The 72,089-nt window shown below is 40.5% G+C and overlaps 1 protein-coding gene across 1 annotated transcript in view; it reads left to right on the top strand.

The window, feature by feature from the left end:
* The first annotated feature begins 70,873 nt into the window (after positions 1-70,873).
* Positions 70,874-72,089, top strand: part of RPL34 (ribosomal protein L34) — a 3,650-nt gene continuing 2,434 nt past the window's right edge. The window contains exons 1-3 of the mRNA XM_036763902.1: positions 70,874-70,963; positions 71,049-71,148; positions 71,588-71,691. Of these exons, the coding sequence (XP_036619797.1) occupies positions 70,899-70,963; positions 71,049-71,148; positions 71,588-71,691 (269 nt within the window). The 5' untranslated portion in view covers positions 70,874-70,898. The remainder of the gene's footprint in view (positions 70,964-71,048; positions 71,149-71,587; positions 71,692-72,089) is intronic.

The raw sequence follows: 72,089 nt of genomic DNA, 5'->3' as shown, positions 1-72,089 counted from the left end.
GTGATGGAGAAAAAAAGGAAAAGTGAGAGGGAAAGAAAATAATTTTTGTTGGAAAAAAATTAAAAATAATATTCCATTACATTCCAATATTACAGTTTGTTTGACCATTCCTCAATTAATAAACACCTGCCCTATTCCAGTTCTTTGCTACTACAAAAATTGTTCTATGGTTAACTTATATGGTACCTTTCTTTCTGTCTTTTGCATCCTTGGAACACTATGTCCAGAAGTGGGATCCCTTAGTCACAAGGTATAACTAGTAGTCACTCTTCTTAAATAATTTTGATTTATGTATCAGAACAATTGGAGCAATTCAAAACTCCATCAACAATGTAATAGTGTGTCAGTTTCCCTCCAGTCTTTCCAACACTGGCTATTTTCATCTTTTCTCATGTTTGCCAGTTTGCTGGGTGTGTGGTAAAACCTCAAAGTTGTTTTAATTTGCATTTCTCTTTAGTGAATTGGAGCAGTCTTTCATATGTTTGTTAATAGTTAGTGATTCATTTTGAGAAGTATTTTTTTCATATCACTCCCTCACCATCTTCTTGCCAGTTGCTTTGTTGCCCAGAGAGGAAACCATGCCCTACAGGAATTAACCCTTTCACCTCCAGAAACTCCCACTTCTGGGGCTTTGATGCCCTAATTGGTGGTTGCCTCAATCACTCACTCTATCCAGACCCACTCTGTCTTGTCACCCTACAAGTGACCTCCATACTGACCCCCTCCTTCAAGTTCTTCAGCTATAATCAAATCAGCTCTGCCACTACTCATGGAAAATATGTGTCAATCTACTCCCTTATGACACCATGTACAATCCTTGTAACTTTCCAGGATCAAATACACCTCTCTGATCACCAATCCCCTCACACAAGGAAGAGCTTTTACAGTGGTGGAGGGGAGGGGGAATGGAGAGATGGTGGACAATACTTGAACCTCATACTCATTAAAATTGGTTCAAAGAGGGAAGAATATGTATAAATACTCAGTTGGGTATAAAAATTTCTCTTACCCAATAAGGAAATAGGAGAGGAAGGGGATAAGAGATATGAGAAAGAGAAGGAGATGATAAAAGGGAGGAGTGATTAAGGGAGGCAGTGATCATTAGCAAAACAGACTTTTGAGGAGAGACAGGAAAAAAAAGAGAAGAAACAAAAGAAAAAAGGATGGAGGGAAATACAGTTAGTAATCATAACTGTAAATGTGAATAGATTCAACTCACCCATAAAATGGAAGCAGATAGCAGAATGGATTAGAAGCCAAAATACAGCAATATGCTGTTTATAAGAGACACACTTGAAACAGAAAGATATAGATAAGGTTAAAATAAAGGGCTGGAGCAGAATCTAATGGGCTTCAGCTGAAATCAAAAAGGCAGGGGTGATAACCATGATCTCAGACAAATCAAAACCAAAATTCTATCAGGGAAACAACAACTTGCTAAAAGGTACCATAGACAATTTAGTAACATAAAAAAATTTTATAGCAAATTTCTCTGTTAAAGTCCTCATTTCTCAAATATGTAGGGAACTGAGTCAAATTTTTAAAATAAGAGACATTCCCCAATTGATAAATGGTCAAAGGATTTGAACAGGCAGGTTTCAGAAGAAGAAATCAAAGCTATCTATAGTCATGTGAAAAAATCCTCTAAATCACTATTCATTGGAGAAATGCAAATTAAAACAATGCTGAGATACTACCTCACACCTATCAGAAATGACCAATGTTGAAGAATCACCTACCCAGCAAAACTGAATATAATCTTTCAGGGGAAAAATGAATATTCAATGAAGTAGAAGATTTTCAAGCATTCCTAATGAAAAGACCAGAGCTGGACAGAAAATCTGACTTTCAAATACAAGACTCAAGAGAAGTATAAGAAGGAAGAAAAATTGTAAGGGATTCAATAAGGTTAAACTGTTTACATTCCTACATGGGAAAACACTCGGAACTCCTAAAAATTTTCTCATTATTAGGAGGAGTTTGAAGGAGTATACATAGACAGGGGACATGGATATAAGTTGAATATGATGGGATGATTATCTTAAAAAAACAAAATAAAATTAAAGGGTAAAAAGAGGAATGCATTGGGATAAGGGGAAAGGGGGAGGTAGAGTAGGGTACATTAGCTGACATAAAAGAAGTACAAACAAGCTTTGACAGTGAAAGAGGAAATGGTGGGGTGGGGGGGAGGGCATGTGAACCTTACTCTCATCAGAATTGGCTCAAAGAGGGAAATAACGTATACCCTCAGTTGGGCATAGAAATCTATCTTACCATAAAAGAAAGTAGAAGGGGGTGGTGACAGAAGGGAAGGTTGACTGGTGAATGGGGCAATCAGAACATATGCCATCTTGGAGTGGAGGGAGGGTAGAAATGGGGAGAACATTTGTAACTCAAAAGCTTGTGGGCATCAATGTTGAAAACTAAAATATTAAATAAATAACAAAATAAATTGAAACAAAAAGTAGCTTGAAGGGGAAAGGGATGGGGTGGGGGTGGGGAGAGGGCAGTGCATTGACAAAAGGGAGAGTGGATTGGGGGAGGTAAAAGTCAGAAGCAAAACACTTTTGAGAATGGACAGGGTGAAAGGAGAGAGAGAGAGTAGGATAAACAGGGGGAAATAGGATAGAGGGAAATACATATTAAATATAACTATGAAAAAAATTTTGAAGCAAGTTTCTCTGATAAAAACCTCAATTCTCAAATATATAGAGAACTGGGTCAAATTTATAGAAATAAGAGCCATTCTTCAACTGATAAATAGTCAAAGGATATGAACAGACAGTTTTCAGATAAGGCAATCAATCAAAGCAAGTCATATGAAAAAAAATGCTCCATATCACTATTGATTAGAGAAATGTAAATATAAGCAGTTCAAAGGGACCACCTCACACCTATCAGATTGGCTAATATGACAGAAAAGGAAAATGACAAATGTTGGGTGGAATGTGGGAAAATCAAGACTCTAATGCACCGTTAGTGAAGTTATATTCAAACATTCTCTAGAGAAATTTGGAACTACGCCCAAAGAGCTCTAAAACCATGCATACCCAGCAATATCACAACTAGGTCTGTGTCCCAAAGACATAAAAAACAAAAAAAGAAAAGGACCTATATGTACAAAAATATTTATAGCAGCTCTTTTAATGGTGGCAAAAAAAATTGGAAATTGAGGGAATGCCCATCAATCGGGGAATGGCTGAACAAGTTGTTGTACATGATTGTGCTGGAATACTATTGTGCTATAAGAAATGACAAGCAAGATGCTCTCAGAAAAACTTGGAAAGACTTAACATGAACTGATGCAAAGTGAAATGAACAAAACTAGGAGAACATTATATACAGCAACAGCAATATCATATGATGAACACTGTGAATGACTTAGCTATTCTCTGAAATACAATGATCCCAGACAATTCTGAAGGATCTATGACAAAAGATGTTATCCATATCCAGTGAAAGAACTGATGGAGTCTAAATGCAGATTGAAGCATACTTTTCTTTACTTTCTTTATGTTTCTTGAGGGTTTTTTGTCTGTGTTTTCTTTTACAACATGACATAGAAATATGTTTTGCATGACTGGACATATATAACATATCAAATTGCTTACCTTCTCAATAAGGGAGGGGTGTGGAGAGAGAAAGAAAAAGAATTTGGAAATCATACATTTTAAAAAACAAATGTTAATTTTTTATGTGCAATTGGGGTAAAAATAAAATATTAAATTTTTTAAAAGAGCAACGATGATGCATTTTTCAAAAAATTCTTCATAGAGAATCTACTCAATGATCTGGAAGTCTTCCTCTGGCTTTCTTAGTGTTCCATGAATATCAGTGCACTACTTGGGCTTTCTACTTTTTATCCCTCATTCCTGATACATGACTAGCCCACCTCCTCATCCACTCATATTATATATCCTTTATTATGGCTTTGTGCCACTTCTCAAATGATCAAGTTAGGCTGAATTGTGACTAGACCTACCAGGTGCTTTTCCATTGTCCTCTGCGTTACCAGCCATTTTGAGTGTGTTATGACAATAGTGTTTCTCATGTTTCACATAATATCCGTAGGATAATACTGGCATCTAAAAGATGGACTTTTGAAGCCACTAGCAGCTTGGAGTCCCTGAAAGCTTTTGCAATTTCTTAAATGCCATATAGCTCAATCTCTTCCTTACCAATTTTGGACCCAACTCATTATCCTTCTGTATCTCCTGCCCAAGGTATGTGGATAACAATTATTCTTTATCAGCTTTGTTTTTCTGGTATGGATGACTAGAACAATCTCTTCTAAGTAATCAAGGGTTTGATTAAAGAGGCCCATTCTGGGACAATGCAATTTGTACAATGTCATTCACAAACGGTTACATATGGAGAACCTCACTTGGAAATGGTATCCCTCTTCTATTTAGAATTTGTGGAGAAACCCTCCATGATACTGGTGAATGCCCTTGGGGAGTTTATCAGTTTCATCTCTGGTTTGATGTTGCTATCCAGTTGATCAATGAGCAAGATTTTATGTGCTAAAAATAATACTTTGCATTGTTTATGGTGACATTAAATTAGCCAGAAATATTCATGGAAACTGGCTGTCAAACTCACCAAGGTCCCTTCACTAGGAATTGAAAATACTTTTCACACTTTAACTCATAAATCTTCAAAAGCCCTGTTAAGTAAGCGGTAAGGAACTTTGAACAGCAAGTGGTATTCAACAGCCTGAGAAATCTAAGCTCAGTGTTTCAGGGGCTTGGCCAAAATTTCACCTGTCTCTGCCTTTGTTGTTGTTTGTCCTTTGTTCTCAAAGAGGATCATGACATCAGGGAGGTGATGCCATGACATTAAAGTGAATTGGATTTAAGTGAGGGAGGGCTGTGCAAAGTCACCAGCCTCACTCTCTTCTCTGGAGTCATCCGGGTCCAGTGGCAAGATATAGATCAGGACAACTGGAGATGGTCCTGAATGCTATGACAGACCTTGATCTTTTTAAATTAAGGTCTTTAATAGGTCTCTGTTTGATCGAGGCAACACCCATTCAGTGATTAAGGCTAGGTAAGAAATGAGGCATAGGATGGCCTCTATTACCTAGTCAAAAAAAAAATCAATCTGGGAGGGGAAGACCCTTTCTGGCCAAAACAAAAACAATTGCTATTTACACTCTCTTGGAGCCATCAAAACTCAAACAATTACCAAGTAGGACTTGGCCTGGGACCTATTATTGGCCAATCCATGAAAGCCAGAATGATTTCTGTTTAAGGCGAGCTCATTAAGAAAAAATCTTCAGAGACCAAAATTCGTATTCCTTTGTGTAGAGGATCTGCAGATAAGGGTATGATACCCTATGTGGAGAGAGGGAAAGGAAAGAAAAAAGGGGGGGGGGAGGAAGGATGGAAGAAAGAAAGGAAGGAAGGAAGGAAGGGAGGAAGGAAGGAGGGAAGGAAGGAAGGAAGGAAGGAAGGAAGGAAGGAAGGAAGGAAGGAAGGAAGGAAGGAAGGAAAGAAGGAAGGAAGGGAGGGAGGGAGGGAGGGAGGAAGGAAGGAGGGAAGGAAGGTAGATCTGTGTTGCCCAACTGGGACAGCTACTACTACTACTCACAGAGGTTGTTGTTTATCCCATTGTTCTTGAAGAGGACTGTGATACCAAACTCTCACGGTTTCTGGCCAAAACAGCAAGATTGCTAGAGACCAGAATGTGGTAAAAGAGATATCTCCAAGAACAGAGATGGGAACCAAGGTGTGACTCTGCCCTTTCTTGTAGCTAGAGGCACAGCGGGGATGGAACTCTTCTTTAGTGCTGTGTAGTCAGAAGAATGCCTAGGACATCAGACTTTGTGGGTGTACTCTGTGTGTGTGTGTGTGTGTGTGTGTGTCTGTGTGTGTGTTTGATAATTCAGTGGAAATTGTTGAATGCAAATATTGGGGATGGGAGAGAAAGATTTCTTTTCCCTCTGAAGCTCAGGAGGTCCTACCCTTATAAACAGCTGTGCACCTCTCCAGAGGACAATTAGGTATTTGCCCAGTTTTTTTCCGAGATCATTTGCAATCTTTGTACATTCATTATTCTAGATGATGAAGGGACCAAAAGTCTGTTGCTTCTAGAAATTCCTCCTAAAGGGCTGGTGTGGTAATAAAAAACAACATTAAGATGACCACAACTACACTCTGGGTTTTGTTTTGATTTGTTTTGGGGGTGTGTGAGAGGAAGCTAGTCTTTCTTTTTTTAAATTAATTTATTTATTTTTAGTTTTCAACCTTCACTTCCATGAGATCTTGAGTTTTTAATTTTCTCCCTTTCTCTCCCCTCCCCTTTCCCTAAGACAGCATGCAATATGATATAAGCTCTACATATACTTCCATATTAAACATATTTTCAAATTAGTCATGTTGTAAAGAAGAATTAGAACCAGTGGGAGGAACCACAAGAAAGAAGAAACAAAATAAAACAACCAAAAAAGAGATCAAATAGTATGTTTCCATCTGCATTCAGACTCCATATTTCTTTGTCTGCATATGGATGGCATTTTCCATCATGAGTCTTGGAGTTGTCTTAGATCCTTACATTGATGAGAAGAGCTAAATCTATCAAAGTTGGTCATCCCGCAATGCGGCTATTAATATGTATAATATTTTCCTGGTTCTGCTCACTTCACTCAGCATCAGTTCATATAAGTCTTTCCAGGTTTTTCTAAAATCTGCCTGCTCATCATTTCTTATAGCACAATAGTATTCCACTTCTGTTTTATGGGGGTGTTTGTCCCGTTCACATTGGCAGTTATGATTACTGTCTGTGTCTTTCTCTCCACCCTATCCCCCCCAACCTGTTTATGTTTTTCTCTCTTCATACTCCCTTTCCCTGCTCACTAGAGTTTTGTTTTTGACCATTGCCTCCCTCAATCTGCCCTCCCTTCTATCAGCCCCCTCCCTTTTCTTTCCCCTTTCCCCTCCTACTTCCTACAGGGTAAGTTAGATTTCTATGCCTGCATATGGCATCAAAGCTACTCTTTCTTGACACATGATGTTTCTGTGCCAGCCCCCCATCTTCTCCTGGGTTGTACCTCTTTCTTCCACTTCCTGGGACCTTCCATGCTTGAAATGCTGGAAATCTCCTCACCCCAATTCAACTTCACTAACTGGTATCTCCTCATCTATGATATAGGTGGTGTGAAACCAATCACTGAACCTATTGGAGAACTCCTCCTACTCTTCCCTGCAATACCCTTGACCTGGACTGGATTCTGGGGTACTAATCCCTAGGCTGCTCCAGGAAATGAGTTGTCCCGGTATTTGGAGCAACTCCTACAGGGAGCTGACTTCTAACTCAAGCTTAGGGATCAGTTTGTGGTCCTGATTTTGGAGATATTAGCTTCTGGCCTAGTGATGGAGGTTAACCCTTGGAGGAAGACCCAGGGCTTAGGTATACTCCCACACCAGCTGGAAGGAACGATCCTCAGAGAATCGAAGATGGTGGTGTGAAATCCAAGGAATCACTTTTCTATAGGATTGTTGTTGAATCCCCTTTACAGGCTGCCACAGTCCAAAGCCCATGATGTCTGAGATTCAGGAACACTCTGGTGGGGTCCTTCCATGGTTCCTTTGTCACTGCTCTGGATTCTTGGGCATTCCTTTAAGTCTCTCCCCTTCTTTGGGGCCACAACAGCCCAACTCCTTTACAAACACTTCTAAATCTGCAGAATGGAAAGAGATATCTGGTACCTTGGAAATTTGTCTCAACAGCTGAATGAAAGGGAACTAACCTACATCCTGTTGAGCTAGAATGGACTCCTCTAAATCATGGGAGAGCTGAGAAAGAAGAGGGTCTGAAGAGAAAGGTTGTTGTAGTTCTTTCAACATTTTGCTTATTCACTATATTTCTCTGATTTCTTTTCCTAGGGCACCTTTATCTTAATGCCAGTTCTGAATGCCCATCAACGGCTCCAATATAAACAGTTCTGTATTCTTCTTGCACCTGGAACATTTATCTGCCCAAGGGGTGTTTTCCTACTTAGAGGTAAGTTTCCACCTAAAGTATTTCAGGAGTAGATGAAATCAAATAGAAGTGGTTCCAGTCACTTGTAGTGCTTAAAATATTCATAATCCTTTCTATAGCCAAAGGCAGCTGGGCTAATTATTTACCAAGCAAGTGGAAATGACATCCCCTGGGATCTGGCAGAACTGATACATCTGTGGAGGTGGGGAGGGAAGGAGAGAGAAGAAAAAAAGAAAGAAAGAGAGGAGTAGAGGGAGGGAAGGGGAGAGAGAGACACAGAGAGACAAGGGAGAGAGAGACACACAGAGAGAGAGAGAGAGAGAGAGAGAGAGAGGAGAGAGGAGAGACAGAGAGAGAGGAGACAGAGAAAGAGGACACAGAGAGAGACAGAGACAGAGATAGAAACACAGAGAGTCAGAGATTCATGTTGGAGGAGAATGTTTACTTCAGTTTTGAACTAATGAGTTAGATTGCAAGTGGCATCTTAGGAATGGTTTCAGTAAACCTGGAAAGACTTGTATGAGTTGATGCAGGGTGAGGGGCAGAAGAACAGTTTTATCCTAGAAAGACAATGAATTCAAGGTGCAGAACAAGATATACATGGCCAAGGAAGGAATACATTTGCTTATGTGTATTTGTTACCAGGGTTCCTCTCCCCCCTTTTACTCTTTTTAATGGTGAGAGTGGGCTGGGAAGGAAATAAATTATATTGTTAATTTTTTTTATTTAAAACAAAAAAAATGTCCCTTTAGATCCTAGAAGACCAAGTGATCCTAGGAGGCCCTAAGACAAAAAATAAAATCCCTTTGTAACCAGCCCCACTGATGCTTTTTAGCAGCATTTCTGATGAGGTACATTAAAAAGACCTCCTCTTTCCTAGTGTTCTCCTAGATTTGGTCACAAGACATGATGGTGTGTCAAAGGGGCCAAGAGAACAGGAGACAGTCATAGTGAACCACCAAGGTAACCAAAGGAACTTGTAATTTCCTTGAAAAACCCAGGATCTCAAAGGATCTCAAAGTCCTTCTTGAACTCACAAGACGTGGATGTGAAGAGCTCTGACATACACCATGTGGCCCTGGACAAATCTCTCTCAGTCCTCTGGAAAGCTCTCAAAGACTATAATTTGCAGAAAAGGTGTCTACCTGCACTGGTAAAGGGAATTTCCTCACCTGGGAAGAGATCACAGGTCCAGTCTCTACCTCTAACCTTTTGAAATGCCATACAGTTCTGGATTTGCAGAAAGATAACTGTAATGATTTGGGTACAGAGGTGCAGACTAGCCAAAGGTCACACAGCAATTGGGCTTGTGCCCAAGTTCCTGACTCACACACCACTGCCCAACATGAGTATGAATGGTTTTTGCACGTGACACTTTGGTCTAGAGATCTAGGATTTTTTTTTTGACCCAGACTGAGTAAACTTAGTTCTGGTACCCATTGCAACCAGATGGGAGCTGCCAAGAAAGTATGTGAACGATGAATGGCCTTGCCAGTCAGGGCTAGGAAACATTTGGCCCCAGTCTTTCTGCAAATGAATGTGATTCCCACCTGAGGTGCTTTCTTCTCCTCTTCCTACTTGAGCTGCCCTCTCCCCTTCCCCCCACCCCAGCCTCCATGCCCCTTCCTTAGCACAGAAAATAGACAGCTCTGGGCTCCCCAAACTGAGGTCCCTAGATAGGGATAGCTTTGAGTCTTCCACAGGGTGTCACCCCACATGGGCAGTTTCTTCCTTTTACAAGATGAAAGGATAATGTTCAAAGCATATTAAGCACCACCACCACCAACAACAACAACAAAAAAATCAGTGAATCCAGGCTGGGAAAAACAAACTGAATCTGTCAATAATTACTTTGTCATCCTCTGCTGCCCTCTATTGATGGTTATTTAAACTGCATTGCAGAGACAATTCCATCCAAAAGCAAAGAAAGATAGTTTATTAGGCTTCTCTCGAAATTCTTATATGGGGTTCTTGACCTTTTTTTTTTTTTTTTGCTATTTTATCACCATTTAATCCTTTAGATTCCTGGTTTGTATGTAGTTGTTTGCATGTTGCCTTTATTGGAGTGTAAGCTTTTTGATGGCAGAGACTGTTTCTTTTTTTAAAATCTTCAGCTCTTAGAATAGTACCTGGCACAGAGTAGGCGCTTAATGTTAGTTGACCATAAATCCCTTTTGGCATTCTGGTGAGGCCTTCTCAGAATAATATTTTTAAATGCATTAAACAAAATATATAGGATTACAAAGTCAACCAAATATATTGAAATACAGTTATGAACATTAAAAAAAAAAGTCTTCACCAAACCTCTGAAATTTACCACTCAATCCCTTGGAGTTAAAACTCCTTACTTTATAATAACATATTGGATTTTTCTGACAAAACTACTGTGTACTGTATGTACATTCGGTCTATTTCCTCAGAGTAACCAATCAATCCTCAAGTATTAGCGTGCCTACTATGTGGTGGGCACTGTGGTGGACACTGGGCATACAAGGACAGTGATGAAACAGTCCCTGTATAGGTTACCAACATATCTTCAGAGCCAGTATTTGAATAGAGACAATGTCCAAAATCTCAAAGCAAAACTTTAGGATAAATACAAATTTTCAAATATCACTTAAAGATAATGCAAGAATGCTCACATGGAAAATATGCTCGGCATTAAAAGGTACTGTTTCTCCTGGGCAAGAAAATATTCCTATATCAGAAGTGAAAACACAACAGATGTTGAAATGGGATCCTCATTTGTAAAGGAGAATGAGAATAATTTTACCTCTTTTTCAAAACTGATGACCCCTTACTTTGTAAAAGGAAAATCTTTCCAGTGGCTGAGGTGGAATAACTCAAGAACAAGGCGATCTTGAGGCGAGGAGGGAAAGCACTGAGGAGAAAAAATAAAGTAGAAATGGTTAGTCTTAAGGACACCCATACTTAGGACATAGGAAAGTGTTGACTAGCAGGAAGGCTCACAAGTTAGTTTGGAGAGTTTTGAGAAAGACTTGCCAAAAAGAGGTCAAACAATGCTTTCTTGGAGGTCACAACTTAAGGTTTATAACATAAGGTTGTGAATTTTGGGAGGAGGAAAGGAAGGAAGGAAGGAAGGATGGAAGGAAGGAAAAGAGTAGAAGGAAGGCGTGAAAAGGAAGGGAGGGAAGGAGAGAGGGAGGAAAAAAAAAGGTAAAAAATTAGAAAGTGAGGTTACAAGTTCATTGATTGTTGTTGTTCATCCTCAAAGAGGACCAATGACATCAGGAGGATGACGTCTTCACTTGCAAGTAAATCGGATTTAAGTGAGGGAGGGCTGTGCAAAGTTACCAGCCTTACTCTTTCTTCCAGAGTCATCTGGGTCCAGTGGCAAGACATAGGTCAGGATGACTGGAGAGAGCCCAGATGCAATGGGAGATGTTGGCCTTTTTAAGCTAAGGTCTTTTCCAGGTCTCGGTTTGTCTGAAGCAACACCTATTCAGTGATTTAAGGATAGGTAAAAAATGAGGCAAAAGATGGCCTAATTTGCCTACTCAAAATAAAAAATAAATCAATCTGGGAGGGAAAGACTCTGGGCAGATTTCTGGGCAGAACAGAAACATTTGCTCTTTACATTCACTCTGAGCCATCAAAACCCAAACAATGACCAAATGAGGCCTGGGCCTTGACCTATTATTGGCCAGTCAGTGAGAGCCAGAGGGATTTAGGTTTAAAGGCATAGTCAAGTAGCTCTGTTTGAATCCCAGTGGGCTTTATCAAAGCCTGATTTATCAGAGCTCTACTTCAAAAAATCATAAATGTAACTACATGGGAAACAAGAGTTAATTGTTCCAGTTTTTAAGGTAGAATAAATAAGTAGGGAAGAGAAAAAAATCTAGCCCCCAGACCCCAAGATATCTTACAAGGTTTAAGCAATCAAAATGTATATTCCTTTGGGCAGAGCACCCACATATAAGAGTGTGATTCCCCATGTGAACAGAGAAAGGGAAGAAGAAAGGAAGGAGGGAAGGAAGGAAGGAAGGAAGGAGGGAGGGAAGGAAGGAAGGAAAGAAGGAAGTGAGGAAGGGAGGAAGGAAGGGAGGGAGGAAGGAAGGGAGGAAGGGAGGAAGGAAGGAAGGAAGGAAGGAAGGAAGGAAGGAAGGAAGGAAGGAAGGAAGGAAGGAAGGAAGGAAGGAAGGAAGGAGCAGCATTGCCCAAATGGAACTGACCAATTGGGCCACTACTATTCACAGATTATTGTTGAATAAAGTAACTAAAGTCACTTTCGGTTTAAGTGGATCACTTGAAATTTCTCTGTCCCACATATCAAAGCTTTTGATGAAAACAGAAAAGGGATCTGACTGAAGAGAACAGAAATCGGAAAATAAGGAAGAAATGCTATATTTTCATGTATGTCTTGGGCCAGGACGCTGGTGGAACCTGGGGGGCGGGGGGCACTAAAGTTAATCCCCCACACTCTTACAATACCAATAATGATGTTGTGAGCACAGAAGCTATGGAGAAGAACTAAGACAGTTTGAGTTAACTTTTTGCCCCCAGGAAGATTATATGACCCAGAGGTGAGTCTTTTGGGCAAAGAGTATCTAAAGTCAGTTCTAGGACTGTGACAAGGTACTCTGAGACCCAGGAAAATTCTTTTCCTATTCTTTTTCACCCTTTTTCTGCTGTCTCTTACCTGCCTGTGGTGGCTTTATCTTCCTATAAACTGCTTTTAAGTCACATTGGAGACTATTTTTGCCTGGGGTTATTTAAATATGTTTTTATTTTTAAATATTTTTGAGCCCTCAAACTTTTAAGTAATCCATTGGACCAGAGCGGAACCATGACAGAGACAATCTACACAACCGAAAAAGTAACCCATCAATTATTAAATTCAGTGAAAAATTATTTGAGCCCATTGTTTTTATCACACAGATGAAAGAATCAGTTGTCTGAGGGTTTTTTTTTAACTTTTCAACTGGGTATTCTGATTTCATATAGACATAGCCTGACTGAGATGATGTACAGGGCAGATAGAGCTTAAAATGCTTATGCTACCTTCTATTTGCAATATATTTGCAAATAGAGTTTGTGAGCTGTGTCCCTTTCTGCTTTTACAAAAAGAACAGATAGTAGAAGCAATATTTGCCATTCCAGTCAGCAGACAGGTTTAAATACAAGCTCTGGCCACTGCTACTTTACAAGCCATACAACCTTGGACTACTTGCTAAATCTCTCAGCTTCAATTTTCTCATCTGTAAAATGAAGAAGTTGGATTAGATGTGACCTCTTGTGGCCTTCCAAGTTCCAAATCTACAAATTAATTAATCTAAATCTTCTGAGAGCATTATGACCTACGACCAATTAAGATAATATTTGTAAAGTGCTTAGCAGGGTGTCTGGCACATAGTATGTGTTATGTGAATGCTTGTTCCTTTCTTCTTTCCCTTTCTGACCACACTAATGGAACTGTTAGCCTATAATTATAAGACTTGCAGAGAAATATTGGCAATGAAAAAAGTCCTGTTATATTTATTATAATATATAAATAATAATAATAAATTCCTACTATTATATAAAAGCCAACAAATATGATCAGGTTACCTGGTCTATATGCTGCTTGCAGACCCATGAAGAAACATGTTTATAAACAAGTATTCTGGTAAATGTTTAACAATGGGCTCTCCAAAGGCAGGAGTGGGGAGAGATATACCTAGGCATACTTTTAAGTTTAATTTGCATTATTAACATTTTCTCCACAACTCTCTTAACTCTAGACGATCAACAAAACAATAAATAAAGTCCTGATCTGTAGCCTTGTTGATTTCCAAGGCATAAATGCTTACTGAAAATTTAACAATAGGCTCTCCCGAACTAAACCAGTTCCAGTTCGCTTCAATATGCCCCTATTTTAAATCTCCACTGTCCTGAGCCAACCCATTTTAACCTGATGAGTTTTAACTGTTTGAACATTGGCCCTGCATGCTAGGGGCAGCTACATGGCCCAGTGCATAGAATACTGGGCTTCATGAATTTCAATCTTGCCTCGGACACTTACTAGCTGTGTGACCCTGGACAAGTCACTTAACCCTGTTTGCCTTAGTTCCTCATCTGTAAAAAATGAGCTGGAGAAGGAAATGGAAAACCACTCCAGTGTCTTTGCCAAGAAAATTCCCCCAAATGGGGTCATGATGAGTCAGACACAACTGAACAACAACCTGCATGCTGATATCCTAAGCAGAAAAGTTTCCTTATTGAAAGAGGAAGAGGTACTATGTAATCAGCTATAAATTAAGCCAGGCAATAATTTATAAAGCTACAATGTTAACAAATTCCTTGGTACCTAGAAACAATTACTTCCGCCCAACATAGAAGCTATTCTTGGAATGAAAAAAAGATTCAAATGAAAGCAGTTGATGATCTAGCTAGTGAAACATAGAAATGATTAAAACATAGAGGAAAATGATCCACGTAATGCTATTAACTTAATGATTAAAACATGAAGCTCATTAATTTAATCTGATGATAGGCTCCTTTGTGGGCAGACAACTCATATGTAATGTCTTTTCCTGGCAAAAGGGAGTTGTTGTCTCATGCCAAGCCTTTCTCTCTCCATCTCTTTCATAACTGGGAACCCATTGGTACAATCCAAAATGATTAAAGCAACAGATTATATTGTAGACAAAGAACTTTAGATTTGATCAAGGATGGGACAAGAAAACTCTCACTAAGCACTCAAGAGAATAGCAATCAAAAAATTAAATTTTTCATTTAAAAAAAAAACTTAAGCAATAAAGCTTTCTCTAGTTTATTGACTTTGAAGGGAAATCTAACTGCTGTGGTGATCTTTAAGACCCCTCCCAGAGCAAAACTCTATGCAACTCTTATGAAATGATGCCCTAAGACAAGAGGGGAGAGAAAGGAATAAGCATTTACATAGGACCTACTATGTGCCAGGCGCTATGCTAAGAGCTTTACAAATATCTAGATTTTCTAGTCTTCAATGTCTGATCAAGCTCTAAGTGCTCCATAACACCTGCTTCAGCTGCCTCCAAGGTCATTGGAACAAACTGTTCTCATCTGCCCATTCTGCAGGGGGAGGAGAGCAGAGAACAAGATGCATCACAGATGGAAAACAATACGATTGTATAAAAAGTCTGAAGTGTCATAGATGATGGAGAACAGTATGGTTGGATGAAAGTCTGGAATGTAGTGCTAGCAACAACCCTTCCTTCCATCCTATCACTATGGAAAGCTCATTGGTGGTGTCCACCTGCATGGCTAGTTAGTGCCTCAGTGATAACAGAACAGACTTTCTCCAAGGATGGTCAGCCTCATAGAGATAAGGGACCAGACTCCCTGGTACCCACCTGCGCCTTTCAATGATAACAGCTTTCTTCTAATTGCACAACGACAGCTAGTGATATGGAGGTAACCATTTTCTTTCAATTAAAGTGATTTATAGCAAAACTTAACTCAAAGAAGAAAACTGAACTTCTGGACTCATGAACTTCTGAACTTTACTCAGAGACAAAGAAATATGGCTCAAGAAGTTACAGAATGGAGTAAAAAATAAAACACTAAATCAATATTTGATTTTTTCAACATAATAGTTTGGAGAAAGCAATTCCTTTACACTGTAGTCCTGTGAGGTAATACCCCCACTTTATAGAAGATAAACATTAAGATACCAGAGGTTACATGACTTGTCTGTGATCACACAGCTAATAAGCAGCAGAGTTAGGACTCAGACTCAGATCTATTAACTATTAGTTCAATTTTCTTTCTATTTTTTCATTCAAAACCCTATCTCTGCACATCCACAATCAACTTCATAAAAACTAAACATAAAGTGTTTTCTTTTTAAATTGCTGTTTACATCTGTTTAATCCAATAAGGGAAAAAACTCAAAGTCTGAAAACATAATGGACATTTACTTGGTACTTAGGGTTTGCAGAGTGCTTTACGTAAATAAATTACATCATTTGCACCTTTCAACATTCCTATAATGAAAGGACTGCAAGTGTTATGCCCATTTTACAGATAAGGTAAAGGACACTTAAAAGGTTAGGTTGTTTGCATAGGGTCACATAGCTAGTTAGCCAAGGCAGGATTTGAATCCTGGACTTCCTATCCACTACATACCCCATTGTCTCACTAGACAGAACACGAGGTAGCTATGTGATCTTATCCCACTCACTTTTCTCTGCCCTTGTTTCCTCATTTATTAAATAAGAGGATTGAATTAGATAAGTGTAGTTGTTGTTGTTGTATTTCAGTATACATATATTTGAAAATAATAACGCATACATTGTATTGTGAGATGTACTATTAATGCAATTGACAAAAAGTATGCTTGATTATTGCACTGCCAAGCTGGGGCTAAATAAATATCAAAATAGCAATGTTTGATTGGCAATATAGATTCATGGACCCCTTGCAATAACTCCTCAGAGGCCCTTCCCCTCTCTGCCTGATCTGTGTTCTATGGATTTGGAACCATTGGACTAAATCAGCTCTAAAATCCCTTCTATTTCTAAGATTCTATTATTTTATGAGTGTAGTATAAGAAGCTTTGAATTGGGAACTGAAGGATTAGGATTCTAGTTCCAGTTCTGTCATTAATTGGCTGAAAGAACCTAGGCAAGTCACTTTACCTTTGCAAACCTCAGTTTCTTCATCTTTCAAATGAAACTTGGACTCCCTGAATGCTAAGAACCCTTCCAGCTCAAACATTCTAGGGACCTAGTCATTGGTAGACACCATGGAGACCAATCATAGCTCCTCTCATCCAGGTGGCAAATAAACCAGATACTTACTTGGCAACCTTCTGTCCATTTGTGTGTGTGTGTATGGAATCTAGCTCTTTAAGACTGTCCCTTAAAGAAGTATCAGAAGTGGGTTTTTATTTTTTCCTTCGTAAGTTGGGGCTAACATACTAAAAAAAATCCCTTGGTCACTAAGTTGCATGACCCACTCACATCCATTATGCTTTTTGGCAGCTTTTGTTCCTACTAGAAACACTCACATAAGTGACAGGTCAGGGCTGAGGGAAGGGCAGGAAGGAGTCTTCAGATGCATCCTTGGTCATCTTGAAATCAGTGTGGCTTGTATTAATATCAAAACAACTGTGTGTGTGTGTGTGCGTGTGTGTGTGTGTGTGTGTGTGTGTGTGTGTGATGGTGGCAGCAATGTGAACAGAAAGAACATTGACAATAATAACAAACAAAGAACCCTGAAATTCAATGTTGTATATTTATAATGACCCAGCCTGTCCCTGAAGAAGATAGGAGAAAAAGCACCTCCCTCCTTTTATTTGCTTTTTGTTTGATTGTTTGTTCATTTATTTAGTGGTGGTGGGTGGTTCTTACAGAATACTGCATATGCTGTCAGACTTGGTTAATGCACTACTAATGCCTACTTTTACTGGGCTGGTTTTTTTTTCTTTTCTTATTCTTGGTTATAAAGAATACTATCTAGGGAAAGGACTGGAGAAGAGGAGGAAGGATATATCCTCTCAGATAGAAGGATATATTTGGAAATAAAGGCCACATGAAAACAAAGGACAGCAAAAAAAATTTTAAATTAGAATGGTTTATTCCATGGCAATGGTCCCCATCTTATCCAGATGGAAATATAGTCACTCTCTTAATCTGCTAGTTAAGGATTCTACCTTTTCACTTGAGAAAGAGAGTATGGAAATTTTTTTTAAAAACTGGTATAATAATAACTGGCATTCACATGGTCCTTTAAGGTTGACAAATATTATCTCATTTTACCATCACAACAATCATGGGAGGGAAATGCTATTGTTTTCTTCATCTTACAGATGAGACAGACTGAGGTTGAGTGATTTGCCCAGGTGTCAAATAGCTAGTTAAGTGTCTGAGCAGGATTTGAATACAGGTACTCCTAACCGAAGGTCCGGAGTTCCATTTGGTTTCCTTTTAATTTAAAATAACTTTATTCTCAGTAACAATAATTCAAGTTTAGAGAGATGCTATCAAAAGCAAATGAAAGAAAACAAACAAAAAAGAATTGCCGATGGTCATAACCACAAGAACCTCAGCTGTTCTCCTGCTCATTACTGATCAACTTGGCTAACACAATAGCAAAGCCATCTTCACTGAATGCAGGGAGAGTCAAAATAAACTAGCTGGGGATGTCAGAATCCATTCTTTTAACTTGATTGTTGTTTAGTCATTGCAGTCACAGCTGACTCTTCATGACCCCACTCGGGATTTTCTTGGTGAAGAGCTTGGAGTGGTTTGCCATTGTCTTCTCCAGCTTGTTTTACGGAAGAGAAGACAGAGCAGAGTGACAAGCCCAAAATCACACAGCTAGTCAGTGTCTGAGGCCAAATTTGAACTCAGAAAGATGAATCGTCCTTCTCCAGGCCCAATGCTCTATCCACTTCACCACCTAGCTGCCACCTTGTTGCTGTTGTTTGTCTTTCGTTCTTGAAGATGACAATGACGCCAGGAAAATGGTGCCAAGACTTGTAAGTGAATTGGATTTAAGTGAGGCCCGAATGTGCAAAGTTACCAGCCTCGCTTTCTTCTCCAGAGCCTGGGTCCAGTGGCAAAATATCGACGAGGAACACTGCAGATGGGCCCACAGCTGCCCCCTTAACTTGTATAGACATAATTTATTTCAGACTCAAAATTGGTTCCCCAGCTTCATCTGCTCTATACCTCCTTACTCTACCCTACATCTGTACTACTCTAATTGTAATATTCATAATTCCACTAAACTTTCCTTACGCCTTCCTCCCTCTGCCCCTTGGCTTTCATCTTTACCAACACCAAGTATTCCCCCCCCCTTACATCTTTGTCTTTTGAAATTCTATTCAGCCATCAAATCCCAGCTTAAGAGCCACATCTTGCATGTTGCCTTTTGTCATCCTCAGATAGAAGTGACCTCCCTTCCTCCTTCCTCAGAACTCTCACTATACAGTATCTTGTTCTTCTTGTTCTTACTTTGGTTAATTGGTTGTTGTCCTTCCTGCTCAAAGAGGACCAAAATATCAGTACCTTGGGGTCAAGGTACAGTGTGCCTGACAGTGGCTGATCAGACCAGTATAAGCATGGAAGGCTCTACCAAAGGTTGGGCACCAATCGTCCGTGTGAACATTTGGAGTGGAGATGTCTCTAAACTGGCATGTCTCATGTTTCTTTTGAGCTACTACAATTCTGCTTTGCTTATAGAGCACAGCACCATCTTTGAGGTGGGCACACCATGCTGGGTGGTTCTGTGCCAGTGTCTCCCAGGTCCCACAACAATTATGCTCTTTGTACATTCTAAAGGAGGGTGATATAATAGGATGAAGATGGACTCTGGAGTCAGAAGACATGGTTTCAAATTATATCTCTGATGCTTACTTTACTAGCTGTGTGATCCTGCACAAATGACTTAATATGTTTGGACCTCAGTTTCCCCATTTGTAAAATGAAAGAAATTAGACTAGATGGCCTCTAAGGTCTCTTCCAGGTCCAGATCAAAGTGCCCATGATTTGAGTTTGTTGTGCCTTTCTTAACTGCATCGAAGGAGGCTGTTTCCCTATTAGAGATCCCCACACCAACTAAAACACAGGTTTGGCCCAAAAAATAAAATTGTATTTATTTGTGGGCATGTCCAATATACCCTGCTAGGTCGTGAGCCCCCAGAAGGCAGAGACCAACCATGTCACTTATTTTTGTATCTATCCCAATGCCTATCATGGAATCTCCTACAATTATTATTCAGTTGAGTCCAACTCTTCATGGCAAAGATACTGGAGTGGTTTGCCATGTCCTTCTCCAGATCATTTTACAGATAAGGTAACTGAAGCAAACAGGGTTAAGTGACTTGCTCAGGGTCACACAGCCAGATAAGTGCCTGAGGCCAGATTTGAATTCATGAAGATGAGTCTTCCTGACTCCCAGTCCAGTGCTCTATCCACTGTGCCACCTAACTGGTCACCTTTTACAAGAGAAGTGCTTAAGAATCCTTGAATGAATGAATGATGAAAGAATGAGTGAATGGGTGTTGAATGAATGAATGAATGAATGAACTTTCCTTCTCTCCTGCTATCTTTAGATCAAGATGAAACAATTCTCTTTTTAAAGTTCATCTGAAAGCAGAGGGCTTGATTTAAAAAAAAAGCTGGTTTCTTTAATTTCGGTTCCTTTTTTGTGTGTTTGGTATGATTTAATACATTTGACAATGCATTTATTCTATCATGTCTTGATGATATTAGAACTCTTAGGTGGTAGCTAATGTAAGTAGTCCAACTAATGAAAAGAATGATTCTTTCATGCTGTACTACATGGCGATTTAAAGCATTTCAATTAAACAAACTATCTTATTAGAGTGCCTTGATAATGCAGTTCATTTTGCTTTGATATGGTCAGAAATCCCCAGCATGCTTTTGAGATGCAATCAAGTCATCCTATAAACTTGTTAAAGAAGGGCGCTGTGCACCACATATTTTCAGAGCACTCAAACGACCTACTTTAAAAACCTTTGAAGCCATTCTGAACTGTGAACTTAGAACAAATTAAACTTGTTTAACAAGCAGCTCCCAATTTGTTGTCCAAAAGGCATCTAAACTCTGACATTGAGAGAGAGTGGGAGAAAAGGAGGCCATTTTGTTCCTCTGATCCTATGTTTAATGGAATTAGAGAGGAAACAGTCCTAAGACTCTTGATCTGTGGGCTTAGGATTCATTGTGTTTAATCATACTAGCTTGGTATTATAGAAGAAAGAATCGGCTCTCGAATCAGAGATCCTGGATTCAAATCCTGTACCTGGTGTGTTCTACCTGGGTGAAGTGCCTTCACCTACATGGATCTCAGTTTCCTCAGCTATAAAATAAAAGACTTAAACTAGATGGTTTCTCTACCCCTCCAACTCTACATCTAGGAATCTATAATCTTCTGTCAGTCCCCTGACTAAAACAATGTTCACTTGTTCCCCATGATCTAAGGCAGGGCTGTCCAACCTTAGGTTTTTATTGAAACAATAGACAATATATTTTGATTTGCCATTTTAGTGAGAGCTCTGCAGTAGCTCGGCTCCATTTACTAAAGCATTTATGTAAATTTCTATGCTCATGGGCAGGTCACATAAATCGCACTGCAAGTTGCATTTTGGATGGCCCTGATCTAAGGGATGAGAAGTTCAGTTCCAAATTACCCTTTTCAGCCATATAATCCTAATACAACTCATTGTCAACCCTGTGCTCTAGGAAAATCAGATTATACCGTTCCCCAGACATGCCCCATGATGCTCTGTCCCCATGTCTTTGCATACACACTTTCCTCTGTCTAGAACATTTTTACCTTCACCTCTGCCTGACATAAGGCTGCCCCTTCAAGACAGGGCTCAACTCCACCTCTCTCCCATAAAGGTTTCCTGCATTCCCCAAGCCCTCAGGGGTTATCTTCCCTTCCTCTGTCCTTCTACATCATCTTATAAAAGTCTTACAAGATTTACCTCTTTTTTCTAGTAGTGCGTAAACTGCTTCACAAACCTTAAAATGCTCTATAAATATAATTACTACTACTACCAGCACCACTACTACCACCACTCCCCACATACAAGTTTTATCTTCCCATCTGTACTGCAAACTCTTTAGGGCAGTAATCTCATCTTACTCGCTTTTGTATTCTCCACAATACCTTTTAAAATTGTTTTCACAGTTTGTTTCACATCACCATCATAATTTCCAAATACATGAATAAATAAATTAATTCATTAACAAAGCATATGTGCAAAGCAATGTGCTAATTGCTAAGGATACAGATAGAAAAATAAGATAGTCTCTGATTCCATGGTGTTCTCATTCTAATGGAGGAGATAACAAACATATATGGAAGGTTTTGGCTGCAAGTCAGATGGAACGGTCCTATGGTCTATAGGGCACAGCAGCAAAGTAGATGGTAATGGATCTATAATGTCATTTCCACTGATGATATACATATATGTACACACATGTATATGTGCATGTGTGTATGTGTATACACATATGTATATGTGTGTATACATACATATATACACACATAACACACATGTAATATTATTGGGATGGAAGATCTTCCCTGCCCATTAATAGGTCTCACATGAAGACCATTAAGGGAAGCTTGCTTATGGGGAGGCTAGCTTGTAGGAAGGCTCTCACACCTTTTGCTAATTTCTAATTAGGCACTGAGTCACTAGGGTTGTGATGCCTTCTGGCTCTCAGAAGTGTATATGTATAATCTGAGTTGGTATTTTGCTTTGGGCGCTCGCTTATGAGAAGAATCTTGTAATCCCTGGTTGAGACTCAGAGTAGCCATGTGTTCAGACCCCCCAACTGCTCAAATGTAAAGGTTCTCTTGAGCCAGTGGTATATGTAAAGTGTATAGCAATATTGCTTTGATTCAGAGAGTCAGAGCCCTAACTGTTGGTCTTTAATTCTCTGTTTGTATTTTCCCTATTTGTACTTTCTCTAACATTCAGGAGGCTGACTTTTCCCCTGAACTAATGAATGTAATTAAAGAAGATTGTTGACTCCTTTAAAGTTGCCCTCCTAGAAAGGCAGATCTAAGAACCTGTGCTAGCAGCCATCCTGGGTATGCCAGTGTAGTTACCGCTACAACACATATTTCCGATGTTGAACCACTGGATAGTTCCAAAGACTTAGGTGGCGAGAACTTACCTTTCTGGGTCTACAGCATCTAAGGCTTTAGCACTTTCAGGAGCAGTTGTCAGGCTGTATCTCCAGAGGAATTACTTCACAGGATGATGGATATTTGGTCTGGGCTGGAGGTACTTCTATTCCCAAGGCTCTTGGGATTAGGATCCTATGCTGTCCCTCAAGGTCTGAGGGGAGATTGTGGTGGTTTAACTTGCCTGCATATGCCACCTCTAATCTCTCCCCTAAGGTGCCCTGTTGCTTCAACTATGCTGACTTCCCTGGTCTGTGTGTAGGTTGGTAGCTGGTATGGATGGTAGGCCACCTCTCCACAGGAATTGTCTTCCTAGATAATGACTATGAAGGCTAGCCTAGAAGCAAAACCTGTAGCCAGGGAGGTCCTGTGCCTCTATCATTCCTCTCCCCTCCTCTGTCCTCTCCAGAGAGCCATCACTTACAAAAGAAAGAAAAGGTAATTCAGTATAACTGACTAACACATCCAATGAGCCTGACAATATGGGACTATATGACTTCCAGATTTAGTCATTATAATTTCAAGGGATTGGCTTCTGTTTTAGTTTTATTCTTTCCATTTTCCATTGCTCCATCTACTGCTATATATTATTTTCCTGATTCTGCTTATTTCATTGTGCTGTCAGGTTTCTCTGAATTTTTCATATGCATTATTTCACACAGCACAGTAATATGCCATTTAGATCAATTGGCATCTGTTTTGTTTCCAGGTCTTAGCTACCACAAAAAGTGCTATTATTTATATTTGGTGTATGTAGGACCTTTCTTTCTGCCTTTAACAGTGGGATCTATAGTTGGTGTACATGGAACCTTTGTTTCTCCCTTTCTGTAACAACAATGCCGCTTGCAGCTGCTGTGGAGGCTGTAACACCAACAACCAGACCAACAACACCAGCACGCAGGAGGGCTTCTAGCACAGATTCTTTGATCTACTTTTCTAAGGAAAGTAACTTTAAGGGGTTTACAATCTCATTTTAATTAAACATACATATATCATTCACTTAGTTCAGGGGAAAAAGTCAGCACCCTGAACTCCAGAGAAAACACAAACAGCAATTACAAGCAGAAATTATGTAAACAGAGCAAATAACACAAATCAGCAGACAGGGCTTCTAACTGTCTGTCCGTAGCAATACATACATAGTTACCGGAGAGAGAAGCACCAACATCTGGGTTTTCAAAACCGGGGGGCAGGCCTCCTTAATGAGACCCAGAGTCTCATCTGGCCAAATCACATGAACACTCTTTCAATGAGTGAGCTCCCAAAGAAAAATTCTAACCTCAGAGTATATATATATATATTTCTTCAGGGTCAGAGGGCATCACAAGCATGTGACTCAAACTTATATGACTCAGGCTTTCTTGTGACTTAAGCAGGTCATCAGAGACTCTTGATTCAATCAAAGATTCTTGATTCAAACAAAGGCAAGACTCAATCAAAGGCACTTGATTGCCTTAGTACTGAGAAGCACTCCAAAAGAAAAAACAGCAAAAAGTCCCACTTTACTTGTCCTTATACTTTGTAACTGTTGGGTCTCTAAGTCGAAAAGCATGGACATTTTATTCACTTTTTAAACATAGTTTCAAATTGCTTTGCAAACTAGTTGGACCAATTCATAACTCCACTAATAGCATTTTAATGTGCCTTTCTATAACCCTTCCAATAGTCTTCACCCTGAAAGTTCATTTCACTGATGGACTTCTCACCCCGAATGTACTATTCTCCCCTCCATGGTTCTCTCCTCTGCTTGGCTGGTTCCTCCCAGAACCTTTAATTTAAAGAAAATGCCCAGGCCAGCCATGTCTTCATCTTCTCTGGGTTCCATTCCTGAATCTCTAGACTTTTTCTCTTCTCATCTCTTTGTATCTCTTCTCTGTCTCTCCCTGTCTGTCTCTCTGTCTCTGTCTCTGTCTCTCTACTTGTCTTCTGTCTGTCTCTGTGTATGTGTCTCTCTATTTCTCTCTGTCTCCATCTCTTTTTATGTCTCTGTCTGTCTCTTTCTGTCTCTGTCTGTCTCTGTTTTTCTGTGTGTCTCTCTCTTTGTCTGTTTCTCTCTGTGTGTCTCTGTGTGTGTGTGTTTCTGTGTCTCTGTCTCTCTGTCTCTGTCTTTGTCTCTGTTTCTCTGTCTCTGTCTCTCTCTGTCTCACTCTGTGTCTCTGTGTCTCTCTGTCTTTCTCTCTCTCTCTCCCTCCCTCTCTCTCTCTCTCTCTCTCTCTCTCTCTCTCTCTGTGTCTCTCTCTGTCTCTCTCCCCTCTCTTGTCCTCTCCTTCCCTACCCTCTTCCCAACCTTTTCATCTCCCTCTTAATTATTATCTTCCACATCTGCTTCCATTTATAAGCACTTAGTACAGTTCCTAACCCAGAGTGTTTAATAAACACCTCATGACTTGATTCTTCCCAGCTTCTGTCATCTTTGCCAGTTTTCTGGGTGCGAGGTGAAATTTCAGAGTTGTTTCAGTTGGCAGATGACTTGGATCTCTCTATCCAGTCCCAGTCTCTGTTGAGTTTCATCAATTGCCTATTGAACAATTTCAAACTGGATGTCTTGGAGTCATGTCAACTTCAACCTGCTCAAAACAGAACCCATAACATCCCCCCACCCAAAAAAAGCTCCCCCTCTTTTGAAGTTCCCTGTTTCTCTTGAAGGCACCACTATTCTTCTAATCCCCCCCAGTTCATAACCTGGCATTACCCTCAACTCCTCCCCTTCCATAACCAATCAGTTGCCTGATCCCATGGTCTCCACTGCCACAACATGTCTCAAGAGTACATGTCTCATACCTGACTGCTTCTCCCAACTCAGATAGCCACCAACTTAGCTCAGACCCTCAACACCTCTTGTCTAGTCTATATGATTGCAACAGCCTCCTAATGGTCTCTCTGCCTCAAATCACATTCTTTCTCTGGGTCTGTTTTTTCCTCAGTATAATGAAAGGGGTCTACATTGGATGATTTCCAAGGCTTCTTCCAGGTCAAACATGCTATGATTTTAGATTTATGCGAACAACTCAGAATGACTGTATCTTTAGGCTGCTTATCCTGCCAGCCCAGAAGTTAAGTCCACTCAGAATAAGTCAGAGTGCATATGTAAATATATTGATACATATTTATGAATATACAAATATATGATATATTATTTATCATAAATAATATATGAAATATTTGTATAATTCAGGCAAAGACCAAAGTTTGCCTTGGGTCTAGTTTTCAAATCTCAACACAAGATATCAAGACAGCAAGTAATTGCTAAGGAATTCAAAGAGCAACTGACAGATTTGAAGGCCTGAAGGGATTAACCTAGATAGAGAGATGAAAAGAAATGAAAAGAGATTGCTGGTTTCCTACTCTTAGCACAGGACAGGAAGGTGGATAATTCTGAGGATCTACCCTCTTTCTCTAATCCCTCTGTGACCTCAAATTCCTAAATGTTATCATTTCCTTACTGCTTTAAAATGGGGTGAAATTGAATCTCTAAAATGAATGCAATTTCCATAGGTCATCATGTCTGTTTTGCTTCCTAGTGCCTCTCCAGCCCCAGCACCCCAATCCTTTCCCTCCCCCTTTCCAAACCCAAGACAACTCTTCAAAAACTATCCTGGCTGAATTCCTGAAATTCTCTAGGAAACACATTTCACAACCTCTCTCAATAGCTTGTTTAAGTTTTTAACAACCCTTTAAGCTCAAAAAAGTTTCCTTATTATTCACAAATCCCCCATGCTCATTTTAAATGCTTCCTTTCCCTCTCTGTATTAAGTGGAGAGGGAGAACTGTTTAATATTTCCCATATAACTCCACATACTGCAAAACTGTGAGAATCGAGAAAGCAGTTTGAAAAGATACTGTATCAGGAGGGCAGAGTTTATAATCTCAAAGAGGATCATAAACATGTCTGAAAGGTTCGGAATCGCCGGATAGAAGAAACTCTCAAAGTAGAAGGCAGAAGAATCAAAACATTTATTTAGGCTCCACAGTAACCAACCCATGAACCAGAAGCCCCATTTTGATATGTTGATCATAATCTTCCAGGCCCAATAAGTACGCCTTGAAAGAGTAACCAGGAGGCTACAGAGAAACATGATTGCGTAAAGCAAAATCATGTTTCCCCCTTTTATGGTAATAAGATTACCCACTGGACTGAAGTCTTTGTTCAGCTTCCTCCCGTAGATCAGCTCTGCTACTGGCAGCTCCTGCCTCAGCTGTGTCTGTGAGTCTGTAACTGAAGCTGCAACTGAAACTGACGATGTAACGGTCGCTGTAACTGACGTAACTGTCGTAACTGTCGCTGGCTCCAACCGGAAAAGGAAAAGAAGATCTTCAAGCTGTCCTCTCCCCTCTTATAGGGTTTTTGACATCATCAAGCTCCACCCGAATGACCAGGGCCGATTGGTTCCTGAGTTGGCCCCTCCCCCTAGGGTAGAGGTTAACACCTCCCCTCAGCCAGCCCCATGACTCATCACACAGGAAGTTGTCTGCTTCCCGGCATGCTCCCCGGGCCTCCTGCCCCGGAAGAGCAAGCCACAGTGTCCAGAGGCTCAATGAGGTAAGCTGAGTCATTCAAAGAAAACAAAGGCCATTCTGGTTACACTCCACCCCTTGTTATAGGATACATAATCTAATCAGCCATGTATCCTAGAACATACATTGTGATCCAATTACAAAGGAAACTAAAACATATCATTCATTATAAAGCAAAACATATCATTCAGTAACATTCCCAAACATTGGTTAACGATTCAAATGCGATCCACCCCTAGATCCCAGCAAAATAATCTCTTCAATCAATCATCCCCAAAATAATTATTAATAATTCAAATGTCCACCCCTAAATCCTTGTATCCATTACATAGGATCAATAATATCATAACAATAAAACAACACAGCAAGGATAACACAAAATAAGTAAACAGAACACTATCATCATTTCCACCCCCCTTGAACGATTGGGACTCAAAATCTTGGGGTGAGGGGTGAAGGTCTCATTTTCCATAGCTTCTTCATGCTGAAATTGGATGTAGAGATGGCCCTGCCCCCAAAAAGTCCCATTCCAGAGGTCATTTCTTTAACAAGCTGGCAGGAATTCCAAGAATGCTACATGCTTAGGCAGTCACCGGAAAGTGCAGGGTGCTTAAGCCTGAAGGAAACAAAACTAGCAACAAGGTTAGCCAAAACAAAGGACAAAAAGAATAGTCTGTGAATCTATTATTATAACCTATTCACGGTAAAATATATGGTTCAGGGGTACGATTTGGTAATTATTTTCCCCTGAATAGACAACTGTTACAGTGTTGTCCTTCCCATGGGCTATAACTTCTGCAGCCTTTGGAATATCATCTGGCTTCCGTTTTACCCATACCTTAGCTCCTGACTTTATTCTATCAATGGAGCAAGACCCTTTTGCCCCTCTAGTAGTTATTTTGGGAGGAGGGTCAGTTTTCACAAAGGGTATTTTTTCACAGGGGATAATAATGACTTGAACCATCCTATCATTTCTACAAAATTGTACAGGTTTTTTACCCATATTCTGGAGTGTCACAACAATTTCTTTTTGATAATTAGAATCTATCACTCCAGCCAATACATGTATTCCTTGAGCCGCTAATCCTGGTTTAGGTAATATCCGTCCAAGATGATTCTTGGGGATTCTCATACATACTCCAGTAGGGGTTTTTCTTATCTCTTTCCTATTTAACCTAAAATTCTCTATACAATGTAAATCATATCCTGCTGAACCAGGTGTTCCTGGACTTGGTAGTGGGACATCTTCCCTCACAGTCCAAAATTCAATGTTTTGGATCTCACATGTTTGCTGTTCTCTGATCTGCAGATTTGGGGTCATCATTCTGGCTAGAGGTGTACTCCCCCCTAAGGGTCTATTATTCAAATTACGTAAGGCAATAGACAAATTATCCTTCCAATGTCGATATGAATTATTTGAGCTTAATTTTCTCAGCTGTTCTTTCAACAATCCATTCATTCTTTCAATTAGCCCAGATGCTTGTGGGTAATATGGAATATGATATATCCATTCTATATTATTCAACACACAATATCTTTTCACTTCTTTGCCCTTGAAATGTGACCCATTGTCACTTTGAATCTGCATTGGGGTTCCATAATATAAACTTACAATATCTAGAGTTTTACAGGTGTTTTTCTGAGTTGCGTCTTTATAAGGACAAGCCACTAGTACACCTGAATAGGTGTCAACACACGTACATACATATTTACATCCTTTATCCTGGGGTAGTGGGCCAATATAATCTATCTGCCAAATTTGGGCTGGAACTTTTCCCCTTGCTATTTCTCCAGTAACTATCCTAGGAAGAGTTCGTTCTTTTTCTAATTGGCATATACAACACTCCTCTGTTATTTGTTTTAACAACGCATGAGAAATACTGATACCTCGATCCTGTGCCCATCGATGGGTGGCCTGGACCCCTAAATGGCCAGCAGTCTGGTGGACCCATCTTGCTAAGGCTGGGTCATCAGTTGGAGTCGGAGTAGGGACAATACATTCAGTAGCAATCTTTGCTAGTCGATCCGCATGTGCATTGTATTCACGTTCTGGTGTGGTCAGGGTTGCATGAGCATCAACATGAAAAACTGACAGATCTGTAACCAAAGACATGTCCCATATATTTTCCCATAACTCTTTACCCCAAACTTGTTTGCCATGAATCTCCCAATTCTGATTCCTCCATATAGGCATCCACGTAGCTAATCCATTAGCTACCTCCCACGAGTCAGTAAATATATGACACTGTCCTCCTTTCTCTGCTCTGATGGCCTGATGCACTGCCATCAGTTCAGCATATTGGCTACTTCCACCTATCCCAGAACTTTCCAGAGTTCTCCTTGTACAGGGGTTATAGGCTACTGCTTTCCAATGTCTCTTCTGTCCTAAATATTTTGCTGTCCCATCAGTAAACCAAGCATGTTTCTTCTGTTCTTCATTTAGTCCGTCATATCCATTATTCCATTTCACTAAGGATGGTACCATCTGTTGCTTAGATTCAAGGGGCTTTTCATTGCTCTCAGTATCAATGTTCGCCACAGATTCATGTAGAGCAGAAACTCCATTTTTGCCTGCTCTGGACCTATTCTGAATATACCACTTCCATTTGATTATGCTTGCCTCTTGTGCATGTCCAATTCTGTGAGAAGCTGGGGTACTCATTACCCAAGTCATAATTGGAATTCCAGGCCTTAATACCACTTCATGACCCAGAGTTAGTTGCTCAGTTTCTACTAAAGCCCAATATGCAGCTAACAGCTGCTTCTCAAAAGGTGTATATTGCACTCCAGATGAGGGCAGTTTCCTTGACCAAAAGCCTAAAGGTATACTTCGGCTTTGTTGTTTTTGCCACAGACTCCAATTTGCATAGTCATCTTGTACAGTCACTTGTAACTCCACTGGCCCATTTTGCATAGGCCATAAGTCTAGAGCTAATTGAATAGCAGCCTTTGCTTCCTCAAAAGCTCTACTTTGTTCAAGTCCCCAGTCAAATTCATATTTCTTTCTGGTGACTTTATACAAGGGTTTTAAAATCTGTCCCAAATGTGGGATGTGGTGTCTCCAATAACCAAACAGCCCTATGAACTTTTGGGCCTCTTTCTTATTGGTAGGGGTGGGAAAATCCTGGATTTTTTGTCGAGCTTGTGGGAGAATTTCTCGCAGTCCTCTATTCCACTGTATCCCCAAGAATTTTACAGTTTGAGCTGGCCCTTGAACCTTTGCGGGGTTGATTTCCCATCCTTTGCTTTTCATATGGTCAATTAATAATGCTAAACTCTCCTCCACCTCCTTTATATTCTTTCCCTGTATCATGATGTCATCTATGTAATGTGTAAGCTGTACACCAGGTAACTTTAATTCATCCAAATGTTCAGCTACAATCCTGTGGCAAATAGTTGGGCTATGAATATATCCTTGCGGCAGGCGTGTAAATGTATACTGTCGGCCTTGCCAAGTAAAAGCAAACTGATTCCATTGCTTGGGGTCTATTGGGATTGTAAAGAAGGCATTGGCCAAATCAATAACTGCATACCAAGTCCCTTCATGTTTTTGTATTCTCTCTATTAAAGTAACCGTGTCTGGGACAGCAGCATACAAGGGAGGAGTCACTTTGTTCAGCTGTCTATAATCTACTGTCATCCTCCATGTTCCATCTGACTTTCGGACTGGCCAGACAGGGTTGTTCCATTGAGTAGTTGTAGGGACTAACACTCCTGCCTCAACACATTCTCTTATAGTGTTGGCAATTTCATCTTGCCCACCTGGCACACGATATTGCCTCAAAGTAATTACTTCAGAAGGTTCGGGCAAAGTGATTGGATCCATCTTGATTTTCCCCACTAAGACTGCATTAATGCCTATTTTCCTCACAGCAAATTGGTATTTCCCTTCAGGTAAATTTAAGGTCATACCCTTCAAAATGTCTATTCCAATGATGTATTCAGGAATAGGCACAATAACCACACTATATTCTTTCTTGGGCAACTGTCCAATTTTCATCATCAATTTAACTTGTCTGGCTGATATTTCAGTCCCTCCTAGTCCTGTAATGGTAATAGGAGTTCCATGGCTGAACTTGTCTGGATTTCCATAAATAAGGGTGGCCTCGGCCCCAGTATCTATTAATGCCTCAGTTACCGTACTTGACCCATTTTTCCAATATATGGTCAAGTTAATGTGAGGTCTACAATCCAGCCTGTGTATTTCCTTAATTTGGGCTGGGGCCTGGCCTGTTCCCTAGTATTCCCTTTCATGTGATTCACTTGGGTATGAAGGTTCAACATCTGTAGCATTTGCAGGAGCAGTTCTGATTTCCCTATCTCTCCTGTTATCAAGGCCTTTATCTCTGTACATTCTATATAATTCATTGGTTGGAATTCCATCTATCATTTCAAAACCTACTCCTGCTCTCAATAAAGCAGTAAACATTTCTTTCCTTGTTACTCTCCTTTGGCGCCAAGTTTGCTGGTTATTCACCCTTCTCTCTTGAGGAGATCTATCCCTTCCCCAGTCACCTAAGTCATATAACTGTAAAATCTTATTTATCACTGTTGTAAGACGGCTCCCTACTTCTCCAAGTAATAAATTCAAAATTAGTTGTTTATAAGCAGGGGGAGCTGTCCTAATTATTAAATTCCTATGAGGCAGTTCCATTGAATCATTGTAATATTTGTCTGCAGTTCCTGTCATAATGGCAGTCTTCATTACCTCCTCCTTTAGTCTCATGATACAATCTCTAAGTGAATACCAGGGTCTGTGCTCAGTGGGCCACATAGAATCAGTAGCATATCTCTTATTGCATCCCACAGCGGCTAATGCCAACAGAGTAGTCCCGCTATCACCATCTCCTTGCTGATGATGTTCCCTAAAAGCTTGTTGAACTAGAGGATCATGGCTGATACCTATGAATCTCATGCAGTCTGTCCCATCTACTGATATTCCACCGGCCCCTTGATCACTGAGTCTTACCATCCAAGATATCAATGGTTCTCCTATTCTTTGGCTGAATCTACTCAAAATATCTGTGACCTCTTGCGGTGAGAAATCTTCCTGAATTTCCCTTGTAACTGAATCTTCACCTCGGGTTTCTGTCTTCCTCCTTTGTATGGGTCGAGCCCTTGTCTGATCATTTAACCATCTCCTATTCTCTGTGTGAGGCACATCCTGAACCCCAGTAGTGTTTTGTGCCTCAGCCCCTAACATTGTCTCATTCTCTCCCCACTCACTTCCTCTGCCACCATGGCTAGGACGAAGCAGGCAGTCAGGCTCTTTCTGGGCTGGGTTGAAATGCACTCTGGGCTTTTTTGGTCTCCTGTTGCTCTTAGCCACATTAATAGAAAAGTTCTCATTTGAGTCAGTTTGGTCTCCTGCTATCTGAGATTTCCCTTCTTCCTGTGGGGTAGTAGTGCCCCCATGTCTTTCACTTAATCTCAATCTTTCGTATACTAGCCGGTAGGCTGATAACACTATCCAGCTTTGCCTAGATAGTGATGCCCCTGACTGAATCCCAACTTCTCGTAAACACTTTTCCAAATCCCTAGGATCTCCTCTCCGTAGCCTTGGTTCCCAGTTTTCACAGGGTCCAGCTTTTTTAGCCAATTCTTTTGCTAGGGAGGAATAAAATGGATCCTCCCATCCTGGGATATTCATCTCTTCCTCTGAAATTGTTCTGCTTCTAAATAGAGATCTTATACCTAGCGATCCTGTTCGTGACGCCAAATGTATCAGGAGGGCAGAGTTTATAATCTCAAAGAGGATCATAAACATGTCTGAAAGGTTCGGAATCGCCGGATAGAAGAAACTCTCAAAGTAGAAGGCAGAAGAATCAAAACATTTATTTAGGCTCCACAGTAACCAACCCATGAACCAGAAGCCCCATTTTGATATGTTGATCATAATCTTCCAGGCCCAATAAGTACGCCTTGAAAGAGTAACCAGGAGGCTACAGAGAAACATGATTGCGTAAAGCAAAATCATGTTTCCCCCTTTTATGGTAATAAGATTACCCACTGGACTGAAGTCTTTGTTCAGCTTCCTCCCGTAGATCAGCTCTGCTACTGGCAGCTCCTGCCTCAGCTGTGTCTGTGAGTCTGTAACTGAAGCTGCAACTGAAACTGACGATGTAACGGTCGCTGTAACTGACGTAACTGTCGTAACTGTCGCTGGCTCCAACCGGAAAAGGAAAAGAAGATCTTCAAGCTGTCCTCTCCCCTCTTATAGGGTTTTTGACATCATCAAGCTCCACCCGAATGACCAGGGCCGATTGGTTCCTGAGTTGGCCCCTCCCCCTAGGGTAGAGGTTAACACCTCCCCTCAGCCAGCCCCATGACTCATCACACAGGAAGTTGTCTGCTTCCCGGCATGCTCCCCGGGCCTCCTGCCCCGGAAGAGCAAGCCACAGTGTCCAGAGGCTCAATGAGGTAAGCTGAGTCATTCAAAGAAAACAAAGGCCATTCTGGTTACAGATACCTAAATTTCCACATGCCTGGATGTAATAACAATTTATTTGTGGCAAGTACTTTACTTCCCATGGAATAGATTTTTAAAAAGCAAACTAATTAAATATGTGTGTATTAACTAGCATTTCTTAAGCAAGTCCTTTGTTCTAGGCACTTTTCTAGGTACCAGGTATAAAACGATAAAAATGAAGCAGAAAAAAAAGACAGAGAGGCTCTTGGAATTTGCTAATCCTAAATCCTCAAGAATCTTACATTCTATCGGGGGGATAGTATGTATATATAAAGGCATATGTAATATATACTCAAAATAAATATGCTAATTATGGGGGGAAGGCATTAGCAGCTGGGGGAATAGGAAAGGTTTCACACAAAAACTGAAATTTGAGCTGAATCCTGAAGGAAACAAAGGATTCTGAGAAGTAGAGGTGAAAGAGAGTGAATTCCAGACAGAATAGACTGGAAGTACAAAGCATTGAGATGCAATGTCATGTGTAAGGAACGCATCGGTAGTTTAGAGAGATCATTTTGGCAGCTGAGTGGAAGATACACTAAAGTGGAGAGAGACTCCAGCATGGCAGACCAATGAGAAGTCCAAGACCGATGAAAATCTTTCAAAGCCTAGAGAACACATCTGAATAGCTTTACGGACCTCAGACTTAAAGGTGACTGTTTTTCACTGAAAGAGTATCATGTCTCTAAATGGTCAATCTCTCATGTCTACTGACTGCTTTCCTACTGCCTACAAAAAGGCTCCTGTCCCCCCCATTCTTAAAAAAACATTCATTTGATCCTACCATCCCTGCTGGCTATTCTCCTATGTCTCTCATCCCCTTCTTAGTTAAACTCCTTGAGAAAGTCTCTACACTCAGAGCTTCATCTTCTTTTCTCACTAGATTCTGGAATATGGCTCCTGACCTTATCATTTGACTGAAACTGCTCTCTCTAAGCTTGCCAATGATCTCATCTTCATCCCTCTTGACTCCTCTTGAGCCTCTGCTACTGTTATGTGCCTCTTCTGAATGTTTTGTCCTCTAACTCCATCTAGCTTTTCATGACACTGCTCTCTCCTGGTTCTTCTGTCCATCTGACTCCTTTTTCTCAATCTCTTTTGCTGGATTTTCTATCTAGGTCATGCCCACTAACCATAAGTGTTCCCCAAGATTCTGTCCTTCTATGCTATTTCACTTGGTGATTTCACCAGTTTCCATGAGTTTACGCAAATGATCCTCAATTCTTTCTATGCAGACCTAGTCTCTCTCACAAGTTCCAGCCTCGTGTCTGTGCCTTTGAGACATCTTGAAATGGATTTCCTCTAGACTTCTCAAGCTCAACATGTCCAAAACAGAACCTATATCTTTTTCCCAAAATTTTCCTTCTCAAATTCTCTATCATTATGGAGGGCATTACTACCCTCTCAGTCACCCAAACTCACAACCTCAGTGCTATCCTTGATTCTTCAGCACATATCTAATCTATAAGTCCCATTATCTCCACTTATATTGTTGCTAACCCTATATAGGCTCTTATCACTTCATACCTGTATGATAGAAGTTGTGGTCTCCTTGCCTCAAATATCTCCCCACTCCAATCCATCCTCCTCTCAGCTGCCCAAAAGCACAGGACTGACTGTGTCTCACAAACACATACCATCTCCACTAGTCATTCAATAAATGCCATTGGCTCCCTATTACCTACAGAATCAAGTGTTGGGCACTTAAATCCTTCACAACCTTCTTGTCTCTCCATTCTTCTTACACATTACTCCTTTCCACTTACTCTACAATCCCGCAACATCAGACTTCTTGGTGTTGCTCTCACAAGACTCTCCATCTTGAGACTCCATACCTTTTCACTTTCCCATGGCCAGAATGTTCTCCCTCTTCACCTCCACCTACTAGTTTCCCTGGCTTCCTTCAAGACAACTCAAAGGCCACCTTCAAGAGGCCTTTCCTGGTTCCCTCTGTCCTTCTTCTCACCATTAGTGCCTTCTCTCCGAGATTACCTTCTACTTATAGTGTATTTATCTTGTAAGTACAATTTTTTGCATGTTGCCTCCCCCACTGAAATGTGAGCTTCTCATGGGCAGAGATAACATTTTTGCCTTTCTTTGTGTTCTGGGTGCTTAAAACAGTGCTTGGCACATAATAAGTACTTAATAAATTGGCTGATTAACATTGCTTTGGAAGCCTGAGAGTAGTAGACAAGAGGGACCGCAGGGGTGGGGAACCTATAGCCTCGAGACAACATATGGCCCTCTAGGTCCTCAAGTGTGGCCCTTTGATGGAATACAAATTTTACAAAACAAATTCCCTTAATAAAATGATTGGGGCCTAGAGGAATATTAGAAGGGTTGGGTGCTAAACCCTTGCCATGGCTGTACCTTGTCCCCACATACATGTCTGTATGCATATATATGTAGATATCTCGATCTCTATCTACAACTAATATACAGCACCAAAGCTAAGAGTTTTCCTTTGAAAACATATACACAATAAAGGCAAGAATACAGACTAGCTGGATAAAGAACGATGACCTTATTTCTTTCGCTTATCTTTTGCTCTCACTTTAATTCATCTGTGTGTTAAGCCAGAGAGGATCTCGGGAACTGCTAATGGGTAGTAGGAAGTCCTCAGACTTTGCCCTTACTATGTGACTAGACCTTCCCCTTTTCAATCAAACATCTCTTTGGTAGTATCTTTTACTTGATTTCTTATGCTCAGGCCATTGTTGATAATATGATGAATGAAACCTACTCATCCTCACCATGCATTTCTCTATTATTCCTTCGGTCATCTCTCACTTCAATTCTCATAGCATTCTACTGTTGGGAGAGTTGTGAGCTGGCTCAATCTGGAGAACAATTTGGTGCTATGTCCAAAGGGCTATAAAACTCTGTTTTCATGAGAAATAATGCATTTAGAACCCTACTCCACTCTGATCAGTTTATATATTACATATATCTCATAGGGATCAGTTTATATATTACATAAATCTCATAGGGATAGATGGGTTCTTATAGTGAGTTTCAGAGTTTAATATAACGTTCACTACTTGTTTACCAAGTTGTGAGGCTCATTTGTCAACCATAAGAATGCTGACAGAAATACCTCCATACTGTTTTGCTTGAATTCCATGTCCAAACCCAACGTGGGAGGGATGATTTGATGCTTTGGAAAGTTCCCCAATTTATTTTTGTAACTCTGGACCTTTCTCTCTTGTCCAACATGAGCGAGCAAGCTTATCCTATAGTTATCCAGCAAGCAATCTTATGACCACTCAGTCAGTGGAGATGCCCCATGCTGTGCCCCACCTGTGACCTCCCTTCTGATATGTTATTTTTGGACCACACAAGCAAGGTCTACCAGACAATGAGATTCTGTATTTCACCATGCCTCTTTTACATATTTGGAAACCCTATGAAAACTAGGTCCTAGAAGAAGAGGGTATCTCAGATCATGGGTAAGATCTGAGGTCCACCTCATTAGAGGGGACATGTACCCTTTAATAAAGTGCCATTGACTCAGAACTCTGCCTGTCTATTTTATTGTTGGTTGGACACACTTTGACCTTTGATCCAACAATACCACAACTAGGCCTATATCCCAAAGAAAAAGTAAAGGACCTATGTGGACAAAAATATTTATAGCAGCTCTTTTTATGATGGCAAAGAATTGAAAATTGAGAGGATGCCCATCAATTGGGAAATGGCTGAACAAGATGTGATATGTAATAGTGATGGAATACTATTCTGCTATAAGAAATGATGAGCAGGATGCTCTTGGAAAAACCTGGGAAAACTTAAATGAATTGATACAAAGTCAAGTGGGCCAAACCAGGAGAACATTGTTTCATAGTAACAGCAATATTATAATGATGATCAACTGTGAAAGACTTAGCAACTCTAATCAATACAATGATTCAAGACAATTCCAAAAGACAGATTCATGATGAAAAATGCTATCTACCTCCAGAGAGAGAACTGATGAAATTTGAGTTCAGATTGCAGAATACGGGGGTGGGGATGGGGGTGGGGGGGTGGAGCCAAGATGGCGGCTGGCAAGCAGGGACTAGCGTGAGCTCCCTGCCGAGTCCCTCCAAAAACCTATAAAAATGGCTCTGAACCAATTCTAGAACTGCAGAACCCACAAAATAGCCGAGGGAAGCAGGGCTCCAGCCCAGGACAGGCTGGATGGTCTCTGGGTGAGGTCTTTCGCGCACAGAGCTGGGAGCTGGGAGCGGGGCAGAGCCTAGCTGGGGAGGACCAACCAGACCAGGAGCTGGGCGGAGTGTGCCCCAGCGCCCTGAATCAGTGAGCTGCAGCAGTTACCAGACTTCTCAACCCACAAACACCAAAGACAACAGAGAAGGTTAGTGGGAAAAGCTGCTGGGGACAGAGTGAAAAAAGGAGTACGGGGTTCAGCCACCGCCCGGGGGCAGCAGAGGTGGGGCAGCTACAGAACTACAGCTGCAGTTGCTTCCGGCCCCAGGCCCACCTGGTGGGAGGAATTAAGTAACAGATCAGAGCAGGAGTGAAGAGCCTGCTGAAGATCTAAGTCAAGTCTGGGTTGGGGGTTCTTGGGGAAGGAGCAGTGCTGGTGTGGCAGAGCTGGCGCATCCCCCTAAGCTTGGAATATAGTTCTCTTAACTCTACAAGCAGTCATACCCCACTGAAAAACTTAAGGGTCAAGTTAGTTGGCTGGGAATATGGCCAGGCAGCGAAAACGCACCCAGATTCAGTCTCAGACTTTGGAATTTTTCTTTGGTGACAAAGAAGACCAAAACATACAGCCAGAAGAAGTTAACAAAGTCAAAGAGCCTACAACAAAAGCCTCCAAGAAAAACATGAACTGGTCTCAGGCCATGGAAGAGCTCAAAAAGGATCTGGAAAAGCAAGTTAGAGAAGTAGAGGAAAAATTGGGAAGAGAAATGAGAAGGATGCAAGAAAACCATGAAAAACAAGTCAATGACTTGCTAAAAGAGACCCAAAAAAATACTGAAAAATATACTGAAGAAAACAACACCTTAAAAAATAGACTAACTCAAATGGCAAAAGAGCTCCAAAAAGCCAATGAGGAGAAGAATGCCTTGAAAGGCAGAATTAGACAAATGGAAAAGGAGGTCCAAAAGACCACTGAAGAAAATACTACTTTAAAAATTAGATTGGAGCAAGTGGAAGCTAGTGACTTTATGAGAAATCAGGATATTATAAAACAGAACCAGAGGAATGAAAAAATGGAAGACAATGTGAAATATCTCCTTGGAAAAACCACTGACCTGGAAAATAGATCCAGGAGAAATAATTTAAAAATTATTGGACTACCTGAAAGCCATGATCAAAAAAAGAGCCTAGATATCATCTTTCAAGAAATTATCAAGGAGAACTGCCCTGATATTCTAGAGCCACAGGGCAAAATAGAAATTGAAAGAATCCACCGATTGCCTCCTCAAATAGATCCCAAAAAGAAATCTCCTAGGAATATTGTCACCAAATTCCAGAGCTCCCAGATCAAGGAGAAAATATTGCAAGCAGCCAGAAAGAAACAATTTGAGTATTGTGGAAACACAATCACAATAACCCCAGATCTAGCAGCTTCTACATCAAGAGATCAAAGGGCTTGGAATACGATATTCCGGAGGTCAATGGAGCTAGGACTAAAAGCAAGAATCACCTACCCAGCAAAACTGAGTATCATGCTCCAAGGCAAAACATGGATTTTCAATAAAATAGAGGACTTTCAAGCTTTCTCAGTGAAAAGACCAGAGCTGAATAGAAAATTTGACTTTTAAACACAAGAATCAAGAGAAGCATGAAAAGGTAATCAAGAAAAAGAAATTGCAAGGGACTTACTAAAGTTGAACTGTTTTGTTTACATTCCTACATGGAAAGATGATGTGTATGATTCATGATACCTCAGTATTAGGGTAGCTGAAGGGAATATGCATATATATATATATATGTGTGTGTGTGTGTGTGTGTGTGTGTGTGTGTGTGTGTGTGTATGTTTTTATATATATATATGTTTATGTATATATATGTATATGTGAGTGTGTATGTATGTATATATATATAGAGAGAGAGAGAGAGAGTTGGTACAGGGTGAGTTGAAGATGAAGGGAAGATATCTAAAAGTAATAAAATCAAATTAAGGAATGAGAGAGGAATATATTGAGAGAGGGAGATAGGGAGAGATAGAATGGGATAAATTATCTCACATAAAAGTGGAAAGAAAAAGTAGTTCTGTAGGAAGAGAAGAGAAGGTAGGTGAGGGGGGAATGAGTGAATCTTGCTCTCATCAGATTTGACCTGAGGAGGGAATACCATACATACTCAATTGGGTATCTTACCCCACAGGAAAGAAGGAGGAAGAAGATTAAAAAAAGGGGGGATGATAGAAGGGAGGGAAGATGGGGGTGGAGGTAATCAAAAACAAACACTTTCGAAAGGGGACAGGGTCAAGGGAGAAAATTCAATAAAGGGGGATAGGTTAGGAAGGAGCAAAATATAGTTAGTCTTTCACAACATGAGTATTGTGGAAGGGTTATACATAATGATACACATGTGGCCTATGTTGAATTGCTTGACTTCTTAGGGAGGGTGGGTGGGAAGGGAAGAGGGGAGAGAATTTGGAACTCAAAGTTTTAAAAATAGGTGTTCAAAAACAAAAAGAAAACGTTTTTGCATGCAACTAGAAAATAAGATACACAGGCAATGGGGCATAGAAATTTATCTTGCCCTACAAGAAAGGAAGGGAAAAGGGGTGGGAGAGGAGTGGGGTGACAGAAGGGAGGGCTGACTGGGGAACAGGGCAACCAGAATATATGCCATCTTGGAGTGGGGGGGAGGGTAGAAATGGGGAGAAAATTTGTAATTCAAAGTCTTGTGAAAACCAATGCTGAAAACTAAATATATTAAATAAAAAGAAATACCAGATTGCAGAATACTTTTTCATTTTCTTTTTCTTTCTTTTTTTTTCTTTTTTTTGCTACATGGTTAATACGGAAATATGTTTTGCGTGACTTCACATGTATGATCTATGTCATATTGCTTGCCTTCTCAATAGGTAGGGAAGAGGCTGGAGGGAGAGAGAATTTAAAACTCAAAATTTTTAAAAATATGTGTTAAAGTATATATTTTTCTAAAAAAAGAAATTTAGCATTCTGTGATTTGCAAACATACAACCTCAGAAGAAGAATAGGAGTATGAATGTTAAAAGATGTATTTCTCTGTCAGGAAGGTGTGTGTGTGTGCGTGTGTGTGTGTGTGTAATGTGTGTGTATATATATGATGGATTAACTCAATGGACTGTCCAATCAAATGTAAGTCATAGCGTAAGCAAAAGACATTTTTCATTCACACTTGTTTTCCCCTTTGCATATGGTTAATGGTTATGGATACCATTGGCTAGCATTATGGGATTTGATATAATCAGCATAAACAAGAGCACCTGGAGGATTTCTGTCAGCTGGTCTCTGCACAAGAGGTCCTTTTTATCAGTGATGGACAGCTTTGGGAAGCACACACATCTCCCAGTTTTAGGCCTCTCTTGGTATTATCAGAGGATCAATGAACAAAGTTGTCTCGGGGCTTTCATCCATCAAAGAATCTTCTGTGACAGTGAAGGCTCTTTTCCAACAAGGCATTATCAGTACATATTGAACCAAATTTGTTATTGCTGAATCGTTAGTCGTGTCTGACTCTTCATGACCCCATTTGGGGTTTTCTTGGCAAAAATACTGGAGTGGTTTGCCGTTTCCTTCTCCAGCTCATTTTGCAGATGGGGAAACTGAGACAAACAGTTAAGTGACTTGCCCAGGGTCACACAGCTAGTGTCTGAGGCCAGATTTGAACTCAGCTCTTCCTGACTCCAGGCCCTCTATCCACTGGGCCACTAGCTTCATGTTCTATTGACAATGCACTAGTAGTATCATTTTTCTATATTAAAACAGTCTTAGGGGCATTTATGCTGTCTCTGCATCTACATTGTTCAGGTTGCCCCATGGAAAATGAAACAGGCCATGTTGACTTTCTGTCTCTGGTCCAGGGGTAGGGAACCTGTGGCCTTGAGGCCACATGTGGCTTGCTAGGTCCCCAAGTACAGCCCTTTGACTGAATCCAAACTTCACAGAACAAATCCCCTTAAAAAAAGGATTTGTTCTCTAAAACTTGGACTCAGTCAAAAGGCCACACCCGAGGACACATGGAGCCTCAAGGCTGCAGGTTCCCCACCCCTGCTCTAATCTGTTTCTAGTTCTCATTCATTCACACAAATGTGTTTAGTCGGCTGTGTGCCCATTGCCCCCACAAGTCTGTCATTTACAGAAATCTGGGGAGAGGTGTTTGTGGGTTCCATGTCCTTCACAGGGATCCCCAGGCAAGACCAGCTGTAAAAGCATCAGCCCATCGGTGAAATGCCTTCCAGCTGCTTCCTTGGCCAGGCCTCCAGTAGTTTGGTCTTTCTGTCTAAGCAAGCTTTTCTCTTTGTTCTTGTATCTATGATTAGGGTTTAAATCTCAAGAACTATATGGTTTGGTAGGGGTATTCTGGGCTAAATTATATTATGCTCAGAAACATATTTACTTAGCATCAAGCATAAAGCTCCTACAGAGCATTTGCTTCTCAGTGTTACAAAAAAATAAAAGTAAAAATCAGCAAATATATTGAAAAGAAGCCAAAATGCCAAATGGAATAACAGGTAAGGAAAACTTTATTACGTGGGGTGGGGTGGGAAAGTTGTAAATAGAGTCTGAGATGAGTGATCTGGCCAAAAACCACTAAATAACATATAATTTATAATAAATGACATTCATAATAATATGATAATAATATAATAAATATAGAATGATAGTTATAATAAAATAATAATAAATACAACTAAATAATATATAATTTATAATAATAGTGATGATAATGTATAATATATATTTATGATAGAATAATATAAATATTGATGAATTATATATGTTATAATAATTAATATTGACAATGATATATGATAATACTATAATAAATATCATATATAGTAAAATAATAATAAATACTACTAACTCATAGTGGTACATGGACTAGAAAAATCTGAACTATCTAAGGATCACAGACTTAGCATAACAAAGTTACTCTTCCTTTCCCATTTTCCCTTATTTCCTCTACCAAAGTGCATTGATGGTAATTGACTGACTCCCTGTACTCGTATTTGAAACAATTATTTATTGGATATTTCCAATTAAATGCCCCACAGTCATCACAAACTTCATATAGCCCAAAGAGAATTCATTGTTTTTTTTCCTGTAAAGAGACAGGTAGGTGGTACAGAGGGCCTGGATTTAGAAAGACCTGAGCTTAAATTTTGCCTTAAACACTTACTAGCTATGTGTCCCTGGGCAAGTCACTTGAGCTCTAACTCAGCTGTAAAATGGCATAACAACAGCACCCTCCTCACAGGTTGGTATGAGGATCAGATGAAATATTTGCAAAGTCCTCAGCATAGTGCCTGGCACATGTTGTTTTGCCATGCCTGACTCTTTGTGCCTGCATTTTGGGGTTTTCTTGGCAGAGATATTGGAGTAGTTTGCCATTTCCTTCTCTAAAATATATTATTCTCATGTTAGAAAGTACAATAGATGACCTTAATTTCCTCTTTCTTTCTCTCTTTCCTTCTTTCTTTCTTTCTTTCTTTCTTTCTTTCTTTCTTTCTTTCTTTCTTTCTTTCTTTCTTTCTTTCTTTCTTTCTTTCTTCCTTCCTTTGGTGGTGGAGGAGAGGGAAAGGGGATGATTGGCTCTAGCCTTGCCTCGGAGTTAAGATTCTGAAGATGAAGGACTATTGTATATTACCAGTGACAACAACGTAGGTGATTTGGCTGAATATATACAAACCTCAGGACCTGCCCTTACACCTCTTTTGATGGGTATGTGCTTGTTGAAGTTTTTTAAAAAAAAATCCCTATTAGTGAATTTTACTATTATTTGCCTCTTTCTCAAAAGAAGGGGGGGGGGCAGGAAGCCCTATGCTGGAAATAATGTCAGCCAATTGATGGTTTTGGTAAGTTGGGTCCTAATTAAAAAAGATTGCTCTCACATTTTCCAGTGTGCTGTGGATTATAAACTTGATTTGGTGTGAAACTACACCTCAAGAATGTATTCTATCCAGGAAGGCACCTGGTTGTCTTTTTTATACTTAGAAGGTGAGATTTCCTAGAAATTATTTTCACGTCCCATACAGCTCTACCTTCTTCCGGTGAAACTCAATTCCAGGCACCTTGTTTTATCTTTAAGAATTCTGGCACCAGCTGTGTCTTTTTCTTCCATGGCATCCTAGCTTCTTTTTAGTCCTCAGAACTTGCTGAAAGAATGTACAACATTATGATGAGATCAACCTTTCTTCTGCATCTTCAGGTCATCTAGCCTCTCTGAAGTATACCTCTATTCCGTATGCCAGCTGCCTGAGTTGGCCCAGTTGGCTTTTCAGCATGATTTAATTCATCCTCATTTTAAATCACATGTTCAATTTCTTTCCTTTGTTCAAATAGTGAGAGGATAGCCAAGAATAATTTAATGTGAGAAGAAAACCCAAACTGGAGAAATCACCCATTGGCCCGTAAGGTATAGGCTGATATATAAGGCATCTTTTATGGAGTGGGTAATTCTATATAAGACTAGCAGGCCCCCCAGCTAAAAGCCAGTGAAAGAAACAATCTAAGACCCTCTTCAATCTGTCTAAGAAATACTTTTTTTTTAAAGTGTGGCTTGGTTGCTCTGGCCTCACTCTCAGAGGGTCAGATCTGTTACATTTGATCTCCCATAGGGTTCTTCACACCCTGAAGGGACCGGAGGACTGTTTTTTCTTTCTGCCACCTTCTCAGGCACCCATCAGCACTGTTCCTCCTCCCTTTGTTTTCAGGGGCCCAGTGACTAGCACACTGGTTCCATTTAACCATCTAACATCAATGATGTTTTTACAAAGGGATATTTACTTCAAATATACAGCAAGAACAAACATACAAGCATCTCCCCCAATATCTCATGGGGCATAATCTCCCCTATGCCAACCTTGGGAGAGGTGGAGGGATTAGACCAACAATTTAGCTCAGTGCCCTCCTAACCTTAGTCCTTAGTACAAAATTCACAGTGCTGGCTTCCGATAGACTGGAGTCCCCTCAGAGTGTCACTGCTGAGCTGGCTGCAACATTTGGCCTGACTTCCTGGACTCCCAGATCCCCAGGGCTGGCCTCTTCCACCAAGTCCAAGATTATACTCCCTGCATGTAGCATGAAAAGGAACCCTTAAACAAAAGCCAAGCCAGTACCTCTGGGTCTCATGGCCTGAGGTCAATGGGGAAGAAATAGCTTTAGTGTCCCATCCCTTCCATAACAGCCAAACCACTAAGAATGAAGGAATTATTTTAACTCTCTGAAGTTGCAGACTAAAGCTACCCTTGGTTGCTGAGTCAGGCAGGTTTTTAAAAGCAGTTTGGGCTTTGTAGACAGTGGGAAAAAGCTGTTTCCTACGGCTGACACCACGTTAGGTAGTTTAGGCATATGCAAAACCCCTGTTTTATCAAGAAGGGGACATTAATTCTTTTATAATCTGGCAATGCATTTGCTTAATTTTTTAAATATTTAAATGATGAAAATAAAAAGTGATCGATGTAGAGTTTTGTTATCTTTTGGTCAACGAGAGCTTATTTGTGAAGTGCATGGCTTTAAGGATAAGAAATTAATTGTTGGTAATTGGAGTTGTGGGCTTAATCGTCCCTGTGCTTCTGTGAAAATGAAACTTTTTATTTAGTACTAACACAAACACAGTCAATTGCATGATTTAGGGCAATATATGCATTCAGCTATTTGAGCAAGAGTGAACACTTAAAGGATTTATTACCTAAACATTTAATTGTAATTTTAAAAACAAAAACACTGGGGACTTGGAGGGGGGATAAATTTGCAAATCGCTTAATGTGTGATACTGGTTTCCTTTTTAAGGGATTTTTTTCAGGTGTGAAAATCTGTTATTCTGTTAAATGAATAAAAGATCAAACATATTACTCAGCCCAACCTACTTGCTGTTCTCCACACCCCATCTCCCATCTCCCATTTCTATGCCGAGTGCGTTAAGGACTGTTAAAGGATCCCCTGAACCTGTCTTTTGGAGTTGCCATATTTTCCATAAGCACCGGATCCAAAGTGTGCAGGAGGCCCTGAATGCATCAAGGACCAAGCGCACCACCCTCCTGAGCTGACATAACGTGTTGTTTGCAGCCCAAGCTGGACTCCCCGTGTGTCCTTTCAAGTCAAGACAAGCGCCAGTCTGCATTAAGCTTATGCAGCTAGGATCCATGTAGATAAGCAGACCATCCTATCTTCATAATGTAGCTGTTCCCGAGGGAAAAGAATGTGGTTTTGCCATTACCTTGCTCTTCCCCTTCAGGAGGGTTTTTGTCCTTTTCTCACCTTTACTGCACCTTTCTCTCTCCCAAGTCATACCCCTTTAGGTGGAGATTCTTGGTATCTCCTCCTTCCTCTGTATGGATTGTGAATTCTTTGGGTTGCACATTTCTCTTGTCATAAGCCTAGTTTTCACACAAGTTTCATGAAGTTGTGACTGCTCATTGACAAATGCTGTCTCTCCTCTCTTTCCTCGTATTTCTCCTCCTCTCTCTCTTCCGCTCTCTCCTCTTTTCTGCCCATAGAATGTAGATTCCTTGAGGCCTGGGACAAATTGTTTTTTGCCTATGTTTCCCTTCACTGAGCGTAATAATAGGCTTTTAGTGCTGAAGGACTGAAAACTATGGGATGCCCATCAAATGGGTAATGGCTAAACAAATTATGGTATATGAATATAATAGAACACTATTGTGCTGTAAGAAATAATGAAACAGTTTCACAGAAACCTGAGAAGACTTGTATGATTGTTATGATAATTAGGATGGGACTTATTTTTTACTATTTTCTCTTTTGGAATTCTGAGGTAATCAAGTACCTTTGATGAGTTTTGCTTTCAAATGCACAGTGGACTTTTTTTGTTGTCTTTGTTCTGGAGTGCCTCTCAGCACCAAGGAATCTTTGATTGAATTGGGAGTCTTTGATGACCTGCTTATGTCAAGGGAAGGCCTAGTTCACTTCAGTTTGAGTCACATGGTTGTGATGCCCTTTGACCTGGAAGAAGTATATATAAACTCAGAGGTTAGCATTTCACCTTTGGGAGCACACTTATCGAAAGAGTGTTGGTGACTGAATGTTGGTGACTGACGAGACTCTGGGTGGCCATTGAAGCAGTTCCTCCCCACCTCCCCAGGCTTTGAAAACCCAGACGTTGGTGCTTCTCTCTGGTAACTATGTATGTATTATGATTTGGTCAGACAGATTAAAGCCTGTCTGTTGATCTGTTTGTAATTTCTGTTTGTATTTGCTCTGAAGTTCAGGGTGCTGACTTTTTTCTCCTGAACTAAGTGAATGATATATGCATGTTTAATTGAAGTAAGATTGTTAACTCTTTAAAGTTGTTTTCCTTAGAAAAGCAGACCAAAGGACCTGTGCTAGCAACCCTTCTGTGTGCTCTTGTTGGTCTTCTACCTTCACAGCAGCTGCTAGCGACATTGTTGTTACAATGACCTGATCATAGTGAAGAGAGAAGCACTTTGTACTGTAACTTCTACTCTGTGGAAAGCAATATTGAAAGGCCTTTGGACTCCGATCAACTCCAGGGGACAGATTGAAGAATATTTTCAACCTCCTAACAGGAAGGTGATAGACTCAGAGTACAGGATGAGACACACATTTTTAGACTTAGCCAATGGAGGAATTTGTTTTGCTTGACTGCATTTATTTGTTGAAAAGGTTTTAGTTTTTCTTTGTCCAATGGGAGGAAGAGGGGGAAGGATAGATAAGAGGGAGAAAAAAAAATTAATGCTGGATAATTGAAAATAAATTTAAAAAAATACTTGCTAAATTTATTTGAGATTTTTGTTGTTCAGTTGTTTCAGTCATGTCCAACTCTTCATGAGCCCAAATGGGGCTTTTTTTGGCAAAGATAATAGAGTGGTTTGCCATTTCCTTCTCCAGCTCAGATGAAGAAACTGAGGCAAATAAGATTAAGTGACTTGCCCAGGGTCACACATCTAGTAAGAAGTCTGAAGTCATATTTAAACTCAGGTCTTCCTGAATCCAGGTCCAGCACTTTATCCACTGAGCCACCTACCTGCCCCTTATTTGAGATAGTCACCTACTTTTTTAAAACTTCAATTAAAAGTATTTTAAAGATCAATATACATTGAATGATCTATGTAAGGAAACCTCAGTGATGGTGAATGGAACTATAGAGGGAAAGAAATAAGCCTTTATATAGTGCCTACTATATGCCAAGCACTGTGCTGAACACTTTGCAAATATTACCCCATTTGTTCCTCATAACAACCCCGGGAGAATGGAATTATAGATGCTGTTATTACCCTCACTTTACAGTTATGGAAATTAAGGCAAACAGAAGTTAAGTGACTTGCCCAGGGTCACACAGCTAGTAAGGGTGTGAGGTTGGATCCAAACTCTGGTCTTTCTGATTCCCAATCCAGTACTCTGTCCACTGGGTCACTAGCTGCATGGTTCAGTGACTACTTGTTTTTGCCTTTGTATTCCTAGAATTCAGTACAATGCCTTGTTTACTTTTAGACAGAGGAGCTAGATACTAAGGTTTTTTTTTCTTCTATGATAATTTGACAAGGATGGACGTGTGATTTTATTCATGTAGGAAACTTTAGGTGTGGAAACTACATCCACCTAGGTTACACAATTTGTAAGTGTCTGAGAAAGGATTTGAATGTGAGTTCTCTAACTCCTAATCCAGCATCCTTTTCTACCCTATCATGCTGTCTCTTTACTTAACCTTATTAAATGGCAGCCAGCTGGTACTTCAGATAGCTCTCAGTCCTTGGAGCCAGGAAGATCAAAATTCAAATTCTGCCTAAGACACTAGCTGTGTGACCCTGTGTAAGTCCTGTAACTTGCCTCAGCTTCTTCAGCTGCAAAATCGGGATAACAATAGCACCTACCTCCCAGGATTGTGTGAGGATCAATTGCGTTAACATCTATAAAGTGCTTTGTAAACCTCAAAGTGCTATGTAAATGCTAGTGATTTTGATGAAGATGATGATGATGATGATGATATGACATGATTCTGGTGACACAGCCACTAATTAATTCAAAGTATAGTAAGTCACCAATCTCTACCATTCATTACTGACTTAGTTTCCAGTATGTGCAGGGGAAATATTTAAAACATATAGAAAAGAAGGGCTCTGCTATCCAGGAGCTCATGAGAAAAGAAGAAAGACTGAAATCAATTTTTTTCCTTCTGCTTCTTGTTTCCTTTCCAGAAGCTGGAAAGTGAGAAGTCACCCTTTTTCCCAGGAAGGTAACATGTAAACAGGAATATAATTGGGATGGGAAATAGCTATAAACATGCTTAGAGCTGCAAGGCATCTCAGAGGACATTCATTTATCCATCTACTATACAAAGCATGAAAGTAAAATTATACTTCCTTATGTTAAACCAAAATTTGCTTTCCTATAACTTCTTCCCATTAGTACTAGTTCATTGGATCGTTGGGTTGGAGGCCATCCAGTCCAGTTATCTCATTTTACAGATGGTGAAATTGAGATCTGGAAAAGGTAAATGACCTACCTTACTACAAAGATAGTAAATAGTAGAGGTAGAATTCAAAATGAGGTGTCTGGTTTTGAATCTAGCGTTCTTTTCATTGTGCCATGCCTCTTCTGCCCTTTGGGGCCACATAGAATAAATTTCATCTTTTTTTCACATGTTTGAAAATTTTACATATATGAAAACATTCATCAGGTTTCTTCTGTCTTCTCTCTTCCAGAACCAATGTCACCAGATTTCCTTTGATAAATCTTCATAGAGCATGGTTTCAACATCCCACTCCAGTCCTTATCATCCCAGCTGCCTTCCTCTGGAGATCTAGCAAATATTTTGGAAAGGAGCACTAAAGCAAGGTAGCAATGGACATTCTCAAAATTATGGAAAGGAAATCTTAATATTGTTGCAGATGAGTGTTTTTAACTACTGCTTCCTAGATGGAAAAGAATAGTTATCAGTGCTGTGTGCCTGGCAGAATTGGTACAAGAGCCTAGGACAGGAAAAAACATTCTTCTACCTTTCTGCTTCAAGAGAGGAGACATGATTCTAGACCCTTTAAGGGGAGAAACTTGGAGAGGGAAAAGACTGGGGAGAGGAAAATGGAAAACATGTAGAGGACCCAGTACTTCAGTATGTTGGGAGCATGTGCTGCCCATGTAGGTTATGTGTATGACCTATGAATTGTCTAAAAGCGGCTTGCAGGGAGGATTTGGTAGCTATCTTGGGAATATTGCCCACCTGTCTCCAAGGGAGACTTTAATTCTTGCCTAGAGGGGAGCAGGAAATTGGGACCATGATGGCTGTTCTTCTCTCCTCAAAGAGTAGTTATCAAACTAGGATTATTTTATCTTCCCCCTCCCAATATTGGTAGTCTGGAGAAATCATTTTTTCCTCTTAGGCTCAAATTGCTGTCCACACCTCTATCCCTTAAAGGAGAAGAGATGCCTCAAACTTCTATATGGAGGCTTGGTTCCTTTCTACCAAATGCTAGTAACAAAAAAGACCATTAAAAATAATGAATAGCAAATAAACATATTTATCTCAATAGAGAACAAACAGCATCAGAGAAGTTATGCAAATTATACTATACCAGACCATTCACTATAGTGAATGAGCTTTCCCACTGGAAGCTATAAATCATAGCTCAACTGAGAAAGGCTCCCATCTCAGGTAAGGAAAAATTCCCCAAAGTGTCTAGGGAGGCAAGCTGGAGGTCAGGGACATGATAATGCACTAACTCACCTATAGGTCTTCAGCTTCCCAAAGTCTTTTTTTCCCTCTCTCTTCAGGAAGACCAAAAGAGGGTTTGAAACCATTTAAATCCTCTTCAAGCAGGAAGGAAGAAGACCTCTCCTCTGTCAAGTTCTCATGCTAATTCCTCCCCTCACACAGGTATGCAGTGGGTAATCATTCTCTATGCCAGTCTGGCATAATGCCTAAGCATCAGGAAGCAAAATAATTCTGAGCATTAACAGGTTACACTTACAATAATTAGAATACATTTCTATCTGACTGCATGCATTTGAAGACCTATGAGGTATCTGGCAATGTCCTAATACAGACTTTACAGAACATAAAGACAGTATTCCTTAGGAAAGCAAGATATATAAGCATGATTCTAGGTCTCTGGAGAGATAGTTGAGTTTTCAGGCAAATTGATGGTATTTACTAGCTATGTTAGACCCTTAAGAAAAGGTTAGCTTTGAACTGAGCTTTGAGGAGAAATGAGATAGCTTGGGGAGAATGGAGTGGGAAATCACTCCAAAGCATGTGTATAAAAATATTTACAGGAGCACTTTTTGCTGTAGCAAAGAACTGGAAAGAAAGTTCATGCCCATTAATTAGGGAATGTCTGAATAGATTGTGATATCCGAATGGAAAGGAATCTTGTTCTTTAGGGAAGGCTGCACATGGCAGATTTAGAGAAACATTGGAAGACTTGTATGAACTGTCACAGAATGAAACGAGCAGAACTTGGAGAACAATTTACATAACGACCTCCATAACATAAAGGAAAGGCTTCTGAACTGATCAAAGCAGTGACTTCAGAGGATTGGTGATGAAGTATGCTACTCACTTCTTGTCAGAAGAGTGACAAATTAGAGGTGCAGAGTGACACACAGTTCCAGACATGGCTAATGTGTTGATTTGTTTTGCATGACCATATTTATTAGCTATAAGGAAGAACTTTGAAGGGATTGATTTAGGGGGTATCGATAGAAATGAAAAATAAAAGAGTACTAATAAAACATTTTAGTGTACATTAGAAAGAAAAAGAAGTATAACAGACAAAACAAATAGAAAAATTTTGCACTCTTTGTCCAATTTCATGTATCTACTTCCAATAAGATGTAGTAAAGTTCATTATTATATGATTTAGTGTTCATCACATCCAACACTATCTATTCTTTTTTTGGAGAAGGTGTTCATGGCAAAGAGGTGTGAAATTTTTAATATCATGAACAGACAGAAAAAAAACCCACTTACTATGAACTTGGGAAAGCAGCTAGGTGCCACATGGATAGAGAGCTGGGACCAGAGTCAGGAAAACCTGAGTTCAAATCTGACCTCAGACATTTACTAGCTGTGTGACCCCGGGCAAGGCCCTTAACCATGTTTGCCTCAGTTTCCTCATCTGTAAAATGAGCTGGAGAAGGAAACAGCAAACCACTCCATATCTTTGCCAAAAAAAACTACAAATGGAGTCACAAAGAGTCAGACATGAATGAACTAACTGAACAGCATCACCATGAAACTGGAAGTTGCCAGCTATCTGTGCACAGTCAGACCATCAACTTGTCAGAGCTAAAATCAGAATTTACAATAAACAAAAAGAAAGACTAGTAATGAGGAAATGATATGGCGTACAATTGAGAAACTTTGACCCTGAATTATCTAAATGATCTATTGATAATAAAAATGGGGAATAGACAAAAGAAATTACATCGACACCAATTATGATAATTTCATCAAAACTTAAACTGAATGCCAAAACGAGGAGACCAAAAGAGTCTTTTGTCAGCGCACATCTGAATTACTTGCCAAACAGAGAAAGCTGCCAAAGGCAACACCAGAGCAGAATATAAACCCATGTATAAAATCTTACAAGGAAGGATGATGGACAGTTATGAAAAGGATCATATCACAAATCAGAAAGATGCAGTGAACGGTAAAACTAATCTAAAGAAAACTTGGCAAGGCAACCACCTAAGCAAAGTCATTCCAAAGGCACGAAAGATGAAAACGACAAGGCAACTACAAACTGAAGAAAAATGGGAAAAGATATGCAAAAACATTGCAAGAAACTTTTTCCATCAAAGAGAGTGGAAACAATACACGATGCTAACACCACAGCTCCTGAAGTGCTTTACAAAAAAAAAGTAGGAACGGTACAGAAGAGAACAAAGACATTAGATCAGGTATATACAGAGAAGATCCAGGCTCAAAGTGATACAATTGTGAGGATGTTGAGGGACAGATTTATAAGGACCCTAAAGGAGGGTAAGGTATCAAAGGCTGGGAAAAAATGATGGCTGTCATTGATACAAAAGGAAAACAAAACAAGACAAAAAAAACCATTGAGAGAATGTGAACAAATACCAACCTGTATGCCTACTATCTCATCTATAGAAAATCTTTATGGGGCCATCTATACATAAATTGAGAACTTCCTTAATGAAGGTATGGGTAGGGAATGCAGGCTTTCAGAAACAAATATTCAACAATGAACCAAATCTTTACCATCTCACAAATGACTGAAAGATGTAGAGAACATAAGATATCATTTTACATATTGATTACAAATTTGCTTGTAGATTATAAAAATAATTTGACTTGGGAGAATAAAACTCCACTTTACAGGATTTTTTATAATAAGAGTTTCCCACTTATACATCAAGATCACTCTGGAAGATGTAACAACAAAAATAAACTGTTCCCTCTCTGTCTTGATTTCTCCCCCTGATAACCAACCATAGACCAATTCACAAGGTTTCAACCATCCTAGTAATTTCCAGGGGACCTCATTGTTTGACTGCCTCATCTCTGATCAAGTTGAGAAAGACAATCAGCACAGGAAATGGAAAGATGGTAGCCAGTGAATTTCAGACTCAAGGGAGTAGGAAAAGGCTCCCTTTTTAGAAACCAGAGAGAAAATAATTGGTGCCCTCCCCCTTGGCTGGGATAATGAGAAGGGAAAACATCTCTGAGGAGGCACATCTAATCCAAACTTGATTCATTCTATATCACAGCGGAATACCTGTCACATCAATGCCTCTGAAATCTATAGTTCTCATAGTCTTTCTAGATGCAAGCACCAGGGAGGAAAACAAGTCGATGGTACCAACGCAGCCACACATCTCTCTCAATATGGAGACTACAGTTAAATAAAGCAGCTAGATGGTACAGTAGATAGAGCACAGGGCCTGGAGTCAGGAAAACTCATCTTCCTGAGTCCAAATCCTTCTTCAGACACTTACTAGCTTTGTGACTCTGGGCAAGTCACTTAATCCTGCTTACCTCAGTTTCCTCATCTGTAAAATAAGCTGGGGAAGGAAATGGCAAACCACTCCAGTATCTTTGCCAAGAAAATCCCAAATAGGGTCACAAAAAGTTGGGCCTGACTAAAAAACCTGGACAACAACAACAAAGTTAAATAAATTCTTTGTACAGAAAAGCCCTCACAGTTGTCAGGGATCTGGAAAGGCTTCATTCAAAAGACGATGCTTGAACTATGTCTAAAGGAGGGAGTCACTGTCCTAAGGAGGAAGTGCACTCCAGGCACATGAGCAGCCAGTGCAAACCCAAAGAAATGGAAAATGGAGTGTTGTGTATGAAGAACAGAGACCAGTGTGGCTACATCACAGAGTACCAGGGGGACAGGAATGTCAATGAGGCTAGAAAGAAAGGTTAGGGTCAAGTTATATATAGGTCATTAAAAGCTAAACAGAGAAGCTCATACTTGATACTGTAAGAAACAGGTAGGGGCAACTAGGTGGCACAGTGAGTAGAGCACCCGCCCTGGAGTCAGGAGGACCTGAGTTTAAATCCGGCCTCAGACACTTGTCACACTTACTAGCTGTGTGATCTTGGGCAAGTCACTTAACCCCAATTGCCCCGCCTTCCTTCCTCAAAAAACAAACAAAAAAGAAGAAGAAAAAAGAAAAAGGAACAGGTAGCCAGCGGGGCAGAATAAATAAAGAAGCAGCGTGTAGGATGGACTAGAGCGGGGAAGAATGTGAAGCAAAGAGACCATTTAGGACACTATTGCCACAACCTAGTCAAGGTGTGATGAGTGGCTGAACTAAGTTAATAAATTGTAAGAGGAGAGGAGGGAATAAGAGCAATATTGTGAAGGTAGAAGCAGCAAAATTTGGCAACCAATTAGATTGACATGAATATATGAATGAGCATAGAAATGAGGATAGCTAAATTGACACAAGCCAGGTTAGTGAGATGGTAGTTCAAACACCATATCACAACGTACAAATCTAGAGGCATCTCCATCCCAAATGACTAGTAGTCAGATGGAACATAACATTAAGTAATACATCAGGTCTGCACAATCTGCAGCCCTGGGAAGCCCACTTATGGCCCTTGGGATGCTTGTGGCACACCAAAGGATTTTGGGCAGCCCTTGAAAAATGTAGAGGAAAACATCGTTTGTATGTAGAGAAACTCCTTTAGCGGGCCACAGGTTATGCAGGCCAGTAATACACGCGTCTTCATTTCTGGATGAATTCGGTCTTTAACTTCTGGAGCAGAGGTCAAGATGTTAAACAAAGATTACAATAAATAATTTAACCTTTTTTAAACCTATGAAAAAAATTGTTTTCAAAAACATCAGGAAAATATTCTCTTTTTTCTTTTTAGAAAATTTAATATTTTTCCCAGTTACACGTAAAAAAAAACTTTTATCATTCATTTTTTCAAATTTGGAGTTCCAAATTCTCTCCCTTCCTCCCCTCCCCCTCATCAAGAAGACAATCAATCTGATATAGGTTATATACGTGCAGTCATGCAAAACACACAGGAAAAATTATTTCATTGAAAACAATTCATATATCATCAGCAGTATCATCTTTTAAGTATAATTAGAAATAGCTTTGCCTCACTTTTAATGGTATTTATTCTTTTCTCTGTGTTTCTTAGAGTTGTGATCCCAGGCAGAGCTGTCTAAATTCATTAGCTGAACAGATGAGATAATGTCTGGATGGTAAAATCACCATCTCCCCTTAAGACATGTCACGGAGACTTTTCCAATCAACCAATCAATTGATAAGCACTTATTAAGTGCCTACTGTGTGCCAGGCACACTTTGAGGCACTGGAGATACAAGTATATGAACTAATTGGTATTGGTGAAGAGCTTACATCTTTATTGGGGGTGTAGGAAGGGAGGTGGAAAAAAGAAGTACATCACAAGCTTATACAGAATAGAATGAATAAATACAAATATAAACAGAGTACCTATAAAAATACATTATTTATATATGTACATTACAAAATATAACTAGGTATATATATATTCCAAAATCTATATTACAAAGCATAGCCATAGGGTTTGAGGTACCACTGACTGATACTAATGCATTCTGAATGCTGTCTCTTGCCAGGTGTTGCAGATGTTGTTGTTGTCCATCCTTCATACTCGAAGAGGACCAATGATGTCACTACGCTGGGGTCAAGGTTCAGTGGGTTTGACCGTGGCTGGTCAGTCCAATACGAGCTCAGAAGGCTCTACCACAGGTCAGACACAAATAATCCATTTGAACATTTGGGATGGATATGCCTCTAGATTTGTACATTGTGAGATGGTGTTTGAAATAGTGGGTCCAAGAGATCAGTGTTATGACTGTTACAAAAAGATGCAGGTGAAATGACTTCATATACTTGTAGAATTTTCTGAGAAAAGACAAGGACCTATTTCAATGACCTAGTTAATGTTCATTCATGCAACTTATTCTGTGCATTTCAAGGGCTCCATGGCTGGATGTATTATTCCAGCCCCAACTCTTCCTCCTTTCTCACACTAGAGAATCAACATGGTCTCAGGAGCATAACCCCTCTGTGAGGTGGTGCTCTGGGGGTACCTTCCTGTAGATGGGATGGGTATTGACTACACAGGATGATTCTACACGGCCAAGAAGCCTAAAATATCATCACAAATCTTTCATGACAATGTTCTTATTGTCTGGTCTGAAGTTTACAGACTCACAGAATGTCAGAGCTAGAAAGAGTCTTAAAGTGATGACAGAACTGGAAGAAATCAGCCAATCTGAAATCAGCCCAGATGAGGGAAATGGTTCCACCATCAGAAAGGAGCACTGAAAGTCACTAAAAAAGAGATTCTAGCTGTCACTATCTGTGTGCCCTAAGTCGCTCCACCTATTGCAACCTTGGTTCCCAGACCGGTAAAGAGGGTGATTTCATTGTTTCTTCTACCCACACCAAATCTTCATATATGCATATATTACTTGGGATGGAAGGAAATGCTTTGAGGGTGTTCTCTAGAGTCAAATTGTTGGATTAGGTCATTATCACTTAGGAAAGGAACAAGGCACCTAGACCTGAGAAACATGGAGGTAAGGGGGTGAGGAAAGGGTGGGAGGGATGGGAGAACAGACAATGGGATACTATGGGAGAAAGCAGGTCCTGGATAATGAGATTGATGAAGCAGAAAGTAGAGGACACACTAGTGGTAAAAGAGACCCAAGCGAGATTTGAGGACACAAATGTCAAAAGATGGGCTTCACCATAGGCACCATAGATCACTCTGCCCTACTTGACAAGCCTCAAGCTGGCCCTAGAGGTGGGAAACCTTGGGAGTGGAAGAGGTTAAACAGCCCAGGCTACAACAGTGAATTCCAATGCCACAGGCACAACACCAGTAGCTTGGGCATGAGAACCAGAGGAGAAAGACAGACTAAGAGGAATTTCGATTGGTATGAAACAGTAGAAGGACCTCTTCTTCATCTCTTTTCCCCACATTCAATCTCTCAACCACCTTATCCCCTCTCTCATTATCACCACATCTCTCCCTTCCTCCGTCCCTGCTTCTTTGACATTTTCCAGATTTGTTACTACTCCCTCTCAGATCATATCAAAGGTTGTGGTTGGCTGAGTTAAAGCAGGGTGGCTTTAAAGCAGGGTTCCCTTGTCAGGATAAACTGACTAGTCCTGTTCCTGTGCACCACCTCTTCCATTACACTTTTTGCTTTGTACCCAATTCCCAAGCCCACAGTCTCCTTTTTGTTCGGTGTTCTTTCTAACTAATATAAAAATTTTGTCCTTTAAAAATTTTCAGAAGTGGAATTGGCAGAGTAAGCCTAGGTATTATAAGGAAAGGTGCAAGACGGAGGAAAGGAAAGAGTCTAGCAACGCAGGGGTGGGGAACCTGTGGCCTCAAGGCCACATGTGGCCTTCTAAGTACTTGGGTGCAGCCTCTTAACTGAGTCCGAGTTTTACAGGACAAATACTTTTATTAAGGGGATTTGTTCTGTGAAGTTTGGATTCAGTCAAAGGGCCGCACTTGAGGACCTAGAGGGCCACACGTAGCCTCAAGGCCACAGGTTCCCCACTCCTGGTAGTGGAAGTGGTGTTGGTCCCGTCCAATATCATTTTTCCTATTTTTGCTTTCCCTGGTGACAAATGATCTTTTGTTTGGTGGAACACTGAGCATTATACTTTTTTGTAGGTTTGTTTTTACGTCACCTATAATTCTCAGTTCATCATTCCTCACACCCTCCTCCCAAAGAGCTCTCCTTTATAACAAAGAATAAAACAAGGGAAAAATAATTCAGCCAAACCAACCAACATATCATGAAAGTGTGTCATTATAGACAGCCTTCCACACTCATTCATGACCACACCTCCACCCCCTTTGCAAAGAAGCTGGGAGAGATAGTTGTTCAGAATTACTTTATTGGGCCCAGCTTGATCATTATAATTCCACAAAATTTAGTTGAAATATTTTGTGATTATTGTTGGTGGTGGGCTTTCAGTCTACATAGCTGTAGTCCTTGTTAGGGTAGCTAGATGGCTCAACAGATAGAGTGCTGAGCCTGGAGTCAGGAACACCCGAGTTCAAATCCAGCCTCGGACACTAGCTGTGTGACCTTGGGCAAGTCACTTAACCTCTGTTTACCTTCATCTACTGGAGAAGGAAATAGCAAAGCACCGCAGTATCTTTGCCAAGAAAACCCCGTGGACAGTATTGGTGTGCTATTGGTGCACAGGTCACAAAGAGTTGGACACAACTGAACAACAACGATTATATTGGGGAGTACAGCTAGGTGGTTCCGTGGATAGAGCACCAGGCCCAGAGTCAGGAAGACTTGAGTTCAAATCTGCTGTGTGACCTTGGACAAGTCACTTAACCTTGTTTGCCTCAGTTTCCTCATCTGTAAAATGAGCTGGAGAAGGAAATGGCAAACTGCTCCAGTAATCTTTGCCAAGAAAATCACTAATGGGGTCACAAAGAGTCAGTTGTTATGGAAACGACTGAACAACAACAAAAGTCATTAATTGTCCTGTTTTCTTGGTTCTGATTACTTCCCGTTGTATCAGTCTGTAGAAATCTTCCCATGTTTTCCTGTATTCATCACAGTCATTATCTCTTACCATTCATGTGCCATGGTACATGGTTAGCTATTCCCCAATTAATAGACATCTAATGTGGGGCAGCTAGAGGGCACAGGGGATAGATTGCTAGGCCTGGAGTCCAGAAGACTTGAATTCTCAGATACTTACTAGCTGGGTGGACCCTGAGTAAATGACTCAAGCCCTGGTTGCTTGGTTTTCTAATCTATAAAATGAGAATAATAATAGAGACTTTGTCCTAGGGTTGCTGTGAGATTCATATGAAATAATAATTATAAAGCACCTAACACATAGTATTATGTAAATGTTAATTATCATCATCACCACCACCACCACCACCACCACCATCATCATCATCATCTACTTTGTTTCCAAATCTTTGCTACCACAAAAGAAGATGCCTATAAATATATTTGTATATATGCTTTGGACCAGTTCTGCACGTGGTGCTTTGTTTGCATCTCTCATATGCACTTACATTATTTCTATTATATTTCATTGCATACATAGCGATCAGTAGACTTCAGCCTTGCTTTCTCAGTCCACATGGGAGTGTGACTGCTGGGGTATCCCTCAGGGATAGTGGGGTTTGAAATTCCCAATTCACCAGTGATTATTTCCCTAACATTATTTGCCATTTAACACCTCTTAGTGTTTGCAAAGGGATACTTACTGAACCAAATGTCCAGGGATACTTCTTCCCCTACACTTTGGTCCTTGGGGAGAGTGGGCTCAAACTTCACATGGTAGCTGTAAACATTCTTCCTACCACCAGGTTCCCTTCCAGGTGTGGTCCAGCCAATGGAGGAGTCACCCCCCACCCCTCACTTGCAGGACATAGGCCAAGTTGATCCACTTCTGGGCTAGGTCAAGCAGGTTGTTCTGGAGGGCTATGGGAGCCATGGTGGCTGGCAAGTTCTGCTGACTCTTTCAGTCATTCTATGTCCAATCCTCCTTCACCTAAGAATAGGAAAGAATAGAATAATGGAAACAGAAGCAAGAGCTGGGCCATGCATTCATGGTTTCATGTTAGCCTGGGTAGGAAGAATAGACCGTTGGCACTATGTCTCTCTCTACCCACCCAGAGGCTTACAAGCAAGGGTATGCTGGAGCCAGACTGAAGTGCTTCCAATTGTTTTCAGGGACAGCATTTATACCTCTGAGATAGGCAAATGCCACAAATCAGAGCTTCATTTGTCGTTTTATTGTCTAGACTTGAGAAAGGGATTAAGTAAATGTTAACAATGCAAATTAAACTTAAAAGAGTGTTGTGCTCACTCCCCTCCCCCCAGAAAGCCAGTTGTTAAATATTTACCAACATAGCTCTGCTTGTAACAGTCCTTGCCTTGACTACCACCAGGCAAGAGAGTGAGAACTCAATCTGGCCAGCTGATACTTTTTATAGGCACACTCATTTCTGGCTTAGCAGTCAACTAAGGCTTTTCTTTCTTGTAAGAAAAGTCTAAAGTATGGAGAAACAAAACAGTGACAGAAAACCTGTGTATTCTCTGAATCAGGGTCAGGGCCCCCCCCCCCCCCCCCCGTTTCATACCATCATGCATTTCCAGAAGGGGATTTCACAAGCATTCATGTGGGTAGATCTTCAGTAGAGTACCCTGCTCATATTCCCAAGACTGAGCCCTTATCAGTCATGCCCAGTTACATACATAATGTTGTTGTTCAGTCATGCCCAATTCTTCGTGACCCCATTTGCAATTTTCTTGGCAGAAACTGCAGTGGTTCGCCACTTCCTTCTCCTGTTCATTTTACAGATGAGAAAACTGAAGTAAACAGGGTTATGTGACTTGACCAGGGTCACAGAGCTAGTTAAGGGTCTGAGGCTGGATTTGAACTCATGAAGACGAGTCTTCCTGACTCCAGGCCTAGAACTCTATCCATTGTGCAATTACAATCTTCTAGATCGTAAAGTCCACGAGGGCAGAATACACCTTACCCAAACTTTGAAACTCTCCAACCCTCCGCATTAAGCACTTAATGTTTGTTGAGGAGAACTCTGCCTTTCACTAGTTTCAAATGAAGGCCAGAGACCAACCAAATGTAGCCCTCCTGTATGTATTATCCTTGACAGTGACACATATCACAGCTAATATTCGAGCCATTGGACAGAAGTCAGAAAACATTTTAGAAGCATTGGAAGGGAGAAAGAGGAGATTGAGTTAAAATGGAGACAAAAATATTTCAGAACTCTTCTTGGACTTCAGCGTTTTCCTTTTGGAGATTAATTAGGCTCCAACAGGTATATATACATTCAAGGTGTGCACATGTGACTCTACCTGCTTTTAATCAGCAACTTCAAGAAAATTCATTTCTCTCAGAAAGGGGGAAAAATAAACAGCTGAGCACTGTGAGTCATTTCCACTTCAAATATACTTTGAGTTGATTATTCCTCAATTAATCAAATAGCTGGTGTATCCCTAAAGTAGTATAAAGTGACACACTGTGTGAAATCAATTTTTCTATCCAAAATCATTAAGCCCAGTAGCCTGTGACTACATCCCTGTTAATTCTGGTACCCATCTTTTCATCCTCCATTAACTCTGGAGCGCCTAACAGGCTGTCAAGAATAATTTCCCAGGACGTAAATAATTCAGAAATTAAAAATTAATAAATAATAACAGAGAGCTACTGGGAAATAGAGGGGGTCAATTAGTAAGCTCTGCATTCTGTTTCTTCACAGCGGGGATGGGGGGTGGGGGTGGGCAGCCACATTCGTTACTTGAATCTTTCCTCCTATTCCTAGGTCTGATTTACAGCTCTTCATTACAGGATCCAGTCAGACACAATTACCTCCATCACTATCTCAGTTCCTAACTTCAAAGAAACCAGGGTTTTCTTGTCTGCTTTTTTTTCCCTTGCAGCAGCCTCAGCTTGACGTCCCTGGAATTTCTTCCACGCAGACTAATTAATAAGACTTCGACTTATCATATTCACTTTTCTTCTTTGATGTCCTACCTTAGTCAATCATCCCATTTAATTAGAATTTCAATGATAACTTTACTTATCTTGTGGCTAGATGTAAATTAAAATAATAGGATTTTAATTCTCTTTCTTATGGGGTTATGACATTTTGAAAGAAAAGTTTCAGGACCAACATGATGTTATAAGCTTTCTATGTGGGGAAACATTCTATAAAAAATATCCCTTTGCTACAAAGTACTTTTGCTGTTAAATAGACATTACTCAAAGAATTGGAAATTGAGAGGATGGCCATCAATCGGGGAACAGTTGAACAAGTTGTGGTGTATGATAGTGATGGAACACTATTGTGCTATAAGAAATGACGAGCTGGATGCTTTCAGAAAAATCCGGGAAGACTTAAATGAACTCACACAAGTGAAATGAACAGAACCAGGGGAACATTGTACACAGTAACAGCAACATTGTAATGAGGAGCGACTGTGAATGACTTAGCTGTTCTCAGCAATACAATGATCCAAGACAGTCCCAAAGGAACCATGATGAAAAATACTACCCACCTCCAGAGAGAGAAGAGGTGAACTCTGAATGCATATTGAAGTATATTTTTAAACTTTATTTTTCTTGTTTTGTTCTGTTTGTGTTTTCTCTTGTAATATAGCTAATATAGAAATATATTTTTCAGGACTTCACATGTATAATTGATATCAAATTACCTTCTCAAGGAGGTGCAAAGGGCAAGAGGGAAGGAGAAATTTTGGAACTTAAATTTTTTGAAAAAAGGATTGTTAAAAAATTTTCACATGTAATTGGGAAATATTTTTTAAAATAATTTTTCCCACTGTAGTAGGAATCCATAACATTTCCCTTTAACATTAGTTCTGGGGAAAAGCTTCATTCATTCAGGTTGTTGTTACTATGTCTTTTCAGTCATATCTGACTCTTCATGAACCAATTTAGGGTTTTCTTGGCAAAGATATTGAAGTGGTTTGCCATTTCCTTCTCCAGCTCATGTTACAAATGAGGAAACTGAGGCAAATCAGTTTAAGTGACTTGCCTAGGGTCATACAGCAGGTAAATGTCTGAGGCCAGATTTGAACTTGGATCTTCTTGACTCCAGGCCCATCCACTGCACCACCTGGTTGTCACCTTCACTGAGGTAAATGGAGACAAATAAACAAAGGTGCAGGTGAAGGGTTATGGTGAATGGCAGCCTGTATAGCAGAGAGTGAGGTTCGTCTTATAGTCAAGAGCACTCCCATTCAAAAACTACTTCCAACAGTCATGGCCTGTGTGACCCTCAGTGAATCATTTAACTTATCGGCATCCCAGGCAACTCTCTAAGACTATTAAATTTCACGGTAGTTGCTGATCTGAATTAGTAGAAGAAGTTCCCTTACCTAGGAGTTCCCTATACCAAGGAAAATGACAATTGAGTCAATAAATAAAAAAAACCCAATAGGTTCACAGTGAAACAAAGAGCGTACTGCCTAAGCAGACTTACAAGGATGCTTCTCAGGTACAACAGGGAGATGGAAGCAGGGTGTTCTGTCAATCAAGCTCATAATCTCACTTTCTCTCTGGCTGCCATTAACTAAAGAAGTCTTACATAGCCAATGCCAATGCCAACGTGCCTGTAACTAGAGACTTGGTCTGCATTCGAGGACAGGTATCCCATCAGCTAAAGATGGCTGGTTGGAGTCATACTACAGAGCTGAGTTTCCCTACTTCTCCTGAAGGATGGTACAACACCCAATTAGCCCATTCAAATAATCAATGTTACCCACTGGTTGACACAGTTCAACCTTCTTTTCCAGAATATTCTGTCACCATTCCTCTGTTCGAGAATGAAGGATGAACAACAACATCATGAGAATAGCCTTATCAGGGCAATGCAATTGTATAGATGAGGGGGACCAATGCCTGAAGAGCATTACCCCATTGGCCAAAATGAAAATATAAATGTTAGAAGCAGTGAAGGGTATGTAATGAGAGTTGAGTATGTTACAGGCTAAGTTTAACTGCCTAGTGAAGTGGGTATGATAGGATAGGAGAGGAGAGGAGAGGAAGAGAAGGTAACCAATGCTAGGCTTCTCAAAAAATAAATTAAGTTTGTTTTTTTTAATTAACAAGCTTTTATTTTCTCTCCCTATTTCCTCTTCCCCACCTCCATTAAAAAAAAATGGAAAACCTACACCTTTGTAACAAATACACACAGCCAAGCAAAACAAATTCCCATATTGGCCATGTCCAAAAATGTATTCTGTCTTATTCTGCACTCTGAGTCTATGGAAGATGGGTGGTATGTTTCATCCTCAGTCTTCTGGAATTTCTGTTTGGTCATTTCAGTGATCAGAGTTTTTAGTTTTCCAAAGTTTTTGGTTTTAACAGATACAAATTGTTTTCTTATTGGAATTAATTGTTCTAGTCCCTTTGACTTCTCTTCATCCCTCATATCAAGTGATTTCTTGTTCAGTCATTTTTCAGTCATGTCTGACTCTCTGACTCCATTTGGGGTTTTCTTGGCAGAGTTACTGGAGTGGTTTGCCATTTCCTTCTTCAGCTCATTTTACAGATGCAGAACTGAAGCAAGCAGGGTTAAATGATTTGCCCAGGGTCACACACCTAGTAAGTGTCTGAGGCCAGATTTGAACTCAGGAAGATGAGTCTTCCTGAGTCCAGGATGGGCATTCTATACACCGTGCCACCACTTGCCCCTTATCAAGTGATGGGGGGCAGGGGGTAGGTAAGCAGGTGGGTGGGAAGGAAAGGCCCAACAAATTTAGAATGGGAAGGAACCTTAGACACCACTGAGTCCGACTTTCTCATTTTACAGACGAGGAACAGTGGTTATGGTTGCCCAGCTAGTTAACTTCCTGAAGTGGAATTTAAACCCAAGTTTTCCTGATGCCAAGTCCAGTGGCTCATCCACAACTCTGTGCTGTTTCAAATAGGGGATAGAATGAAATGGACTGAATGGTAGGAGAGGAAGCCGAGGAGAGATGTGCAAATATGATATTAGAAGTAATGGCAGCCAAACTTCCTCAGGAGGGATGAAATGAAGGTTATCTTGTGTGCCTTGCTTTTCACTCCTGCTTCTACTACACTCCACAATAGAATGTGTCTCTCTCTGGTTGCTCTTCTGTTGACCCATATGCCCTGTTGCCTAGATAGAGGTTGCCTCTCAAGCATCCCATCTAGAACACCCCCCACACATATCTCAGAGAGCATAAGCCCAAGCTTCTTCCTATTCCTTAATTACAACATAATTTGATATTTAATATTTTAGTGGAACATCAGAGCATTCTAGTGAACATCAGAATTTTCTCATGGAATCCCCGTTCCCATAACCCAGGATACCCACGCTCCATGAAAGATGTAGTTTGTTGACCTTTAAAAATAGCAAACATTAAGGGTCCCAAATCCTTCCTTGGGCCTGTTGATACATCATATGGTAACAATTTTGGTTTTTGCTCATTTCCAAGGCTTCCTTTTAAAATTCTCTGATGAGGGTTAATAATATACAGTAGTTATGTTTCAATAAATAAAACATTAATTTGATTTCCAGAATTTCTTTCTCCATACTGCGAAACGTTGAGTGAAATCATCAGACATTAGCCTTGCCAAAAGTTAGCTCTAACATAGATTCTGTTTAGTGAATTGGCTATTACTTATTCCATATCTGGAGATATCAGCCTCCCAGACTTTTGCAAAGTGATTTGCACTTCTGTTATGTACATATCATAATACATTTTGTATTATTGTAATTTGTGTGTTTAATGACCTAGATTATAAACTCCAGTAGGACAGGTACCTTGTACTCCTAGCATCTAGCATTATTCTCTGCCCATAGAAGGTGCTTTTTCTCTTGAACAAGTTCAAATTTTGTTTTGTTTTTCCATAATGTCCCCATTCACTTGTGCATGAATTCAAAAGCAGGCATGCAGTGATAGTACAACGCTATCGGCTGTCAAACTGACATTTCTAAAACACAGATTCGATACTGTCACACAAATCGGAAAGCTTTTAGTTTATTTTTGTTGTTACATCTTCCAGAGTGATCTTGATATATGAATAGAAAACTCTTATAAAAAATCTTGTAAAGTGTTAGATAATCCACAAGCAAATGTGTAATCAAAAAGCAAAATGACACCCTATGTTTTCTACATCTTCCTTACCCCACCCCAGGATAATACACAAAATCCTCGGTGTGGCATTTAATGCCTTCCATCATCTGCCTCCCATCTACCTTTCTTGTCTTGGGAACATGTCCAGTCGTCCTGATCTATATCTTGCCACTGGACCCAGACAGTTCTAGAGGAGAAAAGTGAGGCTGGTGACCTTGAACAGTCCTGCCTCACTTAAATCCAATGATGTCATGGTCCTTTTCAAGAATGAAGGACAAACAACAACAATAACCTTTCTTGTCTTATTTCATGTTACTCATCCTCAGACACCTTCCGCCCCAGTCAAGCTGCCTGCTCACCATTCCCCATGTGTGACGTTCCATCTCCTCCCTCCTCATCTTTACTCAAACGGTCCCCCATGTTTCAGACGTCCTCCACTCTCACCTCTGCCTCACAGAATTATATGTTGTTGTTCGGTCGTTTTTTCACTCCTATTCATGACCCCATTTGGGGTTTTCTTGTCAAAGATGCTGGAGTGTTTGCCATTTCACAGATGAGAAAACTGAGGCAAACAGGGTTAAGTGACCCGCCCAGGGTCTCATAGCTAGTAAGTGTCTGAGACCAGATCTGAACTCAGGAAGATGAGTCTTCCTGACTCCAGGCCTGGTGCTCTATCCACTGTGCCACCTAGGTGCCCCCCGTGGAATCACTAGCTTCCTTCAAAACACAACCCTGATTGCACCTCCCAGAAGGGGGAGGCCTTTTCTGTCCCATGGGTTATCAGCACTCTTCCTGTCTCAAAATTCTTTTGTAATTTTTGACTTATGTGACCCCCAACAGAATGAAAGCTCCTGGAGGGCAAGATCTGTTATGGATTTTACATCCCTAGCCCTGTGCCTGGTACACGGCTGCTGCTTTAAAAATGCTCGTTGAATTGAACTGAATCATCATTTAAAAAACTGTCATTGAACACCAGGCATAGGTCTGGCTGCCAGGGCCAGCTGATGCCCATCAACTCTGCACGGTCAAAACGGACTTGAAAACAATATTGCTCTCAGTATTAACTAAACAAACATTACTGCTTGCATCATCTTTAGAACCCAAACTGGCTCCAATTAATTTTCTAGGTTTCTTGAACACGCTTACTTGGCTAATTGGTTGAATGACTCCTGGTTTGATCCGTCTTAGTCCACGGCCCCTGTGTTCTTCCCTCCCCTGCATATAAGCTGCTGCCCAGAGAAAGATAGTTCAGATTTGGGTCCTTCTCACCTGTGTCCACTGTTCTGGACAGATAGCCTAACGGGGCTGTGCCTTGGACTCTCAGCCCTCCACTTTTCCTTGGGCGCAGTCTTGTATATAACACTTGGCTATGACGCTGGGAAGAAACAAATATTTGTAATTAACTCTTATCAATCTATATTTGTATTCAAAAACTGCTGGCAAAATTGGAAAAATGGTTCTGCAGAAACTGGGCATAGACTAATTTGGAACTATGCCCAAAGGGCTATAAAAATGTTCATACCCTTTGACCCAGCAATACCACTTTTAGGGCTGCATCCCAAAAAGATCACACAAATGGGAAGAGGACCCATATGTCCAAAAAAATTTTGCAGTAGCTAATAGTTGGAAATCAAGGGGATGCCCATCAATTGGGGAATGGCTGAACAAGTTGTGGTACATGAATGTAATGGAATACTATTGTGCTATAAGAAATGGGGAAGTATGGACTTCATAACAACCTGGAAAAACCTACATGACATAATGCTGAATGAGCAGAGCAGAACCAGGAGAACATTATACACAACCACAGATATACTGATTCTGTGATGACTAACCTTGATAGACTTGGCTCTTCTCAGCAATACAAGGTGCAAAGGCAGCTCCAAAGGACTCATGATGGAGAGAGCTGTGCACATCTAGAGAAAGAATTATGGAGTCTGAATGCAGATTGAGGCAAACTATTTGCTGTCTTTTATCCCTTCTTTTTTGGTTTCATTTCTCCTTCTCTCATGATTTATTCCATTGGTTATAACTCTTCTTTACAACTGGACTATTATGTGAATAAGTTCAATGTGAAGGTATATGTAGAACGTATATCAGATTACCTGCCATCTTGGCAGGGAGGGGGAGAGGGAGGGAGAGAAAATTTGGAACCCCAAAACTTGTGGAACTTGAGTGTTGTAAACTAAAAATAAAAAATAAATTCATAAAAAATCTATATGTGTATTATTATTGTTTTTGATAAGATAGAAGTGAGGATGATAAGAAAATTTTTCTTATTCTTTGCTATTTTTTCCCCCAAAATAGAAATTGTGTATCTAGGCAGCTATATGCTGCAGTAGTATATCATGATCACTGGGCTTGGAGTCAGGAAGCCTTGAGTTCATCCAGCCCCAGACATGGACTAGCTGTGTGACTCTGAGCAAGTCATTTCACAGAATTTTAGAGTTGAAATGGACCCGGGGATTATCTATTTCAGGAATTCTTAACCCGGAGTCCATAAATTTCTGAAAACAAATATTTTGATAACCGTATACAGATGTAATCGATCTCCTCTGTATCCTGCATATTTTATTTTATGCATTTAAACACATTTTTCTGAGAAAGGGTCTACAGGCTTCACCAAAGTGAGAAAGGGGCACAAGAAAGGCTGAGCTATTCCAACCCTTCCATTTCACAGGTGAGAAAACTGAGGAAAACTCGAGTTCAAATCCCTCCTCAAGCTGTGTAATCCTGGGCAAGTCACTTGTTTGCCTCAGTTTCCCCGCCTGCAAAATGGACATAATAGCACTTACCTCCCAGGCGTATTGTAAATATCAAACGAGATGTTTTTAAAGCATTTTATAAGTGCTTATCATCATCTAGAGATAGAAGGAACCTCAGAAGTCATCTAGTCCAATCCTAATCCCCATTTTACAGAGGAAACTGAAGCCCAGAGGTTAAGGGACTTTTCTAATGTCACACAGCTAGCAAGCTTCAGATTTCGTAGCACACCCTTCATGATTACGGTGAGCAGACGGCTGGCTGAGCTCTTGGTGGAGTGCTTTTAATACTATAGGGATCTGGAAGAACCCTGGCTCGGCTTCTCTTAAGTTTCAAGTTTACGGATCTCTCCCGAATACATTCAGTTCATCAGCCGCCGTACGGAAGCCGCCAGATGCCGTACAACATGGCTGCGCCCGCACTAGCCCGTCCCCCTTCTTGACGAACTTCCGTTCTCGGGACGAAGGAGGAAGATCCTGTGAAGTCACTATTTGAACTCTGAACTCGCACGCACTTTCTTTTCCCTCTTCCGGTGACAGGCCTGACAGGTATGGTGGCTCCTTCGTTCTCCTCCTTTGGTCCCTCTTCACAATCCGCCGCCATCCGGCAGGCGGATAGGGCCGGGGTCTCCCGGGATGGGTCTCTCTCGGGGGTGGACACGCCGACTAGCGCGGGCGGCGGCTCGGATCGTGGGCGGCGGCTCGGATCGTGGGCGGCGGCTCGGATCGTGGGCGGCATCCTCCTTTCGGCTTCAGAGCCCCGGCGTCTCCCGGCGTCCGGAGCTGCCCGTGGGAGGGAAACTCCTGGGCTGGTGCCCGAGACCGGAGGCCTTGAGACCGTCCGGAACCTCGGGCTCGCGGGAACGTGGTGGGGGGAGGGGTTCCCTGCACGTCTTTTCCTTGCTGTTCATGGCGGAACCCATTTTTGGGGCTCCGCCTGTGTTTCGGCTTTCACTCGTAGGGGGAAGGGGGGCCGGCGGCATTAACGTAAAAGAAAACAAGATTCCCTCCCCCCCAAATCTGCCTTTCCCTGTGCTACTTCTGTTAAATCGGAAAACTCTGTGTTGACCAGGAAAAGCTAAAATCGCCAGATCGCACGTTAAAAAAAAAAAAACCTTGTCGTTTAACCTTTGCCTTTTTGCAAATTTCTGAGTCAGTTTGTGCAAAAGCACGTTTAGTTAGGGGCTATCTAGTAGCCCCTCTGGAGGGCGGGATAAAGAAGGTCGTGGAGTCCCGTTCCTCTGGTTTAGTGAATGGAGATGAGGCCCAGAGAGGTTCAGGAATTGGCCCCAGGTCTCCCAGGCAGGGCCCCCAAGGCTGTGCCCATTTTTGCAGGTGTGCATTGGGAAATTGGGGGAAAGGAAGGGCTGTGGTGGCTAAGAATTTGTTAGATCAGACACACTTACTAGCTGTGTGACCTTGGGCAAGTCACTTAACCCCAATTGCCCTGCCTTCCCCCTGAAAAAAAAAAGAATTTGTTAGATCCACATTTTCCTGAATCCTGGTCACAGTAACCATTTGGATCCCAATAAGTTTATTCAGATTTTAGATTTTAAACTTTAAACGTCACATTTCAGTCTGGCTCCTCTCTGGTCAAACTCTGCTTTTCCCTATTTGGTGCCAAGGGGGTGAATATCGGCTCCTGTTCTCTGAAAGGGGTGTCCTTTCTCTTCTTCATTGAGGGAATTAATTGAAACTGTCAAAAACATAAAAAGAAAGTATTGTTATCTTTTATCTTTGGTTACTTTATCCCACAGAATAATGCTGGATTTAGATTTTAGGACTGGAGTGTGTGTGTGTGTGTGTGTGTGGCTTTAGGTAAATGGTTTTAATCCTTCGGTTTCTAATCTGCCAAATGATGGATTTCCTAGGCCCCTTCTAACCCCTAAGTCTGATCTTGGAAGACCTGATATAATTCCTTAATATAATAAACAGTTTTAGTGTGGCTTAGCAGTTGCAAAATTGATCTTTTATTGGGTAAGGTGATGTAGTGATAAAGTTGAAAAGTAATTGATGCCCTATTTTGAAAAATTGAAATATTACAAATAAATAGAAAATGGAAGTGTGTTTTGCATGAGTTCAAGATAAAGTTGAAGGGTCTACTGCTTGCCTTTATAGGGGAGGGAGAAAATTTAGAACTCAAATTTTAGTTAAATAATGAAATTGATGTCATCTAAGAATTTGACTAATACTGCTACTTTTTATTTAGAAATTAAAAATGGTTCAGCGTCTGACATATCGCCGTAGGCTGTCCTACAATACAGCTTCCAACAAAACTCGGCTGTAAGTATTCGTTTTTAAATTTGTTATAAATATTATTGTAACTTCTTGAAATTTCTTTACTAACTCTTTCCTCTTTTTGACACAGGTCACGAACCCCGGGTAACAGAATTGTTTACCTTTATACCAAGAAAGTTGGAAAAGCACCAAAATCAGCCTGTGGTGTATGCCCAGGAAGACTTCGAGGTGTAAGTTCCTACATTTATTTTTTCTGTATTCAGCTTGTCAAATCGGTGTTTGTAATTTTGGAGATTCCCCCTAATTAATCAGGGTCTATACCAAGAATAGAATTTAACATCTTTTAATTAGTATTCTGATAGAATGTAAGTTCTTGAGAGTAGAGACTTTTGTTTCCTGCCTTCCTATCCCTAACACAGACCACAGCAGCTTCCATATAATAGGTTTTGGGCAGATGGGGTAGGGGTGAGGGATTAATAAGTACTCTCTTATTTGAAAGTGAATTTCTCCAGTGGTTTTTGGCCTCCAAGGGTTGTAAAGTGGTGGGAAGGAAATTCCATTAAGAAGGGTGCAATGTGAGGCCAATGGCATAATCGTAAAAATGTAAACACCGTCTAAGATTTCTCAAAGGCCTATTTTAATATAAAATCTGTGCAACTTTTTATGCAGGTTCGTGCGGTGAGACCTAAAGTTCTTATGAGGTTATCGAAGACAAAAAAGCATGTCAGCAGGGCTTATGGCGGCTCCATGTGTGCTAAGTGTGTCCGTGACAGGTAAATGACTTTTAAAGCCATCTTTTTAAAATGTGGGTAGGGCAGAGAAGGGACAACCAGTGGTTATATAGAGTGTTAACGGTACTCAAAACTGATTTTAAACGGGGGTTACGTGTTTATTTGCATTTTGCTGGATTTTAGGGTAAGCAGACCAACGTTTATGAGAAGCTTTTGCGGGGGATGGGTGGGTAAACAAGAAATCTTGTCGTTTATTTCAATGTTACCTATTAGAACTAGGTTGACTAAAAGACTAAATTTGAAGTTGTGTGTATTCTAGAAAGAAAGCATCTAATCTAACTCCTTGGTTTTATGGATGTGAGCACTGAGGCACAAACAGCTAAATGCTCAGCCTGACTTTAAAAAGGCCTTATCTTTCTTGATCTCTCCAACTTTGGACG

The sequence above is a fragment of the Trichosurus vulpecula genome, chromosome 6 (assembly GCF_011100635.1).
Source record: "Trichosurus vulpecula isolate mTriVul1 chromosome 6, mTriVul1.pri, whole genome shotgun sequence".
NCBI lineage: Eukaryota > Metazoa > Chordata > Mammalia > Diprotodontia > Phalangeridae > Trichosurus > Trichosurus vulpecula.
The sequence above is the reverse complement of the archived record's forward strand: the minus strand, read 5'-3'. Positions and strand labels throughout refer to the sequence as shown.